The sequence below is a fragment of the Phaethon lepturus genome, unplaced genomic scaffold, assembly GCF_000687285.1.
Source record: "Phaethon lepturus isolate BGI_N335 unplaced genomic scaffold, ASM68728v1 scaffold9148, whole genome shotgun sequence".
NCBI classification, from domain to species: Eukaryota; Metazoa; Chordata; class Aves; order Phaethontiformes; family Phaethontidae; genus Phaethon; species Phaethon lepturus.
In genome coordinates, this window is record NW_010555485.1 from 1 (window position 1) to 62,788 (window position 62,788).

Below are 62,788 nucleotides of genomic sequence, written 5' to 3' on the forward strand. Positions count from 1 at the left end.
CACGCCCGCTGCTCTGAGCTGTCTAACCCGGCCCGGTGCGCCCGCCGTGCTGCTCGTGGTGTCTGGCCTAGATGCGGCTGTGAAGGAGCAGCATGAGGGCTGCTGTGGGCCAGAGAGGGCCCGTGCCGTGGGACCCTGGCTGGAGCTCTGGCGTGCATGGCTTCACAGCAGCACGGCGAAACACAGCCTCCCACCCTGCACCCAAACCATCAGAGGCGAGTATTCAGCAGCAAAGCTTCTAATTTTTATTAAAATAAAGTGTGACCTGTTATTTCCCCTTGCTCCGTTCCTATAAGGAACGGCTTAATATGGAAGTTTGCTAATGCAGGGTTGGTGTTACGCCATATGCTGAGGCAAAAACACCCAAACCAGACAAATCCCACCTTTAATACATCAACTTTTGTTCCTTTCCTGGCAGGAGGAGAATATGGAGGGCGACACTGCGTGGCTTTAATACAAATGGGGATTTAGGTACAAGAAGCAGTTGTGCTCTATTTCCCTGCATCCCCGGACCATCTCCCACCCACAGCAGCACTGGAAGACCCACGCAGCGTGCCGACTTGGACCAGCTACACGGCTCCTCCAGGCAGGGGGCTGGAGCCCTCACGGGCTGCTATCAGTAAACAAACATGCAGGTGCCACCATAGGATTCATTTTCCCTTTAAATTGACTTAACGCTTTTGAGAATTAGGAAGAAGAGTCAGAACAACAATTCTCATTTTTAGATGACAGGACTGTCTTTTTCTAAGCAGGAAAAAAAAAGAAGACTCCTAACGTAGAGCACAGCTGCTACGCTGCAGCCCGGGCCAGAGCCCGCTGAAGGCGCCTCATTGACTTCACAGGGTTTGGACGACTCCTGTTTGCACGTGGCTGCGGTCACAGCCACCACCGCTGAGGAAGAGTATGCAGAGCTGGGAGTCACTGCTGGTTTAACAGCGCTCTCTCCTTCTTGGGCTGTGTGTAGTTTGGGCTTAGTCGTCTGTTAAACACATTTTTTGATACATGAGAGATGGAAATAGTTAACAGAAAGTGGAGAAATGGCGCGGTTTGTAAAAGTATTTGTTATATTCAACTGTTAGCAAAGGAAAAAAAAAACGAGTTACCATTCAGTATCATAGTCGGGAAGATTGCCTATGTATATTTCTGTCATGAGGCTAAGATACAAAGCTTAGGGTGGTAAATAAGCGTACTTACTAAATAACGCATACTGCGCTAGCGCCCAAGTCGGAGTGCCTCATCCATAAAAGAGACAAAACCAAGCCCCTGGGAAAGGTGAAGGGATCTTTCTGCCCTTCTCCTGCCCTCACCCCTCAGCTTGTCCAAGGTTTGTGTTCCTCGGCGGAGCTGCCGGAGCAGACCCGCTGTGCACGGGACGTCGCAGCACGGGAGCCACCTTGTTCAGCCCTCGCAGGGGGAGCGGCACTGGGCAGGGAGGAGGCGGCACACTGGCTGCTCCGCCGCACAGCACCCCGGCACCGCCTGGGCTTCTCGCTACGTTCTCCTGGCTGGCTACGTTCAATGGCTGCTCCTTGCAGGTTGCCAGAAATGCTTGTTCAATAGAAAAGCAAAGCCCTATGAAGAAGGAAAAGAAAAGAAAAAGCCCCTAAAAGCAATGGAGCAGAGCTGTACTTGGTAGAGTTTCTAGGGGCACTTTTCAGCAGGCCCTTAAGATCAAAAGTTGGTCTTTAGAGACAACCTTGTGTGTGCCTGCCCCTCATTTATGCAGTTCAGGAGGTTCTTCTTGCAGAACTGACCCCCCTTGTCTACTGCTGCTTGTGCTGCCAACGCATGTCTTCAGCTGTTCAGTCAACAACTTCTCTTGGCTTCCTGGTCCACTGTGGCCTGACCCTCCTGCGTGGCAGCATCCGGAGGGAATGTGACACCGAGCCCCTGTGTACCGTCACCACCTGGGAGTTTGGTGCTCTCTTCTAGCTGGCGCATCTGCCTGCTTGCTGCTCGTTGCTGCTGCTCCTTCAGCTCACTGTATGAACGGGAAAAGGTGTGAAAGATGGACGTGACTGGGAAAGCCATCAGCAAAATCCCACTCAAGATACTGCTCAGGGCCACCACCTGTCCGGGGATGCTACGAGGCACCATGTCCCCATAGCCAACAGTTGTCATGGAGATGACAGCCCACCAGTAACTGGTGGGGACGCTTGTGAATTCTTGCTTGGCTCCCAGTTCGCTCTCAGCCAAGTACACCAGTGGCGAGAAGAGGGCCATGGCGACGCAAAGGAAGAGCAGGAGGAGCCCGAACTCCCTGGTGCACCGGCGCACGGTGAGCCCCAGCGTCTGCAGCCCCAGCGAGTGCCGTGCCAATCTCATCACGTACAGGATGCGCAGAGCCCGCAGGAAGCGCAGCACCAGACCCACTCGTTCCAGGTACTTGTTCCCAGCTCCCCCACCTGGCTTGCTGCTGTTTTTCGTGGAGACCATATCCACAATGAGAGAGATATAGAAAGGCAAGATGGCCAGGATGTCGATGATGTTGAGCGGGGTTTTCAGGAAAGCACACTTGTTCTCCGCCTGGATGGATCGCAGCAGGAACTCAAATGAAAACCACGCCACGCACACTGTCTCCAGCACAAAGATGTCATAGCACTTCCGTGAGCATTCGCCCTGGGGACAGGAGGAGTGGGAAACACAGAAAAAGGAGAAGAAAAAGGATTAGCCAGGGAGCTAACCAAAGAAACAGAGAGTGGCAATTCAAAGGAAAATGCCACATGAAAGCTGTATGAATTGTGAGCTACCAAGGTAAAATCATCGCTGCTAAGAGCAGCTGGAATGGATGACTAAAACCAGAGCTACTAGCTACATGTTTGGCTGCAGGACAGGTCAACAGTGCTCAGGAGTAATCCGAAGCTGCCAAGAATTTGGTGGGATGGTATTAGCTGTCAGCCAGACAGCCCACTGCTGAAAGGCCAGTGGCAACATCTCATTTCTAACCAAGTCTTTAACACCCTTTAGAAAGGATTAGTATAGGATTCACGGATCTTAATAAATGGGTGATCCCTCCCTCCCTTCCTGATCAATAATAAATTGCTTATAAATGGCTCATAAATACCTACAGCATTTTATGTTATGCACTTTATACTTGGAGCCATCTATAACTTATTATTCACAGAATATAGAACATTTTTTTATATTCCAGTGAACATTTATTAATACACTAGCCCTGTGGCAAAAAAGTTTATATAAAGTACTGATAAATGTAAGTATTTCTAAAAGAAAAAGTAGCACAAGACTAGAGGGAGGGTCCGGAGAGATAAGCGTTTTCAATTACCTCACCTGTAACAACTAATGACCATGATGCCCTCCCCAAGCTTTCTAAGGCACTGGAAGAGGTGCTCTTCCCTGCAGGCTCACTTAATGGAAAATATAGAGAACTCTGGTTCTTCATTACGATGCCTGTAAACAGGCCAGCCTTGGCACATTGGAACAGCAATAAATAATGCTGGTGATGGCTGCTCTTTGATTGTCAATTCAACGGCACAAATACTATGGCAATTCTCTGCTACATCACTGTTAGTAACTCCAGCTGAATAATAATCAGCTTTAAATAAAAAGATTTTGACGTGGACAATTACAGGGCTAGTGCTGTTTCCTCTGTAAATGCTTATATAAAAGTGTTAATGCTCTGGGGGCTTTGAGCGGAAGGCAAGTGTATATTTATTTAAGGGAAGTGTATATTTATTCGGTGAACCAGTTTTACTCTGAACAGTTCATGAAAACTCGTGTAAGCATGTAGGAGTCCACCCACGGTAGTGGGGTCTGTGACTCCCACTGGATGCAACAGGTATTAGGTACCAATGTAAAACCTTGTTTTGCTCTCCTATGCTAAATTATAGCAATAAAATATCACTCGAGTGGCGAGGCTGTGTCAAACTGGCCCCCGTATCACCACTGGAGAAGCAGAGAACCTGGCACACCTATAAACAGTTCTGCCCACACGCTCACCACAGGAGTCTTTTGCTAGGCAGACATGAGGAAATTTTTACTGCAGAGCACCATATCCTAACTTCATCCCTCTCTGTGTTTATGCACAGTTTTTCCCTGTTGTGAAAGAAAACAGCAAAGGAGTGATAATACTTTTGCCCTCTTCATAACAACAGCATTCCCCAAAATGTGGGGGAGTAACTGGATACACTTTTCAAGGGCTGCTGCCTTGCCGGCACCAAGAGCAGTGTTGTCACATTGAGTATAAAGCCTTGTCTTACCTCAGTATGGCAACCAAAATGCTGAGGCACCCTCCCCATTTCACGCTTAAGAAGAGATTGATCCAATGATGAAAGACATTTCAATAGGAAAAAAAAAGTGTGAAAATGAATCCTCAGAGCTGGTGTTTATGGTCCTTGTATTAAACACGGTGAAAGGTCGTAGTGCCTTCTATTTGTAGATTTCTTTTGTATTACACTTTCAGTTGGCATATGTTATACCTCCCATTGTTTCCCAGGGGGTCATGCTGATATGGGGAGAAAAATTACTTGTCCCATTGAAATTGCTGTCAAGATCTTAAGCGTATTGCAGAGAGGAAGGATAACCTTGTTTTACTAGTGCAGTAGCTCAGATAGATAGCCTGTTTTTAACTTCCTGATTTTGATAGGTGTGAAGACTAGAAGGAGCTTAATTTATAACTGCCTCACCAAACTAATTTGGTCATAAATAAATATTTTTGTCATAATCATGGAATCATAGAATCATAGAATGGTTTGGGTTGGACAGGACCATAAAGATCATCTAGTTCCAACCCCCATGCCATGGGCCGGGACAGCTTCCACTAGACCAGGTTGTTCAAAGTCCCATCCAAAGCCTTGAACACTTCCGGGGATGGGGCATGCACAAGTTCTCTGGGCAACCTGTTCCACCCTCATAGTGAAGAATTTCTTCCTCATATCTAGTCAAAATCTACTATCTTTTAGTTTAAAGCCATTACCCCTTGTCCTACTGCAACAGGCGCTGCTAAAACGTCTGTCTCCTTCTTTCTTATAAGCTCCCTTTAAGTACAAAAAGACTGCAATAAGGTCTCCCCGGAGCCTTCTCTTCTCCAGGCTGAACAACCCCAATTCTCTCAGCCTGTCTTCATAGGAGAGGTACGCCAGCCCTTTGATCACCTTCATGGCCCTCCTCTGAACCTGCTCCAGCAGGTCCATGTCCCTCTTATGTTGGGGGCCCCAAAGCTGAATGCAGGACTGCAGGTGGGGTCTCATGAGAGTGGAGTAGAGGAGGAGAATCACCTCCCTTGCCTGCTGGCCACACTGCTTTTGATGTAGCCCAGGATACAGTTGGCCTTCTGGGTTGCCAAATACACATTGCTGGGTCACGCTGAGCTTCTCTCCAGCCAACACCCCCACGACCTTTTCCACAGGGCTGCTCTTGATCCATTCTCTGCTCAGCCTGTATTTGTGCTTGGGATTGCCCCAAGCCATGTGCAGGACCTTGCACTTGGCCTTGTTGAACTTCATGAGGTTTGCACCAGCCCACCTCTCAAGCCTGTCAAGGTTCCTCTGGATGGCATCTTTTCCCTCCAGTGTGTCTTGTTTATTCCCCATGCTACATGTGTTTGCATAGAGGCATTTAAGTTGAGCCCCCAGCAAAGGTGATTTACTGGTTGGAGTGGCTGGAATTCCTTTGTGGTGCTCTTCAGGTGCTCTCCTGCTGGCTCGTGATGCTTCTCCAGGTTCTGGGCATCTATTGCTGGCACAGGCAATAGAGTGCCTGGGTCAAAGTGGGATGGATTGAGGTTCCCCTCCCCTGGCAACTTTAGTTTAAAGCCCTTTTCACCAGCTTGGCAAGCCTGTGACTGAAGATGCTCTTCCCCTTCTCTGACAGATGGACCCCATCAGCCCCCAGTAGACCAGGTTTCTCAAAGCAAGTCTCATGGTCTAAATAGCCAAACCCTTGGCTGTGGCACCAGTCCTGTAACCATTTGTTGATTTGACAGATTTGATTGGCCCTTCCAGTCATAACACATGGGAAAAACATATTGTTTTTAGGGGCTTGGTTCCTATCACAGAACAATTAAGCTGTCAGGCTCTCTCATAAGATACAGAACCAAGATGCTTTCGTACCACGGCATAAATCTGGCTCTGTTAGGTCACAAAGTCAGTGGAAGGACTGTCTGTGCCACTGCAACTTCTCACCTTATGACCAAGAAACTAGCCATCAGACTGATACTGTCCCAAAGCCCTGCTGCCTGGGAATCTCTCATCAGGATATGCTCGATCTCACACCTAAGGGCAATGGTTGCAGGTGATTCACAGCTCCTGATACCTTGTATGTGCAGGAAAGGATCAGGATGAGATGTCAGGAAGACAACCCATAGATGAATATTTGCTTGAGCAAAGCAGCTGCGATGGCAAGAAGGAAAACGCCAATGCGCAAATTTGCTGTCCCTGAAAGGAGATAGGAGACCGCCTGGACCAGCACATATAGAAACCAAGATGTAGCTTGCCTTAAGAGACCTACCTGGCAGGAAGCATTCTGGATTCTGATGTGCATGTATATAATTTTCATGCCATTAAAAGTTTAAGGAAAGTCATTGAAGCCTATGGAGAATTTAGCCTTGGAATAGACCTACAAAGACATTAAGGCATTTAATAGCTAATTTGGCACTTAATTCCCCCAGCGCACTCCATTTAGTGCATAAGGAAAGGAAACTCTCCAAAGTCCTTCTGCGTATGAGTTTTGGTGTGGGAGCAAACAGGAGTGAAAATTGTTCCTCAATAATGGACTACCAGTGGAGATGACTTTTGGAAGACTCTATCTGCCCTCCCACACTCTCATATGTTTATCCTGTGTAGGTTCACAAACCTACAGCTTTGCTATTTATGTCTCCAATCTTCCCGCAGAACTGCATCAAAAACGCAAGCGCAGGAGGAACTTGGCAACCTTCGCTCAGCTGCACACGAGAGGGTTGGCAGTATCTGAAGCTCGGGTCGTCCAACACAGCAGAATCAAGCCGGCACCTTTGCCCATCACTGTCACGGAGAGCTGAAATGTACTCCATCCAGAGCTGATGGTGGGCTCTGGCTTTTCTCTGCTCTTCCCGCTATCCGTAGCTGACAGCTAACATCGTGAATGCCGAAATGTTTACTTTCAGTAGAGTGGAGTGATAATGCTCTGCTAGACGGAGTTCGTTTTAATGAGATGAAACAATCCCCTCTTTTAGCTAATGCGTAATTACCTTCAGCGAAGTGCTAGCCTTTCTCAGTATCGTTATTAACCTATTGCAATCTGAACAGGCCAAGCTCTGTCTGAAGGCTGTCCTGAGAATAAGAGGGTCTGAACAGCCTTTTAGAAAACAGACTTGTGTGTCAATTAACCTGCCAGAGGCCTTTTTTTCACTAATTAAATGTCTTCCTGTCCCCTGGACCATGTTTCAATATCATCTAGGTATGACCTATTATTATCCTCACACGAAATCAAAAACGGTAATAGCAAAAACATGCTTCATGCTCTTTGCGCTTTGCTTCTTTCAGCTGCAGCTGCTTTTCCTTGCAGTTTTTTCCCCTTGATTACAGCATTGTAAAAAAAAAAAAAAGGCAATTTTTCTCTTTCTAAAACTTTTAACTATGTATTTGAGTCCAACCAGATGCTGTAACACTGCTTAGCATTTTGAGGTTTTTTTCCCATTCAAGAAAACAAAACAAGAATGTGCAGAAAGACACACACACTGATGGAAAAAAGCGACCAAGCATTAATCAGCCATTGGAATAAGAGAAAGAGCAAGTCCTAACAGAATAGGATAACATCGTGCCTAAAATTGGTCTGTATCAAATCTGTACATTCTCAAAAAAGATCAAGTTATGCCAACTCATGGCCATAAACAACTACATACTGCTTTTTACTTTTTGTAAGCGAAACAGCAGCTCTCATTCTAACTAACCAGATTTCTTCATCTTGTAATCTAACAAATACATTTTTATGATTACATTTTCACATCTAGTTTTATGAAACTGGGCTGCAGGAAAACATTTTTTAAATTTTCATAACCATTTGATTTCTTTTTGTTTTTTAGAGGTCTAAACAAAAAACAGCATGAATGGCAATCACAGAGGACACCCCCACTGCACTTTTCTAGTATTAAAAAAATGACATTCTTTTTTTTTTTTAAATGTGCATATAACCACGCCATTAAATAAACAATTCCTTAGGCTTTTCATTACAAAAAGCAGTGGTATAATAAAAATATATGGAAACAGTTGCCTTTACAAGATGTATATGTTTATTTATCTGTGTACATGTGTTTCTTTCAAACAGCAAGTAGATTTTTTTTTTTTTTCCTGTGCAGAAATTACTTGAGTATGGGGAAATACCCGCAGTTGCATAGAATTTCCGGGGCATATACTAATGTCAACTCAGGGCACAGGCAGAGAAAAGAAGGTCTCAGTGGGTAATGCTATGCAGTCAAATTAAAGTGAATCTCCTTCACTGGGGTTTATAGAAATTTGCTGTCAAAACGCCAACTGCAGTATCTTTCTTCTGGAGAAACATTTTCTTTGCCAAAGGTTCCTTTGGCAAAAGGAAAATTACAGAAAGAAAAGCCCGTGTCACTGGAGTTCAAATCCATCTGTCCTCATTGCTCTGTATGGTCTGTCTAAAAATTGCAGGCACCTTTCAGAAACGCTTTGGTTTGGCTTGCAGGGTCTCTTTCAGTGGTACTTCCCTGTACCGTGCCTCAGAAAAATTCTCCACTGTGTGTTGTGCGACGTCGTGACCCTGCCTTTGTCCTCTGGTCTCCTGAGAAGAAATTCTGACTCTCCTCTAGATTCTTGCAGGCTTTGACGCCATCTCCCCCCGCCGGCATTAGAAGATGTCAAAAGCCAGATCACCTCTGACCACCTCAGTTCTTGTGTTGCTTTGCACACACGTTTTTGTATGGTCAGCAGCTCTGCAGCACTTTCAAGAGGAAGTTTCAGCTCTGCCCACTTCACCCCTATAGTGAAGATTTCCCTCTTTGTCAAATGCATTAAGGAAAAAACCAAAACCCAAACATGAGAGGCATTGCATACAAAAATCCTTACATAAGCTTTAAAATCATGTCATTTCTAAAATGACATTTTGGTTCTCTTCCACTCGTCCCTTGTTACTTGAACCTTTTGGGTCATGTATTTCAAGTGTTTCTCCGTGCACATTAGATGAAACTCTTTCTTAACAAAAATGTGGAACTTGAAATTCTGACGTAACCAAGGTCTCAGCACCAGAGATCAGCATTAAGGGACCTGCAGACAAAGTCCCTGAGGCTGCTGCCCACAGCCTGGATGCAGTGCTGCAGAGAGCGAGACAGTCCCCAGCCCGGTGGCTTAGGGTGCACCCCTCGGATTTGGCTGTGAGGCTGAGCCCCTTGTTCCAGTGAACGTCTGCAGTGAGATTGAGAGGACAGACCCCCCCACTTCCAATTATTCAGCACCCGGACACTTGGAGCACTTGCCCAGCTGGGGAGGGACCCAGCTCCTGCTCCAAAGCAAGCAGGGTGGAAGCCTGCACCTGGCTCTGTCCCAGCCTGCGGGAGCACCTGGAGCACCGGCTGCTGGGCCACCGCCCTCTCTCATCCCAGGCATCACTGTGAAATGAAGAAGCCTGCGCTGAGAAAAATTCCAGCGAAACAGCAACATTCCCAGAAACGTGCCTCCCCAACAAAAACCGAGGATTTTGCTCATACTGGCACTTTCCAATGAAAAGCAATTTTCTGAAAAAAAAAAAAGATTTTCTGATGAAAGCATCCAGCGAATTTTCACGGTAAGGATGAGGGCATGACTCTTGCGATGTGACCTGCTGTTGGAAGGGCAGCGTCACACCCTGCCCTCGCGTGCAGGCACGCTCCCCTTGCCACTGACCACCTACAGACTTGGTGATTGTAATTCAGTACATCATCTGCCATTAAAGCTAGGGTCAGGCTGAACTTGCAGCCAGCCCGCTCTGAGCATTTCTTGTGCTCCTGAGCAAAGATGATTCAGCTGCTGCACACTCTGTCCTCAAAGCTGGCTGGCTGTGAATTCAAAGTAATGGTTTCTGTTTTTAAAGCTGCCAAGGGGCCATGAAAGAGCCCTCTGCTTCTTGCTGTACACACTTCGATCTCCAACTACAGCTTAGTTCATGTTTCATCTTCAGCCCAGCTGCTAGAAAAGGTAATCAGAGCCTTGCCTTCCCTGGGTAGGGTTGTCACTAACGGTTTGCAGTCATATTATGAACACAAGATAGCTCTTGTACAATTGTTCCTGTACAACAAAGAGAAAGGACAAGGAGGTGGGCAGGAGCTAGACCTACTTTAGACTTATCTCGCTGGATTTCCTTTGACGCCAAGACAGCACAGTCCCAAATCACCACCTTTCAAAATGTCTCAGCCTGCCATTTTTATTCTGACAGTGAAGCTTCAAATAAACATGGAACACCAACAGGAACAAGGGAGATGCCAAAAGACTATGGTGACTGCTAGAGAAGGTAACTTCAGGGTGTGCTAACACCCACAGCCAGCATCTAATGAGCTTGTATAATTACACGTCCTGCTATTCAGTTGCAGTCACGTAGCTGAGGGGTTACTGAGGTACAGCTACCTGCACATGCTTTGCATTTCTGTCTCAAAGTGCTCTTCTGACATGCAACTATGAAGCCAAATGGCTGTATTCATGAAAAGCTCAGAAGAGGGTCTGGGAGTCAATGGGAGTGAAGAGAAGACCATGTGCATGAGGAGTTTACCGGTGCACCGTGGTAGCCTATGACCACTCTCGCAGAATTAAACAGGCGAGAGGCACCGATGGCACTCGTGATCCAGGAGAGTGCAGAGGGAACTGCCTCTGTTTCCTCCAGTTATCTTGCCCAGTCCACAAGCAGCTTGCTGCTTTGGGCCATCTCAGCTCCAAACTGCATGACAAAAATTAGATACTGTAGGTAGGACTTGGGTTTCTAAGCCATAAATACTGAGCCTTCAGATCTGTTTTAACTGTCGCCTTTTTTCCTGCAAATGCCATAGATGTCTTAACAGCTGTACTCTGACTGCGTGGATTTGGCATATATATCTGCATTGTGGAGAAAGACACAAACACAGGGGATTTGATCATCTACCCACCAGACAAGACTATTGTTGCGATCCTAAGGCTGTCCTCCATTTCCCTGCCTCCTTCATTTACTGTCTCTGCCGCATGCAGATACATTCTTCAGTCCACTGTCCTGCTTTTTTTTTGCCCCAGTAGAGTTGCTGGGAAGAATGGAAAGCAGGTAAATAGTACTACAGATGCACAAAATGCCCTCTCATTAACACTGTCTTCTCAACCAGCTTTTCTCACACCTGCATCCACTTTTAGCACACACTTCTCCAAAAGCAACAGTATTTGTTAGAGGGAACCAAATGTTATCCGGCTCTACTTTATGGAAAGCAACCAAAAGCTAAAATCTTCAAGAAGCAAGAAACATATAAAGAATAAAACAGACCATAAATACCTATGAAACGGAACACCATCAACTTGCCTGATTTTCAGATGACTATCAGGAACAGCACAGTGCCTCACCCGGAGAGGCTGGGGGGGATGTAAAGACATCTAACATCTTAAAACTCCTTAGACTCTGTGACTGCAGCTGGGACTAACTTGAGGGAACAGTATGCTCTCCAGCAGCCATCTGCTGCTATCTCCCAGTCTGATGATACCACACACCAGGAGAGAGGGGCTATACTGTAACTTGAGGAGTGATGTACCCTGGGTAACATTTTCTTTGAGGATACTTCTTAAGGCTCTGCTGCATTCTCACTGTCTAGTGACCTCCTCATGGGCTAGTATTCCCTTCACTTTGTATTTCTTTGGTTTTCTTGTGTTTGTAATCTGCTTCACTACAGTGAGTACACACAGCTTCTCACAGCTTGTGATTTTCATCCTTGAAAGAAGCCTTGACATCGATTCCTTCTTGCCTACCAAATACACACATGCAAAACAACCAACACTTGAATTTGGAGCTCGCTGATAGGTCCCAATATGTAAGCGAAGGACTCGATTCATTCAAGAACCACCCGTGTTCAACAAGGATGATTCAAACTGGAACGATTTGGGAGAGGAACCCAAGGTTACTGGGATGGCTAGTGCAATAGAAAACCTATCTTAAAAGCCGTCAATTAAATGCACTTAACTTGTTTACCATGATCAAATGAAGGCAGAGAAGAGACATGTTTGCTGTCTATAAATAAACCAAAGGGATGAAGAGAAGCACTATTTAATGGTGTGGTCAGATGTTCTCATTCAGGTCTGTCTGGAGGTGCTGAAAGTACTGCTTTCTCCATCTACTACCTTGCTGTTTACAATCCCCAGATCATCCCACTGAACGGGACATACAATCGTTCCTTAATCCTCTTCAGTGCAAAGTCAAACAGGGTTATGCACTGGTTGGTTATGCTACAACAGCTGACTTCTTTGTTCACTAGTGAGTGGGAAGGGCAACACCGTCGGCTAAGTAACGGCAATCAGCAGGTGAGGTCGGAGTGGGAAGGAGAGGGACCTAACATGCTCAGCTTGCACTAGCTGTTTGCAAAGTCAACCCATGACTAATTGAAAGGACGGCGTTGGCAGGAGAAGAAATAGCTGCACCAGCTTTCAGAATCTGCACCTTAGAAGACACATGAGGTTCCAAAAGAGCCCCCTTGAAAGAACAGGGAAGGCCAGAGACTTTCTAAGATTAAGCTTCTCAGTTTCTGGAAGTGGTGGTGTGATGTGGTACCCATGACAATGGGGGACTGCACTCACCTCAGAGGACCCCACCAAATCCTACCTTCCTGTAATGTTCAACTAGCAAAGGAAATGGTGCGCTTGATGCTATTGGAGCTGGGCCTCGGGGGGTCTGAGATCCCTACCTGGCTTGTCCACAGCCTTTGTCCAGGTATGTCTGTAAGGTGCAAATAGGCTCTAAATAATAGATAATTAGAACCTGTATGTACAAGAATAGGTTCACTGCCATTTGTTTGAACAAATATCCTGACTCAAAACACTGGTTAGTTGTATCTGGGGTCTGCTTTGGCAATTTTACAATATCTCAGCGCCATTTGGAAATTGTCTGAAGACAAACAGCTACACAAGAAGACACAGGTCCATGAGAACAAGATACTATATATGAAACTCATGAACTCCCACAGCATTTGAGGCAGAATTTCACAGGCCACTGCCCATACGGCTTGCTTGCTAGCAGATTTGCTCTGCTGCAGACCCCCTTCTGTGCGAAAAATCCATGGGCAACACGGCAGTCTAGGTGTGTCCATGGCTCCCACACAGCCTGCTGTGCCTGGGCCAGGCACGACCCGCACCGCCTGACCTCAGGGGGCTGCTCAGCGCACAGCATTCGTCCATCAGAGTCACTGCCACGGGCAGAGGCAGTAACACAGGAAAAAGAATGACAATTTTACCAAGCAATGGTGTCCTCCAAAGATCAGCTTCACTTTGGAAACACTGATGTTCTTAGTGTTTCTGAGTAAAAATTACCTTGGAATTTTCTATTTCCAGAATGTTTTTCTTGGTTTTGGCCCACTTTTTCACTGAAATTCAAAGCAAAAAAAGCCCAACAGAATAGTTAAACACCAGAATCCTCCTTGCTGACAAGTGTCCCCCTCTCCCCCTGCTTTCACATGAACTAGAAATCTTCCTCTTCAGCCCAGTCTCTTCTAGCTCTGATAGAGGCATCGTATCCCCCGAGGCTTAGAAACTACAATGCTTTTTTAAAAAATCCATTCTCTGTAAACCTAAGCAAATGCTTGATCCTGAGCTTTTACGTGAAGAAGCCCAGTTACCTTGCAAATTAGCAAATTTCCTGATTTCTGGAGAATAATCCTAGCTTGTAATTTCTATCCTAGTGCTCTGAAAACAAGACATACTCAGTTATTGCTTGAGAAAACTTGAGCAACGGCACTTGGCACTTACAACACACCTGCTTCTCATAAACATGGCAGGACTGCAAAAATAAAGATGGGGGTTATCTCCCGTAAGTGGCAGCATAAATCAAAACACTGCAGAACCAGAGTGGGGCTGAGTCCTCGCCAAGGGCGCTTATGTGCAGTTGGAAAAATTTCCCCATGGAATGACGACATGTAGACACAACATTTTCCGCTGAAAGGATGAGCCCAAGACAGACAGGGCTGTGTTACAAAGTGGTGGCATTCCCAATGCTTTCACACCTACCCAACACCTGGGAAAAGATGATGCTGTGGTGGCAGCTGGCTGTGCTCACAGATACATGCAAATACACAGGGTCTAGAGCTGTGGTCTTCCTAAACCCAGCGTCCTCTTTTCTTCTTCTTTGCCTCAAACTTGTCTCACATGAAAAAAGAATCTCAGTCTTGTTCTCTTTCTCTCTCTCTCTCTCATTGTATTAAAAAGAAAACTGATTCCTAACAGCATTTTAAAGTGCATTTTCCCTCTTATTTCCCGCAGTTTTCCCCTTCTTTCAATCCCTGTTGTAGAGGCTCTTCTCCTCTTGCCTCACTGCTGGTTCTATTTTACGGACCCACATTAGTTTTACTGGTTCCTGCAACACTTTGACCTGATATAAAAGTTGGGGCTGTCTGTTTTTTCACTTGGAGGAAAGGAGGACAGAGTCAAACTTACTCTTTTCCTTCTATATTTTTTTCCAAACCTATTTTTTACCCCCCTTCCTTTATCCTATTATCTGAAAGCAAGTGAAGGATTTGCCTGTGTTGCCTGTGGGTAGATTTGCTCTCCTGCTGGTAGCAGCTCCGTCGCAGCTGGCAGTCTGCTACTGTGCTGCCCTCGCACTAAAATGCTGTAAGCGGTACTGCTGCACTTGCAAAGTGGATGAATCTTTGCAGGGTGGATCTGACCACTGCGAAACCCGGCACTCTCCCATATTCCCTCTTTCTGCTTAAGGCAACGGTAACAGTGTTTTCTGTGACAGCGGAGCAGCATATAAGAACTGTGCGACTTGACTTACCTTAAATTAGCCAATATTTCTACTGCGTACGAAGGCAGCTAGCTGTGGGAGAAAATATCCACAGCTTCTGCCTACAGACATTCAGTGCGTGGACCTTTCAGGAGGGTGCTGCAATTTCTGTTCTGCCATCATCTTTACCCAGTGCAGCGTGTGCCAAGTTTCCAACACAGCTCAGGATGTATTGGATGGCTGGGACCTTCATGCTATTCTCTTGTATTTCCAGGCTTCGAAAATGAGCTGGAACAGAGGGGAAGCGGGGAGGTGGGGGGGTGTCCGTATGTCTGTGTGTGTGTGCCTCCCTGGGAAGGTGAGGGTACGAGGGCCCTGCTGGTGAATGGCCAGAGGGCTGGGCTGACATATACCCTGGTTAACAGCCCGTTCTGGCCGAGGCATCCTGCTCGTGAATGACCTGCAAGCTCAACTCTGAACGGCAGCGAACACTGGGGCTAAGCCCTGCCAGTAACGTGTCTTGGCCCCTGGAGCACCCCCACAAACACAGCCAGCCCTGGACAAGATACCTTGGTCAGGATGCTGCCTTGACGGGGCCAGACTCATCCCACGTCGCTGCTCTACAGAAAGCTTCCAGGCTTCTGGGCTTTTCTGGCTGCACTCGCCTTTGATCACAACTATGAACTGCCACCTCCCCTTTCATCCTACTTGATGACTTCAGGTCCAAATACACGTGAGGGCCAAGGAAGGCCCAGATGCGCAGCACCCTCGCTGGCACCCCCTGCGCGGGGGGACAGCACTCCTGCGCGGGCGAGTCAGGGGTGGGGTGGCACCTGCTCACCAAGCTGTCAGGCCAGGAGGGGCTCTTGAGCTAACCCCTGCGGAGCAGAGGACCTCCCCAAGCCGCTCATGAACCACACCTATGGTTTCAACTGAGCTGAGACACCGTGTTTAGAAGGACTGACAGAATGTATTTAAAAACTATGAGAGATGTACTCATGCATCTCTAGGTAAGTGGTTTCTGTTGTTAATTACCCACACTGTAATACACCTTCTTTAGAGCATGAGTTTGTCTAGCTGCATGTTCCAGTTACTGTTCACTGTTGTCCACAGACATTCTCTTAGCCTGCTGCTCACTGCATTAAAAACTCTCCTACTGTCTCACTATAAAGCAGATTTTCAGATTTTAAATAGTTCTTTTAACTTTTTTTTCAACTTACCTGCTTAATGGATCCCAATCTGGACACAGTATCCCGAGCCTCTTAACTAGCATGTCAGATGGGAAATGGTGTACAGCTGATAGTCTGCCAGGGTCTCTAAATCCTTTCTGAGTCCCCACTTTGCAGAAGAGTCTTTTCTCCCGGGCTTTCTATGCTCTCTACACTTACAGGTTGCACTCTCTGCTGATGAACACGCAGTTACCCCCCCACGTTCCAATCAGTTCAGCTTACTGTGCCAGGTACTGCCAGTCGCTGACTAGTGTGTGATTTCTGTGCTAGCTGTAAACTTCATTTGCAGTTTTTTTATATTTTCTCCCAAATTGCCAGCAAAGTAGCTCTGGGCGAACACCAGGGACACTTGCATGCCTTTCTGCGTACGCTGTCACCAGATGATGATTTCTCGTCTTAGTTTCCTGCTACTTCAAGATCGAACAGAAATTTTAAAAACATTTAGTATGGGAGGAAAGTTTTTGAAAAATTACATTTTTCAAATGATGTTGTGTGGCACTAATTCAAAAATCCTGCAGAAGTGTAAGTACCTACATCAGAAGTTATTTTTTTCAGAAAACTTTATAACCTTATAAAATTTGTATTAGGTTGGACTAATGAGTGGTGTTCTACAGAAACTAGAATTAATTATGCTGTTGTCCTCTAAAATGCTGCCGTTTGCACTCAATACCATCTTTTTCGTGGTTTTACTTAGAACAAATATCATGCTTACCTTTAGAAAATCCAACAACCTTATAGTTTTCTCCCAGTCCTTTCCTAAGCCTTTGTTAAAAACCTATTGCAAATTTTTTTTAAACTTTTTTTTTTTTTCATTTATATATACCACTCCTCTAATTTGTCTTGAATCTAAATGTCTCCATGGACACTGCAAAGTCCCCAATTTCAAACATGTCTATATTTCATCTCAATCACTACATTTTAAGCAATGAAAATATAAGCATTTATAAAGTTAAATTATTTAATGCAATTTTTCTAAGTGCTGTACACATGAATCAGCTCATTATCTCAGCCTAGCTATATGAGGTCTAGCCAAATGTAAATCTGGTTGCTTTCTTTCATTCCAAACCTCCAGAATTGGTAGCGACATAACCTAGAGCTCCGAAATGAAATTTCCAGATGATATTTTTATTACAAATAAATGAAAGATTTCTCTCTTTCAGAACACTAGGACAGTACTCAATAAGCCATACAGCACAAGCTCTCTTGCAAAAGGCAGTGGAGCAATCGATGGAGTAAAGAAGCTACGCTGTACCCTCAGGATATTACAAAGCAGGCTATACCGAGTAGCTGCAGTAATTTTACAAACATGACTGGAGGCCAAGCAACTATTATTGTGAGATTGCTTCAGAGACCCCCTGGATGATCTACCTGGAATTTAGGAGAATAAACCCACTGGTGATTATAAATAGTTATGGTGGTGGAACCAGAGAAATGTTAAAAGAAACCAGGCATGGAGCATGTTTTGCCGGGTGAGACACACTGCACCAAACATAAACCAGTTAACAACGTGACAAAGTTACCATTGCTTTTATGGAAGAGTCTTAGCTGTTAATTATTTATCACTAATGTTATATTGCAGCATATTTATACAATATTTAAAAGAAGACCTGAGCCTGCTATTTATTCATGAGAAGATATTCTGTAGACTGAAAGAGTTCATTAGCACAGCACAAGGTTATTAACAAGTCAACAGGAATTTTATCTTATCCAACTCTTGCCTCATCCCCAAGCTAACAGTGCAGAGAAATACCCTCTCTCTTTTACGACTTCTAAGCCTAAAACACTGCAGAGATTCTCAGGTTGTTCCCAAACTTTATCCTGTAACCTACTATCGTCAGAATCTCCCAGGGCAGCTCCTTGTCCCTTAAGGATTTACCTCTTTACTTGGGAAAAGCGACTTGGGAAAAGACGCTGCAGTGGGACCCAAAGGTGGTAAGAGCCGTGGCATGCACAGCTCAGGCGGTAACTTTGCTGAGATGGGGAATTTTGGGCAGAGGGTCTGCAGGCTTGCTGTGGGACTCTGTGCAAACTGGTTCCACAGTGCTGTGTCCCCACTCCCCAATCTAAAGGCAACTCTTAGTGAAAGAAAATACAACGTTCCTCCTAACCCTCCTGATACAACAGAGAAAGATTTTCTTACTGGGACCATGTTTCCTTTACCACCTCTTGAAGGAGCTGACATGACAGAACAACTAGGTATGTCTGCTAAAGTTTAAATAGCTTCAATCAAGCAGGAAGGCTGGATTATTTTTTTTTCCAGAGGAGGAAGGACTGCAGAAAGTAATTTTTTTCTTTTTCTTTTTTTTTTCTCAAGACAAGCAAGCAAGCCAAGGAGAAGAAACGGTCAGAGCTCTCCAAAAGTAGTCATGACAACATGTTATCCAGCACTCTGTCCACACAACTGATATCAAGAATAACCAATTATTCCTTCAAACATTTTCTATTCATTAGCAGCTTAAAGTAGCCTTGGAAAGGGGGAGGGCTGCCTCTGAAAAGAGTTGGCAGAGCTGGCACACGGTGTGCAGTGTGGGCAGGAGATCTCCAGGCAGCTGGAGTCCTGGGCAGTGGTGGGCAGAGCAGGTGCAGTGGGCAGCGTGTTGTGCAGCAGCGATGCCGAGGACTCGCAGTACCAAATGCGTTTCCCTAGCAGGTGAATACAAGAATCCTGAACTCGGTAAACTAAACCGATAGAGAGATGCTCTAACGCTAACAGCTGGATTTGGACAACCAGTAAAGGAAAGACTTAGATTCAGATCCACAAAGGAAAGATTAATACATATATTTCTTTTACATTAAGGACTATAACATTCAGAAGGTTCAGAGACAAGCACAGTTCCCAGCAAAATGATCACAGGACACGATCACCACTTCTTGATATTTGCAAAGAACATTTTGCCATAAATCTTACATTTGCAAATTCCATGGGAGTCAGATAAAAGATGCACACCACTCAAAAAACCCACGCAACTCAACATTTAAGGTTTAGATGAGCGGTGCAGAGGTTCTCAACTCTTGAAGTTCTGTGTATGACCCACAGAAGTAACATCTTTCAAACCTCACCACTTTCAACTGGTTTCAAGACAAACCTGAGCTGTCTGTAAGGCAACATGCACATTTTTCTGACCATCAGATAGGAACTGGGCGAGAACACTATGAGGACTCAAACTTGTACTGCAGAACTTTGCAGTTACTCCTCAGTTTTGGACTCTAAGGATATCATACAGTAATTGCACTTTGCATGAGCTAAGCTGGTCTCACTTATGAAAAAAAATAATTCCTTGTGCATTGAGTCTGGCTGAAATGGAGCTAATTTTCCCCATAGCAGCTCTCATAGTGCTATGCTTTGTATCGGTAGCTAGAAAGGTGTTGGTACCACAGCAGTGCTTTGGCTACTGCTAAGCAGTGCTCCCACAGCATCAAGCACTCCCCCCTCACCAGTACGCTGGGCATGGGCAAGATCTTGGGATCTAGATGGTGGGACATAGACAGGACAGCTGACCCAAACTGCCCACAGGGATATTCCATACCATATGACATCTACTCAGCAATGAAAGCTAACAGAAAGGAGGAGGGAGTGGCATTTGTTATTACATTTGTCTTCTGGAGCAACCTCTACGTGTACTGAAGCCCTCCTTCTCAGGAAGTGGTTGCACATCATCTCCTGATGGGAAGTAGAAAATAAATCTTTTGGGTTTTTTTGCTTCCACGCACGGCCTTTGCTTTTGCTTTATTAAACTGCCTTTATCTTGACCCACATTTTTTTCCCATCTTATTTTCTACACCCTGTCCTGCTGAGGAGGGGAGTGACAGAGTGGCTTGGTGGGCACCTGGCATCCAGCCAGGGTCAACCCACTGCACCTTGCTTAGAAACCTAAGTTGCAGCCTAAGGAATGAGGAATGTGCCCTGAAGAGCAGGGTAGATGTAATTTTTATTTCTGTTATGATGACGGTCATAGACATTGTGTTTAAGACATTCTGTCCCAAAGCATTCACAGTCTAAGTGTGGGACAACACAGAACAGGTGATAAAAGTCCATAAGGCCAATTGAGCACATAAACAACAAAGCAAAATTTTGCTTGTTGCTGATGACTAAAGCTGTGGGTAAAGGATGCTCTCAAAGCTTGTAATTTGGTGTGTGTGTTACCATTTTGATCTAAGTACCATCTAAGCAGAAAACCTACTTTAAGCTTATGAAAGAAAACCTCACTTTTAGTTAAAAAACAGCTCTGCGGTGCTGCAAGTCCTACATCTCTTAAGCAAGGGCATGTGAATGTGAAAGTGAATGTGAATCTCATGTGTCTACAGGAACTTCCTTGTGCACAACGTTGTAGAAAAGGCAGGTGACAATTGTTACGGAGTGATTTGGTCCTTCCCTGGCCTGAACTGCCCAGAGCAAACACAAAATGCAAACTAGCAATGCAGGGGACAAATACATCAGTAGATAGTTCATATGCCATAACTGGTGATGTTGCTACAGCTCATGGTTTTTGCATTCAAACAGCAGAGCTGAGAGAATGGTATAACGAATTCTCAAATGATCCCTAGGGAAATTAGTTAGTCCAATTCCCCAAGATTCTTTTTATAAAAAGTCACCCTCAGTGCCTGTATACTATAAATAGTTATCTGTAATACCAGGAGGGAGATTTTTTAAAATACATGTTTTATGTTGACTGTGTTGTAATTTCTAGAACAGTTTATTCCACAAAGAAAGGAAAAACACAAGCTGCAATTTTATTGACTTTCATTCATGAAAACAAATCATCTATGCATCACATAAACACGTGGCTCTAAGTTAAAATCAAGAAGGTCTCAGTATCACATGCAGAAAAACCGATGAACAGTCACAAAAGAGAGAAAGCGCTAAAAACAAGCTCTCCAGAAATGAAAAGCTTCATTCCACAATCTCAAGCAGGGTGACATCTTAGGGCAGAAAGCACCAACAATAACAACTGTTTTACTCCTTTACATTACTTTTCACTGAAATAAGTAAATCATTTAATGTAAAAATAACACTTTCCCCACCCAGAAGTACCTCAAACTGCAAGAGTTCTGAGACAAGATGGTATCATTCATTCAACAAAATGTTTAGTGTTTCTGACACTCTGAGGCCCTGAATACTTATATTTCTTTCTGTTTAGCTACCTAAAAAATTAGGTAGTTTGGAGTAGGTAATTAGTATTACAAACCTGAACAAATCAATAGTTAAAACCACAGAATCACAGAATGGTTGAGGTTGGATGAGATCTCTGGAGGTCATCTGGTCTAACCCTCTCCACCCACTCAAACCCGGTCACCCAGTTGCCCAGGACTGTGTCAAGACAGCTTTTGAATATCCCCAAGGGTGGAGACACCACAACCACCCTGGCCAACCTATGCCAGTGCTCAGTCACCCTCACAGTGAAGAAGTGTTTCCTGATGTTCAGAGGGAACCTCCTGTGCACACTCCCTCTGGTCCTGTCACTGGGGCACCACTGAGAAGAGCCTGGCTCTGTCCTCTTTCCACTCTCCCTTCAGATATTTATAAACACTGATGAAATCCCTCCAGAGCCTTCTCTTCTCCAGGCTAAACAGTCCCAGCTTTCTCAGACTTTCCTCATACGCGAGATGCTCCAGCCTCTTCATCATCTTCATGGCCCTTCCTTGGATTTTCTCCAGTATGCTCATATCTTTCTTGTACTGGGGAGCCCAGAACTGGACACAGGACTCCAGGTGAGGCCTCACCAGTGCTGAGCAGAGGGGAAGGAGCACCTCCATCAACCTGCTAGCCATATGTTGCCTAACACAGCCCAGAATACCAGTAGACTTCTCTGCTGCAAAGGCACGTTGCTGGCTTATGTTCAACTTGGTGTCTACCAGGACCCTCAGGTCCTTTTCTACCAAGCTGCTTTTCAGCTGGGTGGCCCCCAGCATATACTTACACATGGGGTTGTTCCTTGCCATGTGCAAGACTCTGCATTTCTCCTTGCCGAACTTCTTGAGGTTCCTGTCAGCCCATTTCTCCAGGCTGTCAAGGTCATTCTGGATGGCAGCACACCCCTCTGGCCTATCAGTCACTTGCCCAAAGTTTGTGTCATCAGCAAACTTGCTGACAGTACATGCTGCCCCATCCTCTGCATCAGTAATAAAGATGTTGAACAGGACTGGACCCAGTATGGACCACTGGAGTATACCACTAGTTACTGGCCTCCAGCTAGACTTTGTGTCACTGACCACCACCCTCTGGGCTTGGCCGTTCAGCCAGTTTTCAACCAACCTCACTGCTCATCTAGCCCCTACATCAAAAGCTTGTCTATGATCATTACACAAGACTCTCTTAACCTTGTCTGAAATTACCTTTGTGTGTACCTTTGTGAAATGAAATCTTCAGTCACAAGATTGTTTAAAATGCATGTTCACAGTTTATCTATTCCCCATCCTCACCTATATGAAAGTTGAAGCACAGTGTGTAAATTAAGCTTAGAAGGTTAAATAGTTTTGGGCTTCTTTATGAGCTATTATTAACTTCATTATTTATGAGTCTCTCTCTTTGTTGTAACGTTCTTCAGCTGAAGGTTATTGAACTGTAACTTCCTATCACAGCATCTTTAATTAGACTAGCTTTTCCCAATACATTAGAAAGCACGGTGAAGAAGGAAGTACTTTCTGATCTTCTCCTGTTTTACACTGTGGTACTACAAATGACTGAGCTCCGTGGGACTCAGGCCTATAAATGCCTTTGTGAATCAGGACAAAACGCTTGATGTTAATCTCCAAGTTCACCTTTTTTCTGCGATGAGAAAGACTGTCTAACAAAAGCAAGAAGCTTTCTTCTTCAGATAGAAATGGTTGACATTTCTCTTTTCACCAAGAAAAAATGAAGAGTCTAGTATGATGACCATCTGGCTTTCAGTTGAATTTCTCAATGCCTTTTGGTTGTTCAGTTCTTACTATGTTGTTAACGCTGTTGCTGTAAGTATCCCCAACTGGTTTAAGCCTGCTATGATATATTAGCAGCTTTCCTCAAGTCACTCGATGCCTGCCATTTCTTTAGAGAGCTGAGAAGCCCACTCAAAGTTATCATATGCCTAAAATGCCTTAAGGATACTCTATGCCTCTGGCTATTTTTATGTCTTGGAGACCATTTTTGTGGTGGTCTTGAAAGAACTCAGTGCCTGAGGGCTCCTGCTATGATTTTGTCTCAGCAGTATTTTGCTTTAAGAGGGGACTTTTCACCATTAAATCTAGAACTTGCATAGAAATCTCCCATTCTGCAAATTTTGGAATTAAAAATTAATTATTGCTTTGTTACTTTACATGGAAGAACCTCACTCTCTTCTCAGGTTTGTTTTCTTTACACATTTGAAGTGTCCCTTTCCTGAAATTTCCAAAACCAGCTATTATGTCCATTACTGGATTGGTGGTTTTTATTTAATTTAATCAGTAAATAAAAGCTTAATGAGAAAAAAATCACAAGATAAAATATCTGTCCTAGTTCGGTAAGTAAAAAGTCATTTAGGATCTGATTCTGTTAGCTTTATTGATAGTTGTACAGCATCTGAAATACATGATACTACTTCCCAAAAGGAGTAACGTTCAGGATGAAGCAGGGTGACCATTAGCAAGAACAAGACAGCTACTGTACATGGGAACACGATCCTTCCCACTCCTGCTAAAGCACTAGAGACTGCCAGTGTCATCCAGGACATCTGCAGCAGTTAATAAAGTTAGCAAAATGTATGATTGATTATTCTTCTGTATTTTGAAAGCGATAGACAAGGCACCTACAATAATTTCCTCACCCACTTGGTAATTACTTCTGACGTTTACGGTCCCATGCTTACATCTGTATGAGGTCACTTACACCTCTGCAGGACATCACTGGGTGTAATGCTGGACCATTCAGATGACATCAAAGGCTTGGGGTATGAAAAATTGCTCTCCAGCATGGTTTTTTTTTTCATGATTGGTTCCTCTCTCTTTCCCTGAAGCAGTAACAGGACAGATAGGCAGCACATAAAACTTTTGTCTTCTGGAAAACGCCAGCTCAAGGAAAAGAACACTGCTTGTTAGCCAGAGTATCTACGACAGCTCCGACACAGAACCCTAACAGCAGTAACGCCAGCCAGAGAGCCTGGAAAATGTACACGCTGAGTACGGTGCGTCCTTGAAATAATATTTACTGTTTATTTGTTCCTCAGCCAGGAGAGATGCACATACATTTTCTGTTGTTAGGAGACTGCAAAACCAAAGAGCTATCCCTGGGGACGGATCTTAAACTCAGCGCTAGGGATACAGCTCAGGATGATTAACATGACTTGGAATACACAGGAGCTCTCTTCTCTCCACACCTGTTATTTGATGAGCTGCATACATCGCTAAGCCATGTACAGGCGACGCGCGAGGAGTTTGCAACCTAGGTCTCTGGTCCTACAAGGAATTCCATGTAGGCAGATGCCCGACTCCGTGCCCTGCCTCACTGAGCCGAAAAGGTCGGCGAGGGTATTCATATCCATTTGTGCAGGACCAAAACCAGTCACTGTGTGCGGCTCCCGGCATGACTAACTACGGCTCAGAGCGCTGACCTGAGTTGCTTCAGTAGCAGGCCAGGAACGTTGGGGAGAAACTGCGCTATGTAAGAAGTGACCCTTCCCCTGTCCCCTGTGCTAGAGAACCACCTTTGCCTCAAACAAAATAACCAGTTCCACCCTGTCCACAGACCTCCCCTGTGCAAAGGGCAGAACAAAGCCTATTTGCAAGAGCTCTGTGCTTTTAGAATTTAAGGGCACAGAAAAACATCAGATCATTTATTATGATCTCCGCTGTACTGCAAGCATTTCACCTTTGTAATCTGAACTGAAATCAGTAATTTACTTTTGATTGAAGTAGAGTGTGTTTAGCTGAAGGCCACCTTCCAGAGCAGCACTGAGCTTTGAACTGAAAACAAAAAAATACAAAATCCACTAATTCTCTTCCTAGTTTGCCCCGGTAATTAATCACCACTGGTACTAAATATTGGCACCTAGTTTCCCACACGAATTTATCAGGATTCAGCTTTTAAGCATGCATCCTTTCCCTGCTTTATTTAAAGGTCTTTTTAGATTATACAGTTCTCCTCCCCCCATACAAACCACTTACTTGCTTAATCCACTCACCTTCCTTTTGATAATCTAAATAAACTTGAATGTTCAGATTTCTTACTGTATGGCATTTTCTCCAGGTGTCTAATATTTATAGGTTTTTTACACCCTCTCCAATTTTTCAAAACAACATTTAAAAATATGAACGTGAGAACTGACTGCAGTATTCTGGTGTCAGTCTCACCAATGCCGCATACAGGCACAAAATCATCTTCCAGCTTCCAGTCACTCCTCCCCAGCTTAGATATTCAAGGATCACATTAACCCTTCTGACTTTATGCTGCAATAGGAATTACATGCAGTTGCTTGTACCCTAAAACCCATTTAGAGTCTCATTTTGGGAATCAGACTCTCTGCTCCTGCAAGAGCAAGTCTGCGTTCATCTTTATTGTACAATTTTGCATTTGACTATGAAAATGTGCTCCTTTTAATGGCCCCAGCGTACCAAGAAATCCAGGCTTCTCTCATATCCTTCATTATCAATCTTCATTATCATCCTGCTCCACCCAGCAAATATTGTTAGCCTACTATTACGAGTCCCTGTTTATGTTCAGATCACTAGTAAAAATATAAGGTGCCTAAACTCTGGTAATTCTAAAAGCAATTGTTCAGCTCTTATTTAAACCCAGGAACATCTAAATACTACATACATCTCAGTTTTTAACAGTAAAATATCACTTGTGCTTAAAATTCCTGCATACTGGAGCACTGTTGGTTAATTACACTAAAAGGCATATGGTTTTTTTTTCATTATTAAGACAACACAGTTTTAACTAGTACCCAGTGCTACTATCCTCAAATTTTAGACCATAAAAAGCCTTTAAAACAAAGATTTTCTAATAAATCAAATATCAAACAACATACCAAGTGTTTTCTCTTTTTCTCCTGGCTGCTACTGCAAGATTCTGGTTCCAAATCAAACACAGCTCAGCTGATACCTAACCCGAGAACGCCTCGCAAGCACAGGGTGGGTTTAACCGCACATGAGGCACTCAGTGAAACGCAGGGGTCTCGCTGGAGTTGCCGGACCCATTTTCCATCAGCATGCTTTTTGCTTTCAACGCTACAAAACAGCAAATGCCTCCTGTCAGGTAATGACCGCTCTCTTCCGCGAGTGGCAGTGAGCGATGAGCCGTTCAGCACCCGGGTGGTGGCACACAAGAAGGGTTCTGCTTCCAGGTGCTGAGCCTTCAGCTGAGAAGCAGAACTTGACAGGCTGAAGTAGTAGCTTCAGCCTTAGTAGCTGAAGTTCACAATCGCATTTAATGACCACGGGGCTGGAAAATAAGCCCAAACATTTAGTGTCAATCTTTACTAAATAAAGAGGCCATGAACTCTTCTAAAAGCCCCCACCACTCAAGCCCCCTAAATTGCATTTCAGCACCTATTTAATGAAAATGTGAATGTCCTCCTCTATTGATCTTCAGATGAGTTCTCATTGGCCTACATACAGCTAATCCTAGGAAACTGAACTGCTTGCACAAACAAGGGACTAAACCCTTAGGAAATTTGTTAAATTAAAGAATAAACAAAATATCCATAAGACTTGATTTTCAAGGGCATGAAGCATCCACAGCTTACACATGAGAATACTAAGCATGTCTGAAAATTGGGACATTTGCTTTGTTTCTGCTGTTAAATTGCTGCCTCAGCTTCCCTGCCCTTTATCTCACCTATAGCATAAAAATATTTCAGGTGTTTTTTTACAGTGGGGTACTGAGAGTTCATTCAAAACAGTATGTTGAAGGACCTTTAAGGAAAACCGATCTGTTAGCTCTTAACCTAACTCCAAAACATTAAGCCTCAAGCAAGGTTGATTTTTATACCCACAATAGCTAGTTTGTCATCTGGTTAGAGGTGTCAGAAAACAAATCTGTTGGGCAAAGCCGTCCGCTGGCGTGAACTGGCAAAGCTGTGCTGGCAAGGCAGAGTTTGGCCCAATCTTCCCTCAGTATGAAGTGACATAACGTGTTCTGTGCTCTACCCGGCCAGCCCTCCACATCATAAACACTGAATGCAAAACCTGCATGATTGCTGGAGTGACTTTGCCCACCACCTCCCCTGAGGAGACAACAATGCAAAACACACTTTACTCTGAGAAAAGCTGCACTCACCCGATCTTCTTCTTCTCTGACATCTGGCATGGTGCTGATGCAGAGGCTGACTGCAGTGATGGCAACAAAAGAGACTGAAATACAAGCAAAGATCTTGCCTGGGATCCCTGAGTGGGGGTTCTCCACCATATCCCTGAGCTTTCGCATGTACAAACTCAATCGGCTATTGTCCTGGAAGGCACATTGCGTAGTTTCACTAAATACCATGTCCCCTTCATACAGCCTGGCCTCAGCTGCCTCCTCCTCTTTCTGTCGCAATCTCTTTTTACAGCACCACTCCAGGTGGTCCTCTTCTATCCCCCAGTACACAAGCTCCTCCTGAAAAGAAAGAGCGCACATCTCCCTGAGAAGCCTCAGTTTCCCAGCTGCCAGGAAAGTCATGATCGTCCTGAAGGCACTAGGATTACGGTCAAAAAAAAATTCATTGCAGCTAACATCATAATCATCGCAGATGTTCATGATCTCATCATAATTGTTGCAAGATTTTAGCTTCCCAAGCCTGGTCAAAGGGCAGTTCTCCAAGGTGGTCCATGGAACTTTGTATTTAATACCACCTACGTTGATGATCACAAATCTGGTCTGGTCATCCAGGCGGGCTAAGCAGCACAAGTCTTCCCCAGGGTGCAGAAGTTTGGCCTTTGTGTAGAAGAATCCTTTCTTGGTTTGCACTTCACACAGGTTTTCCAAGTTATTGAAGGAGTAGGAGCTGAACTCAGGATCTGCATTCCCAGTGAGCAATGCCATTTTGTGATACATTTATTGAGTCCGTAGGGAGGTCAAGGTTACTCGAACGCATGCATCTGGAGCTTGTCTGGAGAGTCAGTCTGTAAAACAGGATTTTAAAATTACCATAAAAGTAGGGCATTGCTAGATGAAAAACAATCCTATCCTCTCAATCCCAAGAAACTTTTCTCCATGGCATTATTTTTTCCCCTATTGTTGTAGGACTATATTCTATATTTGCTTCATAGTTGCTTGGGGAAAGAACTTAAACTGCAATAAGGTCAGAAGCCATGTTGGTACTTCTAGAGGGTTTAGTCAGTGAATGAATGGAAGAAAACCCAGTGTATTATCATTTTCAGAAATTTATTTTCTAGAGGTTTGAGCTATATCCTGGACATCAATGGATACTGGAAGGGAAAATGGGTCTTCCGTATAAATGTCAATTTTCATTTTAGCAACTTAATAAAGAAACTTAGTTGCAAATGGTTTTCTGATAATTTTGGCCCATCTATGTAATGTATCTATTACAAAAATGCCTATAGCGTGAGGATGAAATGCATACCTACAATACGGTCAGAAATGTGATTGCAGCAATGCTGGTCATTCCCAATTTAAATTCACCAAGCTTAGGTACCAGTAGCAATGAATATGCGGGGAGCTGAGAATCCACTCTGCATCAGCTCTGATCAGAGGTGGCAGAAAGCAAGAAGCTGGGAACAGGACTTTACCCCGCTTTCCCAGTCAGGCTACAAGAGGAGGGGGTAAGTTTGCAGCCTCATCTGAGGTAAATGATCCTTGTTGCAAGGAGTGTTGCTCAGATGGCTAAATAGGCTAATCTGCTGTTGCACTGTGCCCTACTAGATCAAGCACTATGCATAATTCCGGGATTTAATTTGTGCCGCCTTCTTAGTCCCCATTTACTCAACCCCAATTCAGAGATCTCCTGAACATATTTTTTCACCTGCCACATTGCTTCCTCGCTTTCTCTAGAGCTCTCCACCCAGGTTCTCCAAAGCTGTCTCTCCAAAACAGTACTACGATGCCTTGAAGTGCAACTGTGTAATTGCAATAGTGAATCACCTAGAACTTCCTAAATTACTCAAATATGAAGTAAGTAGGAAACAAGAAATTGGTGTGGGAGTGTTGGGACTCCACACAAAAGCCTTGTACTGGGAATGGATGCAGTGATTGCAGGGAACAATCTTAAGCGGAGAATGTAGAAACCTCACAAGACAATAAGACAGGAGAAAAAGTTGAGGTGTGAAATACAGTCTGACGTTATTGATGACAGGACGGTAACCACGAGGAGATAACTCCATAATTTATAAGCAACATTCTCCAATTCCCTTTGAATCTCATGCCTCAACCTGGACAGAATACCAAACAAGTGGCTGCTAGGGAAAACTGGAGAGCACACACATTCAAAAACACATTCCCAGAGCAGCATCTTCCTTTACCCCTAATCAACTCACTAACTCTTAACTTGTTAGACTTAATCAAAACAACCTCCAGCAGGAAGACGTTGAACGCTTGTTGGCCATGTGTCACCCTCTAGCTGATCTCACCAACTACAGTCAAACCACCGCATCACAGCAATAGCAGTGGTACTCCTACATTTCTGTAAGGATCCAGCCACTGACTTTCAGAAAGGCATTTGCATTGGGTATTTGTAAAAAGTCAGAGAAAGGCTGGTTTACATTAAAAAAAAAGGTGTGTTCAGTCATCTGAAGGTACTTTTTGACACTGTGAAAATTTCAGAATAACTAATGATGCCAAAACCTCTCCAGTTTCACTTTGGGAAGAAAATTGTTTAAACATCCATTTATACAGGGCAACATGATCCACAGAGAAAAGCTCCTTTGCTTGGCTAAGGGCTAGTAAAGGGCAAGAGGCAACAACATGCATCCTGAGAAATGGGTGCTGCTACAGCACAGGCTTGAGTGCAGCTGGGACTGCAAATACCATTACTGTCACAACGAGAGCGCGCCGTCAGCACGGCATATGCTTTAGTCTCTTACTGCTTTTTGTTGGCAAGATAAAATATTCACTGCCACTACTCAGGGCACTGCGCTTTTGTTTTCATGCCTCACTTGTTACACAAGTCAACATATAAAAAATTGTTTATATTGTTTTGACATCAAGGCCAGGTACTTTTCTCCTCTCCCCCACGTAGCAGGTTGTTCCATAAACAGGCCAGGTACATTTCACAGAATTATTTGGAATCTAATCTTACATGCACTTCCTCCTTCCTCCAAGCAGCAGCTTACTCAATGTGAAAATCTGTAAGCATGTTGTTTATTACAAAAATCTCTGAATTACAGAGCATTAACTTTTTTTTTTTGTGGATATAAAATGACACTGATTAATGTAAAGCTTAAGGAAACAGCTATTTTTTTTTTTTTTATATCACCAGTGGATAAATAGAAAGTGATAATAGAAGTAGTTACAGAGAGTGTTGCCTTTGGTTTAACAGGCTGATTCTGGACAGAACTGGTAGCATCAGCTGCTGGAGTTTAGTTACTAAAGTGAATTTTCTGACCTCAGTCTTGTTTGCAGGCAAACACTCCAAGGTCCCAGAATCCATAATAGTATACATTGTTAGTTGGCAGCATTTGTTTTGGCAATCTCAAGTAAAAGGTAAGCATGTGAAAAGAGTAGTATGTATTATTCTCCTTGGCACCTCTGAGGTGGTTGCCTTAGATCAGGGCTCAGATGTCAGCAGAACAGCATGGAAAAGCTTGTTGTGCCACTTTAGCTGTCCTACAGAAAAAGAGAATACATCACTGCAGGCTCCCAATTCGGCACCTATCCTGAGAAATAAAATAAGCCTGGAAGGTCTGTTTCTTATCTTATGTGCATGGAATGTATCATGCCTTCCCTGAATATTAAAGGGTTCAAAATTATGTGGGTCTTAAAATACTCTGCATACTAAGGTTATCTAATGTATGTACATCCCTACAGTAAAGCATCCTATTGAAGATTAACTTTAAAAGCCAATACTTCCAGAAATGATACTACAACATACTAGTTGGCACTTCTACCATTTAATGTGACACATGGGTGCAAGACTTTCTTATTAAAACACGGTCTGTAATAAGCTGCCCCTTGTAGGGACACAGGACAGAATTTGACTCTATATTTGTTGTTCATTATTTTAAAATGTTGTGGGAGAATTGCTATACAAATGTTTCAGTTTGATGATCATACACAGGATGGGTCATACATATTGTATATTCTTTTTTTTTTTTTAAAGTAGAGTCAAACAATTTTTATTCACTAAGAAGTACTTTCTTTGGCCATCTATGTATGCAGGTATGTGCGTACACACACACACACACAAGTTCAAGCAAATTCTGTCAACAGTAGACAGTTGACATCTTTAAAAATCCTCAAAATACAGGTATTTCTCATCAATGATTTTAAAGATTAAATGAATGTGAGAAGCATACAACTGCTTCCTAGTCTCCTTTTTGTTGAATTATCTTCTCAATGGTGAGGGGACCATTTCCCTCCCTTTTCACCTTGCCTGCTCTCATCACTCTTCTTCCCAAAAACATTCTTCATCATCCTGTTTTATCAGTATTCTTGCACCTAAGTCATAAGATTTTGCATGTGGCTCCACTGGTCTCAAGTTGCCTTGAATAAGAATGAAAAATGGGGCCAAAAGCATCCCTGCCAACAGGCTGGCCAGCCTGGTGAGGAGAGCTGGGAAGGAAGCGGTAGAGCAAAGGGTTCAGGGTGACATGGCCAGGAGAGACCTTGTGAGCAGCAGTAGAGAGCTGAAGGGTGACCCCATCAAGCAGATGCACCTAAATGAGGGTATGCCTATAGGCAAGCCTCACAGGCACATTTTCTGGGAAATCGTCGCAGTTAGGTGCCTCTGAAGTGCCTGCACGCTAATGCACGTAGCCTGGGAAGCAAACTGGAGGAATTAAGAGGTCTGTGTGCAGTTGCACAGAAGAAACTGGTCCTAGGAGGGTGGTCAAACAGTGGAACAGGATGGCAAGAGAAGTCGTGGAGTCTGCAGCCTTGGGGATATTCAAAACCCATTTGGACACAGCCCTGAGTAACTTTGAGCAGTGGAGGTTAAACTAGATGAACTTCAGACATCCCTTCCTACCTCAACTACTCCATGATTTTGTGAATAGTCTCTTTTTAACTGCTGCTGTAAGTTACAAAGTACTGAAGGTGTACACTTGTACTACAGTAGCAAGAGGAAGCCATGAGGCTTTTTAGTAATTAATGTTTTAAGATTTTCTTTGTGAAATGAAACATATTTTGACAGAGCAGGGGTGATTGTGTCATAATTTAAAGCCACAGACATGAAACATAGATGAGGGTGACCACAAGACGTTTTCTCTGAAGTCCAAAGAGAGTTGAGTCACTGAATCCATTCTGCAGTGCTCATCCATTTCAAGTCAGAGACATGCTGGAACCTGGCACTGCTGCTTAGGACCAAAGCAATTCCCATTTCTTACTGTGACATGATTTATGATTTACAACACACACAATTATTTTAATAGTAAAGCTTACACATGCAATCGACCACACATTTGGTGGTATTACAGCTAATGCTTTGGGCGAAGAGGTTCAGGAGATCTAGGTCACTCTTGTACTTGCTACATTCCAGTAGAACGTGGACTCCCAGAAGAGAGGAGAGCACCTACCCATGAGGCTTACAAAATACAGAACAGAAGGGGTGCAATCAATACACAGATTAAAAAAAAAAAAAAAAAGGAAAATGAGACTGAGAGGACATGGAAACAATAAAACAGACACAGCTTAGCAAGAAGGCAAACTCTTCACCTGATTTAGGGGAATTAGCTTCTGAGTTTCTCCACAGTGAACATGAATATGGCTCCCTACATACTCATTATCATGTAGATTGGAAAAGACCTTTAAGATCATTGAGTCCAACCATAAACCTAGTACTGCCAAGTCCACCACTAAACCATGTCCCTGCCACATCTACACATCTTCAGGGTTGGTGACTCAACCACTTCCCCAGGCAGCCTGTTCCAATGCTTCATAACCCTTTCAGTGAAGAAATTTTTCCAATCTAAACCTCCCCTGCTGCAACTTGAGGCCGTTTCCTCTCATCCTATCATGTTACTTGGGAAAAAGAGACCGACACCCACTTCTGTACAACCCCTTCTCAGGTAGCTGTAGAGAGCGATGAGGTCTCTCCTCAGCCTCCTCTTCCCCAGACTGAACAACCCCAGTTCCCTGCGCCGCTCCTCATCAGACTTGTGCTGTAGACCCCTCACCAGTTTCATTGCTCTTCTTTGGACCTGCTCCAGCACCTCAATGTCTTTCTGGTAGTGGGGGGCCCAAAACTGAACACAGGATTTGAGGTACGGCCTCACCAGTGCCAAGTACAGGGGAATGATCACTTCCCTACTCCTGCTGGCCACACAAAAAAGGAGGCTGTGCTAGTCCAGTCAGGGCACCACAGTATCCGATCCTACTGCTTCTTGCCCTCGAGTTAACACATTTAGACCTGGGCATGGGCATCATTCCATGGCCTGATGCTTTTCCATACAGACAGAGCACTCATAACTTTAAAGACTGCATTAGACTACTGTGTCATGTCTATATTCAAATTCTCTTGTAAATGAACCATTCAACATGTGTCCAAGTAGAACCAAAGTACACACCAAGATGTATGCAGTGAGGTTGACAGGGGACTACAACTTGGAGACAAAATTGGGAAGAGGTCAACCACAGCTATACAGATCCAAGACTTTCTACCTGAGCACTCCAATCCATGTTAAAGCATCATTATACAAAGATATGGACAGTAGTTTCCTCATACTTTGCTTCAAATTTTTGTTTCAAGTTTTCTAAGCATATTTGTACCCCACCAAGCACAACAGGGATCTGAACTCTGCCTGTTGCTTTGCTACTTCTATGTCATGAAAGTGGAACAGGCTGCCCAGGGAGGTACGTGGTGGAGTCACCATCACTAGAAGCGTTCAACAAATGTGTAGACGTGGCACTTTGGGACATGGTTTAGTGGGCATAGTGGTGTTGGGTTAATGGTTGGACTTCATGATCTTAAAGGTCTTTTCCAACCTTAATAATTCTGTGATTCTGTTGTTTCATAAGAATTAAAGTGAGACTAAGTAACATTGGTTAAACCAGAAGCACCAAAGCATTCTTTTGCAAGCTTTCTGAAGTAAAGGAATCAGTGCTGAAAGCAATTTTGCAGAGTCTAGATTTTAAAAATCATGAAGACATGTAAATACAACTTGTTTGCTATATATGTTGCCACCCTCAAAATGTTCAGGAAAAAACCAAAAAACAACAAATGAAAATTAGAAAATAGTAAAACTGCTATAATCTATAAAAAGATACACTGCAAAGCACAAAGGGGAGTCAGGTTGATTTTACACAGACTATTTTCTATGTAATCCCCAGAAGTTGAATTTTACATATTTCTGTATTTATTATCAGTACACTTTAATATCACTAACCTCTCAAGCCACCATCATTCCCACTTAAAAAAGGCAGTAAGTTGAAGAAGTTCAACTTAGAAGTTGAAAAGGTACTAGAATTTTGAGCAGTCCTTCATTTTGTCCATTTCTTCATCTGAGTTACAGGAGGCAGGGATGCAATCTTACACACCTAACTGAGACTAGACACCTCATCTAACAGAGAAAGGCAGGCTCCTCGTGTAGTAGTGGAGCAGAATAGCCAAGATGGGCTTCTCCAGAGAGTAGTTTGGGGCTACAAGGAGGACACAGCATCGGTCAGGCCAACAAGAAGCCCAGGAAGAGTCATGCCGTAACGGAGGTTGCAAAACTCAGCACATGAAGCTGGACATTATTTGCATACTCGGAGTGTACATTTTCCTTAATAGTTTCATTAATTTAGTGGAAGAAAAAAGGAATAGTTTTCTTCTCTGAACATCCCTCATCGCATTTAAGCCACGCTGTGTAATTAGCTGAAACAATTCAATTTGTTAAATGAACAAATCAAATTAACTTGACTCAACGCTAATTATTCTGACATGCGTCCATAGCTATTTGTCTCCATTAGACAGATTATGAGTTATCTAGTGTTACTGCACTTGCCAGAGCTGTATAGTGAAAGCATTAACACTGTGACATCTTTAAGGAATCAGAGATTTGGTCCAACTAACTATCTGAAGGTATGGGAACCTTACCTGTATCTTCATAGCACAAAACCACCTTTTTCTGCACTTCCACAAGCTTTCAGTGCCCATTTATCTTTGTGTCCTAAACAAAATTTAACAATTATTTCTCTGAAGCTCTTTGTGCACTTCAGTTGTGCAGCAGATGAAGGCAGCTGTGCTAGACACAGGACAGACAGAGGAAACACCACTTGTTTTTGCATTCTCCCCAGAATTAGAGTTCTGTTCAGGCTAGTGAGCTTCATGATTTTCACAAATTGTCCTAAAATACAGAGTGCTTTCACAGTGTATTTCACTAAACGGAACTATCTGCAGCCGAAGCAATAAAAACAAACCAGCGAAGCCTGCAAGGTTTAGGCAGATCCTACGAGGATCAAGCAAAAAAGTTTTCCCCCACAGAATTATTATTACTTACAATAGAAACAAAACACCATGTTCAAACCATGCTTTATTTGTTTAGGTGTATTAACCCTCATTTGGTTACAAGAAAAACACACATTTCTAAAATGTGCTTTCATCCTCAGTTCATATCTCCTGAATAGGTGAACAGAGACACCAGATGTGCACAAACCGAGTGCTGGGCTGAAGCGAACAGTCTTTAGACCAGGAGCTACACTTTAACCAGAGTCTGAGGAGATTAGATTGCATGTGGAGATTTGTTTGATCCAGTTCCTGTTAACTGCAAACCGTGGATTAAATATACAGTGTCAAGAGCCTAAAATTAAAATGTGTTTTGTCTGCACTTGCTTGGTCAATGCTTGAACGCTACTAACAGGGTACCTTTGACCCCTAACACTGACAGCCACTAGACAGTGAAGTTTCTGTCCTTCCATGAATCATAACTAAGTTTATTTTTAGGAACTTTAACAATTAATCCTTTTAATATCCTGTTTAATCAACCAGTCTAAGAGACTCAGATATGGTATTAAACTTCATTACTCATTAGTGTTAGTTGCCAATCTGAAATATTTCTTTCCCTGTCCTTAGATTGTTGTATTTCAGAATAATCAGTAATCAAAATCCAGTTTTTAAGTTATCTGCTCCGGTCATCATTATGTGCCCCAGCTGGCCAATACTCAATACATGAGTACAATATGAATGGCACTACCAATGCAAAAGTGACAGACTGTGTAGTATGTTAAAAGAGCATTGTTTATTCCTCTCACCCAGGAAATGAAACAGATTGTTTCATTTCTGTTGCCAAAATTCTGGAAGCGTGAAAAACCAAACAAGTTATGGTGTCTTGCAAATCACAGAACTATCATTCAGGTGTTCCAATGGATCTGCAGATTCACTGCAGGGGGGAAAAAAGCTGTTTTTAGCATGAGCTCTGCTCCCTCTCTAACACTGGTACCAGTATCTTTTATTTCTGATCTATCCTACTAATTTTTGCAATTCTATACTTAGCAGCTTCCCACCCAGATGATTAATATGCTTGATTTAGTACAAAAAGTAGCAACTAGATTTCTGACTGTCATTTGACTGTGTGATGCCACTCCTGGCCCAGTTTCACATTCAGATGTTCGTGATGATTTGCTGGGGCACTTTTCCTAATAAATGGATGGGTGTACCTGTCCTTCTGTCTTTATCAGGGCCATTCACAGGTTTGGATGAATGGTTGTTAGAGATACATGTTCAAATATGATAAGACAAAAGGAAATGGCCTCAAGTTGCACCAGGGGAGGTTTAGATTGGATATTAGGAAAAAATTCTTCACTGAAAGGGTTATAAAGCATTGGAACAAGGAAATCCCTGGAGGTCTGGTAGATGTGGTGCTTAGGGGCATGGTTTAGAGGTGGACTTGTCAGTGTCAGGTTTACAGTTGGACTCAATGATCTTAAGGGTCTTTTCCAACCTAAATGATTCTATGATTTTTTCAAATGCACATAGGTTTTAGATGTTGAGCTAGGCTTTTTGACTTCTACATGAAATCCTTTGCAGAGAAGATAAATTGTATACAGGTGCATTGTGCTCCTTTTGTTAGCTGTAATTAGTTAATGCTGGATTTTATGCACCTTCATTGTTTTTTTAAAGATGACTTTCCTGCTTTCATGTGTGTTTCATAAGTCAATTGTGCATTGATCTCAAAAATAGACTCTGTTTAAACACAAGTCTACCTTTGAACACAACATGATTTTAGTTAATTATTAACATCACTGCATAGACTATCTTTTCATTTTAGACTCTTAAGAGTGTTAATCCATGGTTTGCAGTTAACAGGAACTGGATCAAACAAATCTCCACGTGCAATCTAATCTCCTCAGACTCTGGTTAAAGTATAGCTCCTGGTCTAAAGACTGTTCACTTCAGCCCATCACTCGGTTTGTGCACATCTGGTGTCTCTGTTCACCTATTCAGGAGATATGAACTGAGGATGAAAGCACATTTTACAAAAATATGAGGGTTAATACAGCTAAACAAAACATGGTTTGAACATGGTGCTCTGTTTTTTATTGTAAGTAGTAATAATTCTGTGATGAAAAGCTTTTCTGCCTGTTCTTTGCAGGCTCTGCTAGTTTTTTATTCCTTAGGATCCAGTCAGTTCCCTTCACTGAAATACACCGCAAAAGCACTCCAAAACTTTCAGACATTGTGAACTCTTCAAATTCAGCCATTTGAGCAGGGTGTCAAATCAGCACAGAGACAAAATGGGCAAGACAGGGATGACACACAGCTGCTTCAAAATGAACCCACCCCATGATAATCCATCTCACATCTACTCTTCCTATTGTCTCAAGGCCCCCTCCAATAAAGAGAAGAGGGAAGAGAAGTGGGGATTCATGAGGTAAAGGGACTGCAATCCTACCACTCTCATTTCTGACCAGTACGAATGCAGAGAAGCACAGAAAAAACAGAACACAGGCTAGAGAAAAGACAGTGAAAAGAGCGGGATGGAAGAGAAATATCATATACGATTCAAGCATAGGTGAGATGGAAAAGAAATAGAGAAAGTAAAACAAAACCAAAGTTGATTATGGTAAGCCTTTTGATGTCAAAACATTACAATATACAAATGGCTTCTACTGTCACATGAAGATATACACACCTTCTGATTTCAGACATGTTATTTCAGTAGCCTAATATTGGAGTGGTCAGTTTGTATGCAGTCAGTGAGAAGCAAACTCTCAGCTTACATGTTGAGAAAGTTGATTTTGGGGAAGTCACCGTCCAACCATTGCCTCTATGGCTTGGCCTGCATTCTTAATTCTAATTGACTCCTAAATTAAATGCCTACAGCTATACAGCATAAGGATCCCACTGAAAACTTGTCCTATTAGCCTCAGCTTTTCATTCAAGCCCAGGTACAGACAACTTCTATAATGGACACCACAAAAAGGACCATGGTAGTCAAGACATCTAGTCCTGCAGTGGAAATCATTCAGCCTCAGAGGACCAAACGTTACCGCTAAAATAGTTCCCATTCTTCCAGCTATAGTTGCTAGGTTCAAGAGAAGAGGCAGGCTCTGTCAGAGGGGAAGAGAAAGCAGAAACAGGGGAAGGAAAAAGGTAACCTGAAGCCTTGGGATGACACCTGACATTTAACATATCTGCCACTGGGGTCCTACTGAAGCAGCCCATTCAACTCAGTGCTCTGTTTTGCTGAGTGACGACTCACTGTGGAAATGATCACATCTGTCTGACAGACACAGACCCAAGGGACTTTCCATCCACTCTCCTGTGCCAGCACCCCAGCACCTCTGACATAGACATCACGCATGCTTGGTCTCAGCACTTGTTCTAGCCTCTGCACTGTGTGTTTGGATGCATGCTTACAAAATGCTGGGTCTTGATTCCCTATCCAGATACCCTAGGTTTGCACTGACTCATGTCAGGGCTGGGAAGAAGTCAGGACTGGAAGAAGGTTCCCAGACCCAAATGTGCTTAGGTAGAAGGATGAAATGCTGTGAAATGGTAAGCCCTTCCCTCCTCCAAATCCTGGCTGAAAGAGCAGGGAACCTTAGAACACATTTTTAAGAAAGGGAAGAAGGGAGAAAAGAACAGATAAACTCCCCAGAAAGTATGTATGCTTGAAATTTTATGCTGTTTGGGGAGCTGGAAGGGAATTCAAACAGCTTCAGGTGCACAGGACCTGCCAGATGCAGTCCACAAGGAAAAAGAGAAGCTGGAGCTGACAGTGAGCTCTGCCACTTGCCCTAACTCATCCACATGTTGACCCTGTCTTATGTCCTTGACCTGAATGAAGCTCTCCCAGTTTTTCTCCGTCTTCCCCTTCATCCCATCTCCGTTTATCCTCTTCACTGTACCAACCCCTTCCCCCCACACACCATTCCTTTCTCATCGATCATTCTCAAGTGGCTTGTGAGAATATGAATATTTTCTACATTTTCTGCTGTGCAGAGATTATACCTCCTCGCGCTCCAAGAAAAAGCATCAACAAATGAAGACCAGAGTTAGATGCTGACCAACCACTCAATATCTGATGAAGTCAAAACCAATACCCACAGAACGTATGGCAGGTACAAGTTCTACTAAACACCACTTTAATGAAGCCAGTTCAGCAGAAAAAAAGCTAGGTGGAAGCCCTTGCAGCTTCGCAGACTGTACATGCGGCAATTAAGCCACCTATGCAAGGTACACACCTGTAACAGAAGCAAACTTGCTTTTAAAGGTCAGCACTGCCCTTTGAGGTAATGGACCCTGTGTATTAGGCGAGTAATGTTTCAAGCAGTTGAAATCATCGGTACACTACCAATCATTATTTTAACCTTGAGACTTGCGTGCTCATATGCTGCACATGCGCGCTAGCCAAATCTCGTCAACATGAAAAAAATGTGGGATTAGACTCCTCTGTCTCCAGAGCTCACTGCTAGTTCTGCCTTGTTCATCCCAATAACCCTCCCCATACTCGCAGGGACACACACATATGAGATAAGTCAGGCTGCAGTTTCAGAGCCCTTGGGTGAGGTGACCTTTAAACAGACGGGGGTTCTTAGCTATGGCATGATGCCACTCACTGAGCACTGGGAATAATGACAAATGGCTAATAACTGCTGCTTGATGCAGTGAGCATTGCCTGTCCTACCCTCTGTGGGCAGAATTCAAGAATCCTGTCCTCCAGACATGTTTTCAAACGAGGAGGTGCTCCAGGTCTCAACCTGTACAGAAGTTGCATTTCCACAACGAACAAGCTTCCCTGCCTGGAGCAGGACGCTCCCAGAGACCTTCACTTCTATTCTGCAGTCTTTACCCAGGAACATCTATATTTTGCAGCTTTCAGGTGTGGCGAACTAGAAATATTGCAGCAGCTTGAAGTAAATTAAAAAAATAAAATTTTTGCTGAATTAAATATGAAAATGAATAATATAACTAGCAAAGTACCCCTTATGTATTTATATTAATTTTAACAGAAAATTCTGGTTTGAATGTCAATTTCATAACGTCTTTATTCTGAATTCCTCCTAGACAGATGCCTGTGGTGGCAACACCAGCCTTCCCAACAAAAGCTGACAGGACAAAGCCAGAGCTTCTGGGTGGGAGCATTGATGTTTTTGCCTCCTGGAAAGGCAGGAGATGATTTGGATTTTTTCCCTCAAACAGGTGACAGCAGAGGCCTTTCGCAGTTTGGAGTTACACAAGCATTTCCCCGTTCTTGCTCTGCTATTGCAGAGGATGAAAATGACCTAAAATAGTCTTAGATAGCTCTGTAATTTCCCTCACCAGCAACCCATACCCCCGTACACTGAACTGCCACTGCTGTATTCCGTAGAGAAACACTTAAATTCACTAAACACACCTGCTCACTTAAAGAATCATCTGATAATGTTATCAGAATTCAGTTTTAATGTTTAGTAATGAATTGAAAGCATTAGAAAACTTTGCACTTTCTCTAATGCAATTATTTCAGTCAGCTTACAGAGCAAGGGTGTTAGCACTTTTAAGACCTTGTTCTCCATAAATTTGTACTTTCAATGGACTTATCTATGCAATGCAGTGGCAATGAATGGATTCCACTGTGAAGATGATGGCTTTAAAATTAAGTAAAATCGACTGACCCAGTTATGTGCAATATCTTCAACAATCATGCTGAATCCTTCAAAAATCACCTCCCCTTTCAAAAACACTGGAACAGATACGAGAGAGAGGCTGACAGGCTAATTAATCGTGTGTGCAATGAAAATATTTCACTGACATTTTGCTGGAGAACACTGGTAGGCCAGAGGTCATGAACACACACTCTTACATAACGTTTCCAAAGAACTGCTTCAGTGACAGACATGTGAGAAGCTCAATTTTAACAACAGTCCCTCCTGTCCAGAGGTTTTGGACCCAATAGGTTTATAGGAAACACTGAATGAAGTGAGCTCTCAGGACAATGAAAGTGGGTAAGAACATACTTAAAACATTAAGAAAACAATCCAGGCCTTTGGGTGATGCTCGGGGGGGTATTTATTTATGATTGTTTTTACAATTGGGCTAGCAAATATTCATGCTCTCCAGGAGAAAGCTCTCCTCTGTTCAGTGCTCCTTCAGCTTCTGACAGATTGCTTACCATCGTTCCACTTGCAACACCAGCAGATGGACAGAAACATTGGGATAAAATACAGCTATGGAGTTCATTTTACAGCATCACTGCTACTGACAGGGTTTTGTTTCTGAGCAGTTATTTTCATACTGCAAAAAGACATGTTGTTACTCACACATCATTCTGCAAGCGCTGCAAACAATAAATCACTCTGCCAGATCCCCGTATCTCTGGCACACACCAAACCTGCTGGTTTCTTCCCCTACGTTGGCACGCTTTAAATCTTATTACCATAAGAAGGCCAACAGCGTCCTGGCCTGTATCAGCAATAGTGTGGCCAGCAGGAGTAGGGGAGTGATTGTGCCCCTGTACTCGGCCCTGGTTCAGTTTTGGGCCCCTCACTACAAGAAGGATGCTGAGGTGCTGGAGCGTGTCCAGAGAAGGGCAACAAAGCTGGTGAGGGGTCTGGAGCACAAGTCTGATGAGGAGCAGATGAGGGAACTGGGGTTGTTCAGTCTGGAGAAGAGGAGGCTGAGGGGAGACCTTATCGCTCTCTACAACTACCTGAAAAGGGGTTGTGGTGACGTGGGTGTTGGTCTCTTCTCCCAACTAACTAGTGATAGGATGAGAGGAAATGGCCTCAAGTTGTGCCAAGGGAAGTTTAGACTCAATATTAGGAAATATTTCTTCACCGAAAGGGTGATCAAACATTGGAACAGGCTGCCCAGGGAGGTGGTAGAGTCACCATCACTGGAAGTATTCAAAAAACGTGTAGATGTGGCAGTGCAGGACATGGTTTAGGGGGCACGGTGGTGTTGGATTGATGGTTGGACTCGATGATCTTAAAGATCTTTTCCAACCTTAATGATTCTGTGAGTTTCAAGTTACTTCAAGTTCACTGCTACCCAGCCTTCCCCTTCCATGAGGGAGGCTCCAAGAGCTGCACTGTCTGTGGTGCTCATGAGTTAGAAATGGAAAATTAGGAGGTAATTAACCCAAGGACTTTGTTCAAGAGGTGTTTAAGACTTCACTACAGCATCCAGAGCTCAGTCAGTGTTGCCACTGGAGTGGCTTTTTCACTTGGCTCTAACTTCCCACTGCAACATTCATACCATGTAGCTCTGTAGAGGTAGGCTTATTATGTGGTTGCTGTGTAGACACACAAACAGGCTTTACATCAGCAAAAGCAGTATAACCACACAAACCAATTTACACTGCATCTGGATTACGCTGAGTATCTATGCAGAACTGTCACTCCAAATGCCTTGATGACTTTGCCCACAACTAAATCTACAGAGGCTAACAAGCCCGTGGCAACTCCATCATGAGTGGAAAAGAGGAAGGTGGCCAAGACAGCGATCTGGGTCAGTAGATTTGAGGAAGCTGCTTCCATAAATTTCCTCTTCCCACTCTACAACTCCGAGATGCTTGCTACTTCGTTATGCCACCTTCACCTGATGGGCCATCATAGTAGCTAGCCAGTTCATTATGCAGCTAAGAAGATATGTACGACTATTTCACTTCCAGCAACGGAAAGCTGCTCTAATTTTCTTGTGTTGCCAGAAGCTCCAACAGGCTTACAAAGAAGCCGGAGACTGCCAAGTGTAGGAATGATTTTGCACCTCTTTCTTCTTCCAAGCTATGCTTCCTGACTGCCAAAGGAGGCTCCCTAGAAGGTGCTCTGCAGCTGAATAAGCTGGTCTAGCTCATCAGGTCACACTTGTCGGAGCACTGCATTACCAGCATTGTCAGGAAAGTAAAGCTTGATGTTTAGCTAAAGGAGAAAGACAGTGGAGTTTCATAGGTACGAACAAAAAGCTAGGCTCCATCTCAGTTTCAAATCTGTACTTTGGTAAATATTTGGTATGTCTTGTCCACTAAAGAATCTAGAGCCTGGTCTCTACACAGACCCTTTCCTCTTCCTCCAGCACTGAGTACAAGTGTTTCTAAGGCACAAGGCTTATGTACTCAATAGCTCTGTGATATTTGTATCATGCAACACAACAGAACACCCCAGATTTAGCTACCTCAGTTTTACTTATCCTACGGCATTACTTCCAAACAAAACTTCATTATTTTATTATTGTTTTCTTGCTAACAACCAACCTCTACTGTTAACACAAAAGAGACATTGAAGAAACATGAACAAAAATAACTTTCAGTCTCCTCCTGAAAATTTTCAATAAATAACACCTCATAAAATATGAATTCCTATCCCATTTGCTTTCTCATCAAGTAAAAAGTAAACATGGATATCAGCATCTAAAAATCTGAATAAAGATCAGTAAATTAGCTAACAGCTACTTAATGAGGATGCTTGAAAGGAAAGCATGTAATCTGATTTGTACTGCATAATTCTTTTTGTATTATTTATTTTACACTTTAAATGACCTCATTCTATTTAATGCATTCAGCAGTCTCAGTAGCTCACTCTGACACAGAACCATTTAACTTAAGGTCTGATCAAGCAGCTGCTCTCCAGTTCATTCAGTCCCCTTCCCAATGAGAAAATTTGCTCTCCAAATTCAATTCCATACAACCGTATGAAATAAGTATTTGGCTGCTGAATACTTCTATACCCTGACAGAAAGTTGCAGCCCCATCTGGTCTCAGAAATGCTGTGCTGAAGCGTATTGTCATGCTCCACAAGCCCTAGCTTCACCTGAGTCAGTAGGAATTGAAGAGGCTATGGAAACTGGCTCCTAGAGAGGTCAACCATCAGGCTTTTGAGGGGCTGGAGCAGAGGGGATCCCTGGGAAGGGCTGTTGGACAGAACTAGTCATCAGGAAAGATCCTACCAATGCTATACAGTGAGTCCAGTTCATAATGTAAATTTCTGTGTCTCTGTAGTCATTACAGGGATGCTTTTGTGGCCGTAAAGGATCCCTTCATGATCTAGAAGGGAAACAAAGTGTGAAATAAATGAGACATGAGCAAACACAGATGGCTTTATAGAAAGAGAGTGGGAGAGAGAAAGCACTTAGCTAAACCTCTTGTGGTCAGCTAAGAAATGTAAACTGTACTGTTTTCAGATAAAATATGATAATGAACTAAGATCACTTGGTGGTTTTATGCTTACAACAACTAATAAGTCAGAAAGAAATATGGAATTTTCTGAAACTCTGAAGGAAGAGGAGTGAAGGATAAAAGGTTTTGAATAGAGACAAATATGTTATAAAGCAGATACTTCATTATTTTAGAGCCTAATCCAAGCATATGCTGAATCCCTGCACTTGTCACCTAAGTTAGCAAGTGCCAAGCAGCTTGTAAGAAGTTCTCTGCCTCTCTTAAATTCAGGCACCTAGTCTACACTATTACCTAAGAAAACCATTACCAGGTAAAAGCAGAACTGGTACTAAACCCATGCTTAAATATATATAAACACTCCCCTATAAAATGTTATATTTTCCCCTCTATATACGCAACATATATATATATATGTATGTATGCGTGTGTGTATACACACACATATACAGGCAGGGAAATGACAGACATGAGATCTGAGACATGAAATGTTTGTGGGTCTCCAAGCACAGCCCTCAGGAGTGTAAGGCCAGGCAGCATCAAGGGTCAAATCAGCCATCCGCTCTCGCTGGCTTCCAGTGGAAACGAAGAGCTCGAATGTGGTACCTGCAGACAGGCACCTAGTGCAATCTGAGACGCCCTGGGATATCTGAGAATGGCAGATGTGACAAAATGGCAACAGCTGGATGCCAAGCAAGATGTGCTAGTATAGCTAAAAGTGCACTGGATGCCCATCTTCAGGCAACCAAAACTGTCCTAGGTAAGCAGGGTCCTTTAGGACCCTTGAAAACCTCTGCACACAGAGCTTTTGGGGATTTATTTTTAATTTCTTGGCAGCAACAAAGGATCCTCCATATTCATAACTTCTAAAGTATAGCACTCTTACATCAAAAGTCAGCACTGCACATCAACTGATCTTTCCATGGAGATAAGATCCTCACTGAAACAGCAGAAGTGCTGTTAAAAAAAAAAAAATCAATGGATTTCTATGGTGTTGTGGTGCATGTGAACCTGAAACATTCCATAACTGATGTTAAGCGCTATTCTGGAAGAAGCTTTCCATAAGATTCACATTAGGCAGCTATATTTATTACTAAATTCTTCCTGTTTTATCCAAGCTGAACAGAAATTGTTCAACAATTTGTATTATTATGGAGCATAACTCCTTAATTCTCAAGTTAAATGTGATCACTGCAGATACTGGTTTTGCATGTACCCAGACTGTGCATGCAAATTTCCGACATTCGCAGCTTGATCAGGTGTCTGCTCGTACTTGTGATGGGAACCAGCTGCAAATACATATGTGCGTATTTACAACTGTGAGTGTGTATCCAAGTTGAAAAACACAGCATATTACTCCTTATTTTTGGAGGGGAGATACCTTGGTCACACAATGGCATTATGGAAAACCTGACAGTCCTCTCGTAACAAAAGGGCTGTGGTTTTCCTTTCAGAGTACTCACGCGTCCCTTCTAAGGCACATACACACATGGGAGAGCCAAAAGGCAAAAGAGAAGCCAGTGAAAGGGTCAAATGACGTCAGGCAGTGTTACCTCTCCTGCTGCTGGATAAAAGTTGCTGTCTAAAACCAGTAAATAGCCTTCCTCATCTCGGACTGGCAAAGTGAGGCAGAAGGATTTTAAACAAAACTGCATTCTCCTGGAATCACAACGCAAAACCACCAGTTTCCTCCAAACCCTAGAAATACTACTATTCATTATATTTATACAGAACCCGAGCCCAGCTATAAAACATAAGGAAAGCTAATCACCTAGATATCCCTTTCTGCAAGACATATGCTAGGATCTCATGCTTTTGGCCTCTTGCCTCTGTTTTAAGCATACTCTGCGTTCCCACTGACTTAAGACAACTGGGAGTTTGTTACACTGAAAGGAACATCAGGGTCATTGAATGCACCAGCCCACCACAGTAAAGCAAGCTACTTTTCATAATGTATGTACAGGCATCATATGAGCATTAATTGGTAGCTATTTCAGAATGCCTGGATATTATGTGTTTGTCACACTGTCATACAATGTTATAAATACACAGCTAATAAAGATGCCCAAACCGTAGATGCAGTCTTGCAATATGGACAGCCTACTTCCATCTAAATTAAGAAGGCTCATTTTAATTCTGGATACAGAATGGCGTAGAACGTCCTCGCTCTTTTTGCATGTAAACCTGTTAAGATTTTCAGACTGATGGTTATTTTGCACACAGAGAAGCAGCGCTTCCTCAGCTACAGCAGACCTAGTGGATCCGGTGTCGTTCCATCGCATGAGAGGAAGAAGAAGCAGCAAAGAATTAGAAACCACTACAAAGGACCCTTCCTGAACACCAAGTCCAAAATTGTAGGGACAAGATGGGGACAAGGTGAGTGAACAGACAACATGTATCCTCATTTCCACCCCACCTCACACTCCTAAACGCCTTTATTTCCACCCAAGAAAGACAGAAGCAGTGAAAGCTCCACTACTCCCAGCTAAGCCATCCCAGACAGACAGCAGGGAGGAATTTTATAGATTTTACAGACATTTTCATTCCAAATTCTCCTGGATGTGTCATAGTTGTTGCTGAGCTCCTCCCTTACGGACATCCGCTCTTACACCCCTGCCAGTGTTCAATGCTCGCTGCCCTCAAGCAAATCTTGAGCTCCACTTTATTACTAAAGCATGAATAAAACACCTTCATCTATTAGCCACCTTCCTGCTATTTTCCTAATAATGAAAAGGCAAAGAAGTTGCTTGTGGCATCTTTTTTTACTTCTCATAATCTGGCAAATCTCCTTTTAAGTAGTTTCTTTGTCGTCTCTCCGTTATTCTCCAGTAGAGCAGCATACTTTTCCTCTTTTTATGGACCCTTTCACCCCAAATAAATGTCTCTCAGTATCAACTCACCATGCATCAGATCCAGCTCCTCCTTACCAGGCCCATTTTCTCATCCACAGAGACACACATAATTACATTTATGCGATGCAGCATACATAAATCACCTATCATGTGGTCATACGTTCTAAAAAAAAAAAAAAATCGACCTGCAATTGTGGGTAACAACACAGAACTTCATCCCAATTATTTCTCGCTATCAAACCTAAGCCACAAAGTCAAAAGTTGACTGACTATTGATTATTGAAGCTGGGGTTTGGAAACGGTAATATGTCATTTATTTACCTAAGTCCTACTTTCAAAGCTATCGTGATCTCATCCCCACAGGCCTTGAAATTGATTTTTGAAACAATGCTTAAATCACCTTTTCATCTGGCAAACTTTTCTTTGGTACTTGGTTCAGAAGTTGAGGTTCACCATGCCTTTTCATGTACTGCTCTGTGCACTGGTGTCATCCGCTCTCCATCCTCACTGCTGCATGCTCTAACGCGACAGGGCTGGTGGGTTACCATCACGACACAGGGAACACATGGACAACAAATGAAATTTTCCTAACACTTTCAATCAGCAATGACTAATAGCTTTTTTAATTATCAAAACAGTGACAAAAATAAATGATATTTAAGGTTACATTTTCACTGCCTCCTTTATTTGTATGTACAAAATATGCCCACATAATTGTATCAGTTAATTAGCTATGCAGCTATTCAAATGCCTTTCCAAGTGCAGCTGTGTATGCTCAAATGTAGATCTTTCATACCTGAATGACCATAAGCACACGAACCAGAAGCCCGATGAAGATTTCGCTATTTACTCTAGAGGATATTGCGTATTAAGTAACACATTCTAAGTCTTAATACTGTAAATTATTGCTATGGTATTCCTTTATACATTTGCAGTTCCTGCATGAAAAGAATCACACCTGATTCATTGAGAATAAATCTAGTCAGAGGCTATTATAAAATTCAGAATGTGCAAAGGCTCCCACAAACAGAACAAGCAAACCTGTATAATTGGTGCATTCACTGCTTATTTCAGAGTCATTCTGTTTTACTGACTTATATTCCTGTTGTTCTGAAAACCTTTTTCTATGAGTTATTTTATGCTCTAATAAATGCTACTTTAAATCCTCCCATTTCTTTTTGTTTAATTCTGCAAGTTTTATTGTTTGAAACTTCCAGTAAGTATCTGCAACAGTTACATTTAACCTTCTCTATGCCCCTCTTTCTCATATAATCACTTACCTTCTAGGACAAAGGCTGGTATCAAATTTTCTTTCTTTTTATTAGGCTTCCTTCTTACTGCTACGTGGCATGTGTAACCCTTAGGCTTACAGTTTACTAAGTTAACTAACTGCCAGCACTTTTCATCTTCCCTCAACAACTTCTCCCTCCACAGATTTATCTCAATTGATTACCCTTGGCACTTCAAAAAACCATCAAAATTTGGTCTGCTGAAATTCGGTACTGGTGCAAGATGACATAAAGACAGTTTATAACCTTGACAAGAGATAATGACAAATTTTGAGCACACTTCTCTAGTTAACCTTGATGAGTCTTATTTCATCTGCCATTTCATGCCTAGAAGTATAACTGGGGCATACTATACAAACCATAAAATGAAAAGTACATATTTTTCTAGAAAAAGAATGCATTTTCTTCCTTTTCCTAGTCGATGAACAAACAAACATTTCTAAGTTTTCCTTCTCCTCATCACTTTTACAATACTCCAACTACTTTGAGTGAAATCACACCACCTGACTGGTTTCCCCAAGGTAGATGGATACAGATTATTTTAACATCTCTTATTTTCTTTTTTTCTTCAGGAGAGCGAGGCCAGCAAATTTTATACCAGACTACCAACATGCTGGAAAGTAAAAATTTAACCAAACACTCTGTATACTTCCCGCTCCAATTTTTGCTCTGAAAATGAGTATTTCTTATGCTGATTTGAAACATGAGAAATAATCGTGTGTGGCCATAAAAGGGCCACGTATATAGGAAAACAAAATCTAATCTGTCAGTTACACTGAGCTGTTTTTGTCATATCTGGCCTTCTGGCTCTATTCCAACATCGCTTTACTTATGACAGTGACTGACTACCATTTGCTCACCAACTCATGGTAGTGCTCCATGACTTCAAGGTAATTCACAGAGCACAATACTGAGCTTAAGATAGCTTCAAATTATAATAAAATGTGCAACTTGCCAGACCAAACACAACTTCCCTTTCTACTAAGCCCCAGACTGCTCCTACCTGTGCTTCCCCTCCCAGCCTGCACATCCTTCAGAAAAGAAGGAAGGAGGTTATTTGAAGCATCGGCCTGCAGATGCTTCCAAGATGTATCCATGGTTAAGTGAAGAATTTCCTTTGATTTTATCCAGCTCGGGAGCTGGTGAAAGTAAATGGACATTTTTTTTTTTCCCCCCCTCCATGATTTTTTCTTCTGCATTTAGCTACTTCTGAAATGCATTCCAAATGTTTTCTCAGGGTTTGGCCTAAAATCGTGGTATGCCACTTCCTAAAATTCTCCTACAACATATGTTATTTGCCTTGAAGTTGACAGTGTCTTTCCACTTTGGAAAAAACTTCAGTCAGAGGAACCATAAGATTCTCTATTTCCAGACCAAACCCATTCAGTTCTCAAGGAAAGAATTAAGTCCTCTACAAACTCAAGTTAGGGCACCCAGAGAGGAAGCTGATCCACTAAATAAGGAGGTGCCATTTTGCACAGAGCCTTTTCAGAGCTGAACTACCATCTGCTGCTGTCTACCCCTCCCTCACTCGCATCCCCTCTGGAAGAAACCAGCTCTGTGTACTTCAGTCCACTAGCTCAGTCTTCCCCAACATTGCGTATACTTTACAACTGGTATCTAGCTGCCAGCTAATGTCTTCTCATCCTACCCCAAGGTGCTGAAATATCCCCTCACTACAAGAAGGATGCTGAGGTGCTTGAGCATGTCCAGAGAAGGGCAACAAAGCTGGTGAAGGGTCTGGAGCACAAGTCTTATGGGGAGCAGATGAGGGAATTGGGGTTGTTCAGTCTGGACAAGAGGAGGCTGAGGGGAGACCTTATCGCTCTCTGCAACTACCTGAAAAGGGGTTGTGGTGACATGGGTGTTGGTCTCTTCTCCCAAGTAACCAGCGGTAAGACAAGAGGAAATGGCCTCAAGTTGCGCCAGGGGAGGTTTAGATTGGATATTAGGAAAAATTTCTTCACCAAGAGGGTGGTCAGGCATTGGAACAGGCTGCCCAGGGAGGTGGTGGAGTCGCCATCTCTGGAAGTGTTCAAAAAACGTGCGGATGTGGCGCTTCAGGACATGGTTTAGGGGACATGGTGGCGCTGGACTAATGGTTGGACTTGATGATCTTGAAGGTCCTTTCCAGCCTTAGTGATTCTGTGAATATGTTTTCAGCACTTTAAGTGCCCTTGAAAGGGGCAGATGCATCTCTTCCACACACATCGCACCAGGTGATGCACCAGGGAGACAGGCTCCTGTGAGGGTCCATGGCAGGCTGAGTCACAGACACGAAGCAGCTGATGGGGAGAAATGAGAGTCTCTCACTCTGTGTGTGACACTGTCTTTTTGTTTCTGATTCCTTGCGAGTAGCACATGGGGTTGAGGAGGTGGAGGGAAGCCACAGCGCTGTTCCGATTCCCTCGCACTGCATCAAGGGAGTGAGGCAGTGGGGGAAGAGCTAAAGCTCTGCTAGGCCCAGCCTGTATCTATCCTTGTGGCATGTGCTGTAACAAAACAACAGCTTCACCACGTGTCATTAAGGCTGAGCAGTACCTACTGTGTAAAGACAGGCTCGTCAAAGTGCTCTACAGCACCAATGCTCACAAGGAGCTGGGACTGCCTAGTGCAACAATACTCAAAGCTCTTATAGCTTGGTCCTTTTCTTCTCTAGCCATGCATGCACCCAACCACTAACTTCCCAGTCCTTTCTGGATGCAAGAAACCTACTGCCCTCAAAAAGCTTTGAAACAGAAGCTCCAGCCAAGACCTCCCTCTTGCAACCTCACCTAAGCCTTCCCTCCTGCCATGTCCTGCATGCCAGGTCACAGAAGGCACTCCTAACATCACATCCCTGGCTGCCTGCCTCATCCTCTCCTCCCAAGGGACTATGGCATCACTTCACACACATCTTGCCTCCACAAAGCTCCAAGGGACCTGCCTCTCTCACACCCATGCCTGCCACTCCACTTTTTTTGAAAAGGATGGAAGCCAGGGGTCAGGTCTCGTACTTCTTCCCTCTCCTCCCCCAAGAAGCAGAGAGGCTGTCTCTCCGGGAAGGGCGGGCACTGGCAGCAGCCAGAACTGTATCAGAGTCGGTAGGTGCCACTACAAGGTAGAAAGCAGCCAGTCTGACACACAAGCACACATTTCATTAATGAGCTTTGTCTCATTTTCTGTTAAAAATGTTCAGTTTCCTTTAGGGCTATGGATTTAACACCCTCTGTTGCTACCATGTTGTTTGTTTCAGAGACGCCTTTCACTTTAAGGCATCTCAGAACACACAATAAAAAATGCAGGTGGGAAATAAAAATCGATGACTGAAACTGCTTTTACATAATTACAAAAACCTAACTGTAACTGTACTAATATTGTACTTATTGCTGTGTTGTTGAGAACCCACTGGTGTAGCAGAAATGTAGCATGAGTGAGTAAGCAAGCAACATAAAAATGTTTTTACATCCATCCTCGGATCCTTGGAAACCCACGTGTTGTTTCCCGGCACCGCAACACTTATCAGTTGGCTCAGGAAAAATTACAGAAGCGGCAGCGGGATACCCGCTCCATCACCACATTCATTCACCACCTTTCATCCTCAGTCTCGCTGGAGGAGAGGCAAGCTACATACCACCACCAATACAGGGCACAGCAGCATGCTCTCTTGCCTCTGCTGCCTCAGTCCAGCCCCAAGAGCTTCTGGCACGGGTGGCACAGCTTCAGCATGGGAGCTGAAGGGAACGCCCAGCCAAGAAGTCAGAGCTCTGCCCTGGATGATCGGAACCAGAGGGCTTCATTCCAGAGGGCAACTGAGTTCCCGGCCTCCTGGCTCCAGCTCAAGGGCACTGCTGTCCCACCCCACTGCCTTCCAAAGGAAACGGCAGGCTCAGCCCTCTCCTTTCGAAGGGCTGAAGGCAACTACCCCTGAAGGTCACCCCATTTTAATGGGACTGAGGAGGTACCTGCTCACAGCTTTCACTCAGCCTTGGCTATGCGGCAGGGGTTCAGAAACACTCCTGCGGAGAAAAAAAAACCCACCACCAAATGATAATGACGATGTCTAGTCTGGAGCGCTTTCTGCCTTTTGCAGACAGGTACAAAACCTGGTCCTATCCTGAATCTACGCTAAAGATATCTAGATACCTGAACACTGTTGCTCTACTTTGACCTTGTACCGTTTTAAGTCAAAATACCAGTCTGTGCAATTTTACACTAAACTTTAAGTGCAAGTGGAACATTACACTTATATTATGACTACTTGAATACCTTTAATGGCCAGCTGAAATTCCAGCAATGAATGCCTCAAAGACAGACTACCTCTACTAGCTTTCATAAATGGATATAGGATATAGGAAAATCAGTGGCCAATATAATACAATTCACCTGAAGGTTCAAGGAACCTCATAATGTGCAATCATGACGTATCCTGCTCTTAGGAGCAGTTTGCTCCTAAACCCAAACACTGCATTTTCATTTGCATTGTGAAAATAAAGGGTCTGATTTCTTTTATACCTTTCTATGCTATTTAATATAACTGCAGCTGTGTCTCTTGCTTCATTATTTTGCACCGAAATCTCCAGTGATGCATAGAATAACTTAAAAATTGTAGAGTAGGATCGTCCTGTGGTACAATTACTTTTTCTTTTTTCTTTTTAATAATGGTCCACTTTTGAGAATGCCAAGAGTGGTATAAACCAACATACTCCAGTGGATTCTCGAGATTCGTGGAAAAAGATAATTAAGAAAATATTGCTCTCTGTCAGACTTGCAAATTATTTCTGTGAATTCCTCCGAGATCTGTACTCTGTCTCCTCAACAGTTCTGCCTGCAATTGAGGTTGGTTGAGCTAAGGAAGGTACACAGGTAATAACTAGGTTATGGAGCAGGAAAGCACTATCAAAATCCTGTTAAGTAGGTCATTATGGGCCTCATATAGCTCTTGTGACAAAGTCCAAGGCAAGGACTGCAGCACACGATGCCAGGACCCTGCAGAGATCTCTGAAGCGATGGTGGCGAAGAGTACTGGAAAGAAAGATGAAATCTATCCTGTCTAAGCTACTGCTAACACCATGAAGGCCAGGACAGCGGTAATTGGCTTCTTCCTTCCTTCCTTCCAGGGAGATGCAAACAGAATTTAAACAGGTATTAATCTGCACAGCCCACCAGCTACACATACCACCATTGCGCCTTCTGTTTCTCTCACTTCTTGTGCTTGTTAGCCTTCTACAATAAACAGTACCCTTAGCTTACAGTTATAACTGGTTAATCTACCCATACTTCCAGGGGTAAAAGAAGAACAAATAGACACTGTCCTTTTTGCAAGAATATTCAAGCATGAATAATCAGAACAAAGGATGCCAAGGAAGGAAAAAGCAGGGGGAAGAAAATCATGTCACCAACTCTCTTTGATCTTTAGATCATGCTTGAAAAATCTTCTCAACCAAGGAGGAGGCAAGAAAAACCCAGGGAAACGCTGACTCCAGAGGCTTCAGAAAAGAATCAGGCTGCTGCCATTATACATGGCAAATCCTCATCTGACTTTGTTTTTTTGCACTGATACAAGCATATAGCAACGTGCCCCCCCTTAAAACAGTTTTTTATAAGCAGTTCAATTAATCCAGTTCATTAAAACATATTGAAGTATGAGTCCTGGATCATACACTGGTCTTCTCTCACTTAAACTAAAGGCAGATCCCTTCATGTGGGTAATAAATTAATCCCAGACAATCTTAAAAAAAAAAAAAAGGGAAAAAAATCATGCATTTAGAATTGTAGTAGGTTGTTGCGTAACGAGCCATGTTTGATATGAAACAGCGTATTTCTGAGAAGCGTGCACATACACATGTACCGCATTTGAACAGGTGTTACTTGTCACAGTCTACCACAGATGCTATTAGAGCTTACAGAGAAACACAACTGCTATTAAAAATGACTCACCCCACTTATTAACATGCGAAAGCATATGAACTGTGAACTAGTAATTAGAATGTATGAGATTTGATAAATAAAAGGTTTTTAAATGTTCCATAAGGACCCACTCTTGAAAACCCTTACTTACATGAGTATCAGCTGCAGGACACCGATGTATTCAGCAGGATTGTTTTTGTGTGAACAAGAATTACTCATGAAGGGTAAAGTCTGGCAGGATTAGGCACTGAATGCAAGTTTTTTTCACACATTTTTATTTTACAGAAGAAAAAAAACCAGAAGTTTTACTCTTGCTTAGCCCAAGGGCAATATATTATTAATCCATAACTCTGAGGGTTTTAACTCTAGACCACAGTGCAAGTACAAATACAAGAACAAACATCTAGGACTCAGATGTGCTCTCATTTATACCAAGGTAGATTCTGGACAGGCTCCTCTGATTTACCTCAGCGTGTCAAGAACAACATTTCCCTGCCATCTAGCCAGGAATTGCTCCCATTGCAGAGCCCCTAACAGCAGTCTGCAGAACAAATTCACGTACTTCTGCAGCCAGAGGAAGCCTTCACAGCATGAAGCCTCATAAAAAACACCAGGAGAGGCTGAACTCAGAAGAAGGGGTTTTAGGGGAAACACTAAATGTATTACTAAACCGAGAAATATTTTAGTGACATTTACATTGAAGAATACACACACAAAAGAGGAGATTCGCAATCTAGTTATCAAATGCTGGGACTCTCAAAAGTGTGGAGGATATGCTGCTTCTATTCTTGGTGGATAAAGAACAGGTTGTGCATACCGTGCATTTCCGTGCCCCAAAGGACCCAACCTTTTGTTTCTAAATCAGTAGGTATAAAATAGAGCCTTATACCTGCTTCAAGACTACTTCAACATGTCATGAAAAGTCTTTTTAAATTTCTCTTATTTATCTTTCATACGTAACCCTGATCAGCTTCCCTAAACCATACATATTTTTGAAGGTTTTCACAGGTTTTAGTGTCACACTCAGAAAAGTCCTTCCTGAAACACCTTTGATGACTTTACAGACATCTAATAACATTAAAAACTACAGCTCAAAGGCAAACCTGAATAAACGACCTTGAAAAACATGAGACAAGAACACTGCAAGAAAATTATTCTAGGTAGAGAACTTACAGCAAATCAACTGTAGCTGAAGTAGAAATGGTAGGACTGGGGTTGTTCTTCCTGCCTTATAGGCTGAAGAGTGGAAATGTCTCTAAGGCACTGATGTGGTACCATGACTTTCCCTTAATCAACGAACGCAAGTTCAACTAAATGACAAGCTGGAAAAGATACGTAAAACTTAGTTGGGAATTAAGACTGAATATATTAACGCGAGTACTGCCACAGGAACTTGTCTCCACAATTAAACATAACAGGGTCAAGATTTTACTGTGTGCTTCTGAATGTTGACAGACATCATATAAATGATATTGTTCAAAGTGAGCATACCCATACACATCAATGGAAACCACAAACAAGCCCCTTGCTGCTTCACTGATTGCTTAGGTCTGGCAGGTAAGACCAGCCGTTATCCCGAGCAGGGCGGTAAGCTCAGAACTAGGTCAACGTGCGCTACTGCAAACGAATTTAACACCTCAGCTGAACAACGGTGCCTTGCAGCCTGAAAAGATGGCAAAAAGGTCCAGTAACAGCAACAAAGTGGTACTAGCCTGTCTTGCTATAGACACATAGCAAGTCAATGCATCAAAACATAACTGCAAATTCACTACAAGAAAAAAATAAAAGAAGAAAGCAAGCATGAAATAAGGAAAGATGGTATCAATCTTGGTGGTCTATCGTAATCCTCGCTAACCAGAAGCATGTTAGCGTAATCTCCAAAAGCAACTATTTCTGATGTCAGAATTAGAAACTAAAATTTCTGACGATGTGCTCCACGTCCTGGGAAATACCTGCTTTATAAAGTATTTCCTCCTTAACTTAATAAGATTATCAAAGGCAGTTTGTGAGGAAAGAGAATTCATTCTTGAGAACTAAGTAAAAATTTCATCCTGATGAGTCAGAATAAAGTAGAGTCCTAACCCATACAGACTTTAGCCTTGGAATAACATTTGAAAAGCTCTAAACTAAAGACACTTGGGTTTCACTCAAGAGTTTTGTCGAATGAATTTATATTGTGATTGCAGAGGCTCCACGGAGGCTCCAGCTTCCAGGCTTTACCAGTTGAAAACAACTGTACTGATAGTCTGAAGGAAAGTAACTGTTTCTCCTGCTGTCCATCACAATCTGTTCAGCACAGAGTACCTAGGATTCTGGCACTTCACTATGAGAAGTTCAAAAACCCTTCATCTTGCCTCAAGCTCAGTCTATCCTTTATCCTATTATTTTGACTGTTCAATGACCTACAGTGTTGACAGCGCACTTTCTAGCAATAGTTTGTTTCCATCTCATTTCCAAAGCAGGACATTCCTCTTTTTTAAAAAAAGTATTAAAAAAAAAAACCCAGAACATTTTTCTACACACTGAAAAATCCATCCATCAGTGTGATAACCAACTCAGACAGTGGGCTGGGCTCCTGGCTGACACTTCTTCACACCACCCATGCAAGCAACACGACCTCAACTCCTTAATAGGAAACACCTATCATTTCCTTCATTAATCTACATCACTCGTGTAGCTAAACCAGCACATTCCTGTTGGTGATGCTGAATATGGTGTTCTTGTATTGTTGCTCACCAATTCAATGTCGCTTCAGGTGTAACCAAATTTTGAGTTTAGCTCTGAATGAAATCATTTCAGCTCAGGCCTGTAGCAGCCCAGTAACCCCAAACCCACCTGCAGCAGCAGCGGTATAATGCATAGAAACCTGGGCTCATGATCCGTGCGCTGCTGAGTCCCATGGTAAGGGAGGGACCGAGCGGGAGGAGGAGGTGAAAAGGAGAGACTGTGAGATGAAGCAAATTTTCACACCTCCAAAGTCACCGTAGTTAGCAGATCTGCCCTAACAGATACCTGTTTTCAGTCAAATGAGTAACCAAGCAGTACCTTCCTTGATTCAAAGCTGGTTTGTTATGACAAAGATTTAATAATAGCTTAGGTCCAGTTCTAAGTGGAGAAATTAAAAAGAGTGTGGAAATGAGCTTCCCATTCAGGATCCAGCTCTGTTCAACAACTTGGATAGATAAAATCCCAAAGTCTCAGAAATGATCTAGACTTGAAGAAGTTAGGTATATTTTTCAGGGGTACAAGGCTTGGCACATAAAATTATTCTTACAGCTGTGCCAAATCCCTGGAGGATGGTTTATCCTAAATCTGGCTGGTTTACTTCTCCTTTTTCCTTCATCTGTCCAGCCTTTCATTAAACATTTTAAAATTGCAGGTGTCCTGCAATTCAGGCAGTGGGGTAAATATGCATAAAATAACAACACATGTGAGGAATTTGCTTCACAGCCAACACATAATGCCTGCTTTACAGTACATCTGAGAAATCTCATTTTCAACGCATCCCAATAATGTGTCCGACTAGAAACATTAAAAAAAAATAAAATCACAGGATGGCAAGAGATACACACATTCAGAATGGCTCTTCTCAGAAAATAAACACATTTATCATTCCTCGCCCAAGCTCCCAGCAGACCGTGCTCAAATCCCAGGTGTACCAAGCAAAGCCAACGTAGTGGTGGACTTGGTAGTGTTCAGTTAACACTTGGACTCAATCTTAAAGGTCTTTTCCAACATAAATGATTATGTGCCAGCACCCCCTTTCCACCCAGGCAGTGACAGAGTTCAGATGGAGAAGGGTATCACCAGCCATTCCCACAGAGCTCTTATTCCCTGAAGGGTGAGCAGTGGGCATCCTGGCACAAGACAACCCTGCACACAGACAATGCTGGTTCTTACCCATTATTCCCTGCCTAGTTGATAGCAACCTATTTATTCTGCTAATGGAGCCATTTATAGAAGGCTGAGACAAATGGTTCTAACTCAATTGTCAAAAAACCCCACACCATTAATATTTACAAAGTGCTTCTTGCGGGTACCATCTCAGTCTAAATGCTATTTGTTTCTTCAAGAAACACAAAGCTCTGAAAAAGACAACGAGAATAATCTCCATAATCACCAGCATGTGTAATTCTTCACCTTTTGAAACAACACTGAAAGGATACATTTTTAATGCTTCATTTCTGTTTCGTCTCAGTTGCTTTAATATTGCTAGAATCTTGAGTACAAGATTTTTCCTTTTAAATGCTCATGTTCTCTCCCATTTGTCTAATATTGATTTACCTCCTGCCAGTTGTGCAGAACTCTAATTTAACACGCTTTAGTTGGATCCCTTGTTTTCAACAAACTCCATGAATGCTACCAAGAGAGCTCAGAAAACGAAAGACACTCGTTAAGCAAGTAGCACAGAGCATGGAGAACCATTATTTGTGCAGATATCCTGTAAACACAGTGGTTTTACATTTATTTTTACCAATAGCTGGCACCACAGTTAACAGTCTTAATTATCCTTATTTTTAATGTGGTTATTTAGAAACCTGAAAGACAACGAGAAAGAGATCATTTGGGACCTTTTCTACTTAGGAGTAGGAACACATTAAAAGTGACTCGATTCAATTACAGTGATTTAAACTCTTCCTTTAGTTTTCTGTCATTTGGAAAAAATACCACAAACCTCCGATTTGCTTTAAAGGTTTGGATTTTATCACCAAATAGTTGTGAAATGGCAAATCTGTTGGTATAACCTGAATTATTATCAGAGATGCCAGTTCACATTAAGAAGCTGGGAGACTCTATACTTCTCATCTTTCTTTCTCCAGGGTGAAAACACATGGATTAAGATACTGAGGTTTAAAATATTGAATAATAATAATGCTCCAGAAATTGCTCTTCAGTAGAATACATGCACCTAAGGTTAGTGGAAGCACTGAAAGCTTTAAAATGTAAAGCACTCATCCTAAAGCACAGCAGCTTAGTAAGACATCACAGATGATTTTTGAGTTGGGAAATGCAGAAGGACAATATTAAGAAAGCAGAGGGACTCTGGGCCTGCCTCTCACCCCGAGTAACACAGGGAGCATCCACCCATGCTGCTGGGAAGTCAGGGAAAGCCACTTGTCTTGCATCAGCCAATATGAACAACACCAGAGTCTTCAAAAATGTTATTCTTTTTTTATTCTGCTCACCATTTACCCACACTGCACAGAACCTTAATTTGCCTTGGTATCTCAGTCCCATTGAAAAAGAAAAAAGCGAGGAGCAAGGACAAGGTCTTCCACAGCAAGATGCTACACAAGAGGAACAGAAGCAACAGAGTCTGACTTTATATATGGCTAAACCGCCTCCTGAAACGGGATGTCGGTTCAGCTGCGATGCAGAATAAGAATACACCAGGAAAGCAGTAGAAAGCAACTCAAAGTTGTCAGGTTTAATTAATAGATCCTTAAAAATGCCTGACTGATGCAAACAAAGCATTAAGGTCCATTGATTATAAAAGGTGTCATAATCAATCTGATGAAGACATTAATTTGAGTGGGTAAACAAGCAAGTCACATAGCTTAAAACTGATGTCTTAAGTAAATACACTACTTGATGCAATGCAAGGCACACTGAGTATTTAAAGAGGTACCTGGCCAGAGCTGATATGGCTTCTTCATCTTTTTTTAGTAGAGCTACAAAAAATTTGAAAACAATCACTTATAAAGGTCTAACAAAGTTTTTGAACCCCCTACGGAGACCCATCTGTATCACAGATTTAACACTCTGGTCCTTGATGGCCTATGTAATTTTTAAAATAGGAGAAAGGCTCCTCAATCACTTAGACCTTTAGAAAATGTTTAAGAGTTTTCACGACCTCCAGTTTTCTGTTTCTTCCCTTAATACCATTCAAATTGAGCATTTGCTTTTATCACCTGTTCAGTCTTACAGTGCTACCTTGCAAACAGTGATCACATCCAGTTCAGTCTTTCCCCCAGCTGCTCAAAACAAGCAATCAAACAGCTGTCTACATGCAGGTTCAAAAGCTAAAAGCTGTGCTGAGCATTCAGAAGACAATACTCTGGAGTAATTCACCACCTGGGTACTCTTATCCTGTTAGCTACAGCACACCCAGTTCCCACCAGCTTTTCTGGCTCCAGCTTCTCCAATTAGACAGGTCTTGTGCTCCAGAAGTACGAGGGTTTCCACAGTGTATAAAAATCCATGCAAGACCAGCTTGATTACTGATCCTGTCTGATTGCAGACAGTACTGGCTTCAGTGCAAGGCACAATCCGATTACCTGGGAGCAATTTCTTAGGCTGTCCTGAAATGGTAGTCAGGCATTTAAAAGGATTTCTCCCAAAATCAAACACTTGATTTGAAGTGTCCAAAGACCATCTCAATCCTGCCTAAGCATCCTGTTCAGCAAGGAAATGCAACTCTTCTCTCATGTTTTATCAACCTGGAGCTGCTAAAAGGAAATTAAAAAAAATGAACTCACACATTTTAGGGCTCCAAAACTAAAGCCACCTAAAGAAAGCAGGGCTGTATTAATTGGGACACTGCCGACAGATCCAGGCACCACGAGAGGTATTCATACACAGAGCTGTATCACATTTAAAAGCTGAGCTGAAACGTTTCTATGTGTGCTGTTTTAAAACCATTCCATAATTAAGCCCAAAGAGATGACAGACATTTATTGACAGTTAATGCAGCGCTCCCACGATGTATTATTAGGCACAAGACCAGAGGCGCAAGGCCATGTGCTGTTAATCTCCTAGCGAGTGCAGTAGCATCTCAGATACGTACTGCCTGAAAATATCTGGTGATATTGCTAGTATTTTTTAAAAGGCTGAAGTCTTGAGTTTTCACAGAAACTGATACACTGATTAACCCACCAACATAAAAGTGTCATGGAAAAAAAACCCTGAAATGATTCGCCTAGTTTTTACCTCCTTTTCCCCACATAAGGAGTGATGTATAAAAAAGGACTACTCGCCTTTGCCTTACCTCATGTTTTACTTTAGCAGTGTCAAATCTGATATTTCGTGCTTGGCTAGAAACCTTTCCAAAACAAGCGGGAACATCTATCGGCTTTTACCCAAGGGAAAGGAAGTGCTGAATATTCAGTCATAGGTTTCCTTCCAAAAGCTCTGCTTGTTTGTTTTAGGGAAGCCTTAAGAAGAGCAAATACAAGAGGTTTGAAATCCTCTGCGCAGAGCTGACTTCTTTCTCTGAAGGTCATCCTCAACTCATTTCGGAACCATGGAAATAGCCGCGGGGGGGGGATAAGCAGACTCAAAAGACACACTTTCCTTCTGCAATAACTTTTGTGCTGCAGGCTGAACTAAAAGCATGCCCTCAGGTGGAGGTTTGCCACTTTTCATTGACCCAGCCGATCTTCCCCCCGGGGAGAAAGATGCGGTAAGAAGTTCTTGTAAAAGTAACTCCGGCACAAGCCCTGCACAGAAAGAAGAGTTTGCGTCTTCGGAAAAGAGTCCACCAGAAGTGATCAGGGTCGTCAAGGATCTCAGGGACAAGAACCTTCTTCCTCGGGACAAATCTTAACCCGTTTTCCGGGCCAGTGCTGAAGCCGGTATATTAAAAATCGTACGGTGTCGTTCCGAATCAAGACAGACCCTTGATACTCCTTTGCAATTTACGGTATGATCTTACTGAGAATATGCACCCAAATTTTTATTAATGCATTTAGCAAACATTAACTGTGGCTGACATACATATTCAGAGCAAGTTTTGCTTAGGAGCCGAACTGAAATTCATAATCGCGTCCGCTATACATACTATTCAGCAGATGTTGCAACCTGACTAAAGACTTAATTCTGTGTAAACCTTGAGGAAAGACCCAGGAACCCCCCGGGAGCTCTGCCTAAGCAAAAACTACGGGACGTGGGGCTCCTGTACAGTTACATGCCGGGGCGCACCATCGTCGTTTCAGTGAGAGCTCAGCACACCTCGCTTCTGTAAGCAAAACGAAACGCCACCCCCAAAAACCAAGCAAGCAAGCAAACAAAAAAGTACTCTCCGGCAGCTCGGCACAAGCAGGCACCC

The 62,788-nt window shown here is 43.0% G+C and overlaps 1 protein-coding gene across 1 annotated transcript; it reads right to left on the reverse strand.

The window, feature by feature from the left end:
* Window positions 1-1,696: 1,696 nt before the first annotated feature.
* On the reverse strand, window positions 1,697-28,142 carry LOC104615852 (potassium voltage-gated channel subfamily G member 2). The gene is made up of 2 exons (XM_010292169.1): window positions 27,325-28,142; window positions 1,697-2,619 (listed from the first exon to the last, which is right to left on the reverse strand). The coding sequence occupies exons 1-2, from the start codon at window positions 28,078-28,080 to the stop codon at window positions 1,807-1,809; spliced, it is 1,569 nt and encodes a 522-aa protein (XP_010290471.1). The 5' UTR covers window positions 28,081-28,142; the 3' UTR covers window positions 1,697-1,806.
* Window positions 28,143-62,788: the final 34,646 nt, after the last annotated feature.

What these genes read in the sequence shown, in the direction of transcription:
- LOC104615852 (XM_010292169.1), bottom strand. Translation starts at nt 28,080, where the DNA reads ATGTATCACAAAATGGCATTGCTCACTGGGAATGCAGATCCTGAGTTC. An exon ending in TCAGAGAAGAAGAAGATCGG is followed by an intron (nt 2,620 to 27,324) that starts GTGAGTGCAGCT and finishes TCCTGTCCCCAG; the next exon opens with GGCGAATGCTCACGGAAGTG.